Raw genomic sequence first — 72,089 nt, forward strand, 5'->3', positions numbered from 1 at the left:
GGGGAAGAACTTCAAATTTTAACACACACTTGTTATTTCATATGTTGACCAGAGGGGGGAGCACTTTTAAAAGCGACACACAGTCAATTTGAAAAATCCCTCCTTTTTGGGACCAACCCTAATTTTTGATAGATTTCACCACCAGGGGGTGCAAATAAGACATTCTCTATTAGGTGTTCCGTATTGGGACCGTAATGTATGTCCTAACTTGTTCACCGGTCCTCATATGGAAGGTACCTTTCCTTGTTGACGTCTCAAGAAGGGTAGACATACAAGAACACACACACACACACACACACACACACACACACAAACCGTTCTTGGATCTGATTAATTCCACTACCCGCCCTAGAAAAAACACCGCCTTCACAAATGTTGCTCTTTAATAATCATCACAGACACAGCGTTTCTCACTTTAGGTTTATTTCCTTTTAACGTTACAAGCTGTGGGATCAATAAGTGTGTTATTTTTTTTTGTTTTATTTCTAGGGAATTGTATGGCCTTAAATCGCATCATTATGGCGACATTATTTCAAATCAGTTGTTGCCAGCTAATTAGTATAACATAGCGCCTCCCTTGTGCCGTTTTTTCCGTGTGATACCATTCCACTGTTCACTGAAATGTACTGAACACACACACACACACACACACACACACACACACACACACACACACACACACACACACACACACACACACACACACACACACACACACACATTTTTGTACCAGAGTAGCAAGATAATTGTGTCTTGCCTACAGTCAAGTTAATGGTCTGGGGCTGCATGAATGCTGTTGGGCAATGAGGAGCTGCGGTTTAGTGAGGTAAGCCATGAATTCCACAATGTAATAATAAGTGACACTACAGAGCCTACAGTCAAGCATGGTGGCCATAGCATCATTGTCTGGGGCTACGGTTCATTGAGCAGGAACATGAATTCTAACTTTCGGCATTCGGCAGAGCCTACGGTCAAGTATGATGGTAGATGTGTCATGATCTGGGGCTGCACGAGTGCTTCTAGGCACTGGAAAGCCAAGTTTCATTGAGCAGAAACACGTATTCTAACTTGTACTGTGACAGTGACGCCATTAAGCAAAGCCTACAATCAAGTATAGTGGTAGTAATGTCATGGTCTGGGGCTGCATGAGTGCCGCTGTGATTCATTGCACAAAAACGTGCATACCAACATGTACTGTGACACTGTTAAACAGAGTCTGCAGTAGTGTGTGGTGGAATTAACGTAATGGTCTGGGGCTGCATGAGTGCTGTTGGGCAATTGGGGGCTGTGGTTTATTGAGGGGAAACATGAAGTCCAAAATGTAATGTGACACTACAAAGCCTACAGCTAAGCATGGTGGTCATAGCATCATTGTCTGGGGCTGCACGAGTGCTGCTGGGCACTGGCGAGTTACAGTTCATTGAGCAGAAACATGAATTCTAACTCGTACTACGACAGTGACACCATTAAGCAGAGCCTACGGTCAAAGTATGCTGGTAGTGGTGCCATGGTCTGGGGCTGCACGAGTGCTGCTGGGCACTACCAAGCTACGGTTCATTGAGCAGAAACATGAATTCTAACTTTTACTCCGACAGTGACACCATTCAGCAGAGCCTACAGTCACGTATGATGGTAGTAGTGTCATGGTCTGTAGCTGCATAAGTGCTGCTGAACACTGAAGATATTGAGCAGACACACAATTTCTAGGGCTGCATGAGTGCTGTTCGGCAATGGGGAGCTGCGGTTCATTGCGGGGAAACGCGAAGTCCATAATGTAATGTGACAATACAGAGCCTACAGTCAAGCATGGTGACCATAATATAATTGTCTATAACTGTTTGTTTATTTCGTTGACCACTGACCGAAGAAATAATAAACTAAACTAAACTAAAGCTGCACGAGTGCTGCTGGCCACTAGTGACCTATGGTTCATTGAGCCGAAACATGAATTATAACTTGTACTACGACAGTGACACCATTAAGCAGAGCCTACGGTCAAGTATGCCGGTAGTGTCGCCATGGTCTGGGGCTGCACGAATGCTGCTGGGCACTACCAAGCTACTGACCGAAGAAATAATAAACTAAACTAAACTAAAGCTACACAAGTGCTGCTGGCCACTAGCGACCTACGGTTCATTGAGAAGAAACATGAATTCTAACTTGACACCATTAAGCAGAGCCTACGGTCAAGTATGCCGGTAGTGGTGCCATGGTCTGGGGCTGTACGAGTGCTGCTGTGCACTACCAAGCTACTGACCGAATAAATAATAAACTAAACTAAACTAAAGCTGCACGAGTGCTGCTGGCCACTAGCGACCTACGGTTCATTGAGCAGAAACATGAATTCTAACTTGACACCATTAAGCAGAGCCTACGGTCAAGTACGCTGGTAGTGGTGCCATGGTCTGGGGCTGCACGAGTGCTGCTGGGCACTACCAAGCTACTGACCGAAGAAATAATAAACTAAACCAAACTAAAGCTGCACGAGTGCTGCTGGCCACTAGCGACCTACGGTTCATTGAGCAGAAACATGAATTCTAACTTGACACCGTTAAGCAGAGCCTGCGGTCAAAGTATGCTGGTAGTGGTGCCATGGTCTGGGGCTGCACGAGTGCTGCTGGGCACTACCAAGCTACTGACCGAAGAAATAATAAACTAAACCAAACTAAAGCTGCACAAGTGCTGCTGGCCACTAGCGACCTACGGTTCATTGAGCAGAAACATGAATTCTAACTTGACACCATTAAGCAGAGCCTACGGTCAAAGTATGCTGGTAGTGGTGCCATGGTCAGGGGCTGCACAAGTGCTGCTGGGCACTACCAAGATACTGACCGAAGAAATAGTAAACTAAACTAAACTAAACTAAACTAAAGCTGCACGAGTGATGCTGGCCACTAGCGACCTATGGTTCATTGAGCAGAAACATGAATTCTAACTTGACACCATTAAGCAGAGCCTACAGTCAAGTATGCTGGTAGTAGTGCCATGGTCTGGGGCTACACGAGTGCTGCTGGACTACCAAACTACTGACGGAAGAAATAATAAACTAAACTAAAGCTGCACGAGTGCTGCTGGCCACTAGCGACCTACGGTTCATTGAGCAGAAACATGAATTCTAACTTGACACCATTAAGCAGAGCCTACGGTCAAGTACGCTGGTAGTGGTGCCATGGTCTGGGGCTGTACGAGTGCTGCTGGGCACTACCAAGCTACTGACCGAAGAAATAATAAACTAAACTAAACTAAACTAAAGCTGCACGAGTGATGCCACTAGCGACCTATGGTTCATTGAGCAGAAACATGAATTCTAACTTGACACCATTAAGCAGAGCCTACAGTCAAGTATGCTGGTAGTAGTGCCATGGTCTGGGGCTGCACGAGTGCTGCTGGACTACCAAGCTACTGACGGAAGAAATAATAAACTAAACTAAAGCTGCACGAGTGCTGCTGGCCACTAGCGACCTATGGTTCATTGAGCAGAAACATGAATTCTAACTTGACACCATTAAGCAAAGCCTACGGTCAAAGTACGCCGGTAGTGGTGCCATGGTCTGGGGCTGCACGAGTGCTGCTGGGCACTACCAAGCTACTGACCGAAGAAATAATAAACTAAACCAAACTAAAGCTGCACGAGTGCTGCTGGCCACTAGCGACCTACGGTTCATTGAGCAGAAACATGAATTCTAACTTGACACCGTTAAGCAGAGCCTGCGGTCAAAGTATGCTGGTAGTGGTGCCATGGTCTGGGGCTGTACGAGTGCTGCTGGGCACTACCAAGCTACTGACCGAAGAAATAATAAACTAAACCAAACTAAAGCTGCACGAGTGCTGCTGGCCACTAGCGACCTACGGTTCATTGAGCAGAAACATGAATTCTAACTTGACACCGTTAAGCAGAGCCTGCGGTCAAAGTATGCTGGTAGTGGTGCCATGGTCTGGGGCTGCACGAGTGCTGCTGGGCACTACCAAGCTACTGACCGAAGAAATAATAAACTAAACCAAACTAAAGCTGCACGAGTGCTACTGGCCACTAGCGACCTACGGTTCATTGAGCAGAAACATGAATTCTAACTTGACACCATTAAGCAGAGCCTACGGTCAAAGTATGCTGGTAGTGGTGCCATGGTCAGGAGCTGCACGAGTGCTGCTGGGCACTACCAAGATACTGACCGAAGAAATAATAAACTAAACCAAACTAAAGCTGCACGAGTGCTGCTGGCCACTAGCGACCTACGGTTCATTGAGCAGAAACATGAATTCTAACTTGACACCGTTAAGCAGAGCCTGCGGTCAAAGTATGCTGGTAGTGGTGCCATGGTCTGGGGCTGCACGAGTGCTGCTGGGCACTACCAAGCTACTGACCGAAGAAATAATAAACTAAACCAAACTAAAGCTGCACGAGTGCTGCTGGCCACTAGCGACCTACGGTTCATTGAGCAGAAACATGAATTCTAACTTGACACCGTTAAGCAGAGCCTGCGGTCAAAGTATGCTGGTAGTGGTGCCATGGTCTGGGGCTGTACGGGTGCTGCTGGGCACTACCAAGCTACTGACCGAAGAAATAATAAACTAAACTAAACTAAACTAAAGCTGCACGAGTGATGCCACTAGCGACCTACGGTTCATTGAGCAGAAACATGAATTCTAACTTGACACCATTAAGCAGAGCCTACAGTCAAGTATGCTGGTAGTAGTGCCATGGTCTGGGGCTGCCCGAGTGCTGCTGGGCACTACCAAGCTACTGACCGAAGAAATAATAAACTAAACTAAGCTAAAGCTGCACGAGTGCTGCTGGCCACTAGCGACCTACGGTTCATTGAGCAGAAACATGAATTCTAACTTGACACCATTAAGCTGAGCCTACGGTCAAAGTATGCCGGTAGTGGTGCCATGGTTTGGGGCTGTACGAGTGCTGCTGGGCACTACCAAGCTACTGACCGAGGAAATAATAAACTAAACCAAACTAAAGCTGCACGAGTGCTGCTGGCCACTAGCGACCTACGGTTCATTGAGCAGAAACATGATTTCTAACTTGACACCGTTAAGCAGAGCCTGCGGTCAAAGTATGCTGGTAGTGGTGCCATGGTCTGGGGCTGTACGAGTGCTGCTGGGCACTACCAAGCTACTGACCGAAGAAATAATAAACTAAACCAAACTAAAGCTGCACGAGTGCTGCTGGCCACTAGTGACCTACGGTTCATTGAGCAGAAACATGAATTCTAACTTGACACCGTTAAGCAGAGCCTGCGGTCAAAGTATGCTGGTAGTGGTGCCATGGTCTGGGGCTGCACGAGTGCTGCTGGGCAACAGGGAGTTGACATAAATTGCACAGGGACACGAATCCCAACATATACTAGGACACTGTGAAGTAGAGCCTGCAGTCAAGCATGGCGGTGGCAGCATCACGGTCTGGGGACTGCATGAGTGCTGTTGGGCAATGGAAAGCTGCGGTTCATTGCCTAGAAACATAAACAACAAGAGAAAGACAACTTGATCCCCTCCCTTGGGAGTTTCCTAAGATGATAAGAAGCCCAAACACAGCAGTTACTGCAAGTTAATGAGTAAAGCTTAGTGCCGCCCCTCCAGGCCGCCTGACAAGCACCCCAAGCAGGGTTTTTTTAGTCCACGTCGGGGGAGTCATGAACCTGCCAGATTAAGAAGTTCTGAAATGTCACATTATTCCTTTGGCACCGTCTGTGTTGTTTTCTTCCAGACTGCGCCTGATGCAGCCCTAATTAAATTTCAGCCTGGTGCAGCTGGTTGTAACACAAGGACTACTTTTGTCGAAACCAGCTCTCGACCCCGGAGGTGATCGGAACCCGAGCGGTGGTTAGCGGGCAGACATCTTGGGAGTGCTCGATAGGAGCCTTATTTGATTTTCTGCTTTATTTGCAATCTTTTCTGCACTTTGTCAAAGATTAAGAACACAATAAAAAAGGGATCTGGGATCAGATGGATCAGCCTGGGGGCTGGGGAGAGGCAAACATACGCCAAGCTCACAAATAAATGAATCACTCATAAATTTAAGTGGCACAAAATCATACAAAAAAATGAAACCTGTTTTCGACCTTGAGGGTGTCGGACTCGTTTGGAACACATGCAGACTCGAACGTCTCAACGGCACATTAAAGGTCACACTATTATGTTAGATCCACTATGGACTAGACTTTCTCTCTATTATGTTAGATCCACTATGGACTGGACTCACACTATTATGTTAGATCCACTATGGACTAGACTTTCTCTCTATTATGTTAGATCCACTATGGACTGGACTCTCACACTATTGTGTTAGATCCACTATGGACTGGACTCTCACGCTATTATGTTAGATTCACTATGGATTGGACTCTCACACTATTATGTTAGATCCACTACGGACTGGACTCTCACACTATTATGTTAGATCCACTATGGACTGGACTCTCTCTCTATTAAGTTAGATCCACCTACTCAGTGGCCTAGTGGTTAGAGTGTCCGCCCTGAGATCGGTAGGTTGTGAGTTCAAACCCCGGCCGGGTCATACCAAAGACTATAAAAATGGGACCCATTACCTCCCTGCTTGGCACTAAGTATCAAGGGTTGGAATTGGGAGTTAAATCACCAAAAATGATTCCCGGGCGCGGCTACGCTGCTGCCCACTGCTCCCCTCACCTCCCAGGGGGTGATCAAGGGGATGGGTCAAATGCTGAGGACAAATTTCACCACACCTAGTGTGTGTGTGACAATCATTGGTACTTTAACTTTACTTTAACTTTAGATCCACTATGGACTGGACTCTCACACTATTATGTTAGATTCACTATGGACTGGACTCTCACACTATTATGTTAGATCCACTACGGACTGGACTCTCACACTATTATGTTAGATCCACTATGGACTGGACTCTCTCTCTATTATGTTAGATCCACTATAGAGTGGACTCTCATGCTATTATGTTAGATCCACTATGGACTGGACTCTCACACTATTATGTTAGATCCACTACGGACTGGACTCTCACACTATTATGTTAGATCCACTATGGACTGGACTCCCTCTCTATTATGTTAGATCCACTATGGACTGGACTCTCACTATTATGTTAGATCCACTATGGACTGGACTCTCACTATTATGTTAGATCCACTATGGACTGGACTCTCACGCTATTATGTTAGATTCACTATGGACTGGACTCTCTCTCTATTATGTTAGATCCACTATGGACTGGACTCTCACTATTATGTTAGATCCACTATGGACTGGACTCTCTCTCTATTAAGTTAGATCCACCTACTCAGTGGCCTAGTGGTTAGAGTGTCCGCCCTGAGATCGGTAGGTTGTGAGTTCAAACCCCGGCCGGGTCATACCAAAGACTATAAAAATGGGACCCATTACCTCCCTGCTTGGCACTCAGTATCAAGGGTTGGAATTGGGGGTTAAATCACCAAAAATAATTCCCGGGCGCGGCTACGCTGCTGCCCACTGCTCCCCTCACCTCTCAGGGGGTGATCAAGGGGATGGGTCAAATGCAGAGGACAAATTTCACCACACCTAGTGTGTGTGTGACAATCATTGGTACTTTAACTTTACTTTAACTTTAGATCCACTATGGACTGGACTCTCACGCTATTATGTTAGATCCACTACGGACTGGACTCTCACACTATTATGTTAGATCCACTATGGACTGGACTCTCACACTATTATGTTAGATTCACTATGGACTGGACTCTCACACTATTATGTTAGATCCACTACGGACTGGACTCTGTCTCTATTATGTTAGATCCACTATGGACTGGACTCTCACTATTATGTTAGATCCACTATGGACTGGACTCTCACACTATTATGTTAGATCCACTACGGACTGGACTCTCACACTATTATGTTAGATCCACTACGGACTAGACTCTCACACTATTATGTTAGATCCACTATGGACTGGACTCTCTCTCTATTATGTTAGATCCACCTACTCAGTGGCCTAGTGGTTAGAGTGTCCGCCCTGAGATCGGTAGGTTGTGAGTTCAAACCCCGGCCGGGTCATACCAAAGACTATAAAAATGGGACCCATTACCTCCCTGCTTGGCACTCAGTATCAAGGGTTGGAATTGGGGGTTAAATCACCAAAAATGATTCCCGGGCGCGGCTACGCTGCTGCCCACTGCTCCCCTCACCTCTCAGGGGGTGATCAAGGAGATGGGTCAAATGCAGAGGACAAATTTCACCACACCTAGTGTGTGTGTGACAATCATTGGTACTTTAACTTTACTTTAACTTTAGATCCACTATGGACTGGACTCTCACGCTATTATGTTAGATCCACTACGGACTGGACTCTCACACTATTATGTTAGATCCACTATGGACTGGACTCTCACGCTATTATGTTAGATTCACCATGGACTGGACTCTCACACTATTATGTTAGATTCACTATGGACTGGACTCTCACACTATTGTGTTAGATCCACTATGGACTGGACTCTCTCTCTATTATGTTAGATCCACTATAGACTGGACTCTCACGCTATTATGTTAGATCCACTATGGACTGGACTCTCTCTCTATTATGTTAGATCCACTATAGACTGGACTCTCATGCTATTATGTTAGATCCACTATGGACTGGACTCTCACACTATTATGTTAGATCCACTACGGACTGGACTCTCACATTATTATGTTAGATCCACTAAGGACTGGACTCTCACACTATTGTGTTAGATCCACTATGGACTGGACTCTCTCTCTATTATGTTAGATCCACTATAGACTGGACTCTCATGCTATTATGTTAGATTCACTATGGACTGGACTCTCTCTCTATTATGTTAGATCCACTATGGACTGGACTCTCACTATTATGTTAGATCCACTATGGACTGGACTCTCACACTATTATGTTAGATCCACTATGGACTGGACTCTCTCTCTATTATGTTAGATCCACTATGGACTGGACTCTCACTATTATGTTAGATCCACTATGGACTGGACTCTCACACTATTATGTTAGATCCACTATGGACTGGACTCTCACGCTATTATGTTAGATCCACTATGGACTGGACTCTCTCTCTATTATGTTAGATCCACTATAGACTGGACTCTCACGCTATTATGTTAGATTCACTATGGACTGGACTCTCACACTATTATGTTAGATCCACTATGGACTGGACTCTCTCACTATTATGTTAGATCCACTATGGACTGGACTCTCACACTATTATGTTAGATCCACTATGGACTGGACTCGCACACTATTATGTTATATCCACTATGGACTATGGATCCACTTCTCCGATAATGCAAAGTTGACTTTTTAAGTAGCAAATGGGAAAAATGTAACATCTCAGTACAGTGAGGCTTCGCTACATGTCTTAAAATAAAGGAACTGTAGCTAACTTTTTTTAGGTTGTTGTATGTGAGATATGCAACGTTACACTGCAAAAAAATTTTGCTACAGGATTTAAAGTTTTATTTTTATTACAAAATGCATCAAAGCTCGACACATTTCAAATACATCATTGTGCCGCCTCGTTCACGTTTATAAAATTGCTATAAAATAGTGGAACATGAGACCCTAAATGTATGTTTATGCGAGCCACTCCACAACGCCGCACAGATTGCATCACAGCGTGCCGATTTCCTCCTTCACCTCATTACAGGCGACCCAAAGATGTGCACACATACTGTATTAGAGATGAGTGATGAGGCCGTGTCTCGCCATGCGCGCCGCCTGCTCGCCGTGACTCACCAGGAATACAAAGCAGGGAGATCCGCATTTGCACGTTGAGCCGATTCATTTGGACTTTTGTGAATGACAAACACTATTGATGTTGTCGGGCCTTTTTGGCACCGGGGAAAGTGCGCCTGGCGCCATATTTCCGTCAACTTCCTGTCGGGATGAGTTGCGGGGGATATGCTGCAGTGCGTATATTTATGTCTACAGCTTGTCATCAGCTCTCATTCAGCAGGGGCCACTTTGAAAAAGGGAATACACAGCGTAATGTACCGGCTTTTTAACAAATATCAATCACTTGTTTCCCCGGTAGCAATTTGTTTGACTATGCAGACAGCTGAATTGTATGTGTAAAACATATTTGCCATTTGTGCTCCTACATAATAAAAGCATTGTATACAACCCCTCTTTTTCAAGACATTTACATGCAGAAATATCTTAGGACAGTTATTTGACTACTGCACTTCACTGTAATCATAACTTCTGTTGTTTGACAACTTGCTAACAATCTTTAATAATAATAATAATAATAATATATTGTATTTGTAAAAAGCACTTTACATTGAGTAAACAACCTCAAAGTGCTACAGTGTATTAAAAAATAAATAAAATAAGATAAAAATATATGAAAAATAAATAAAAATAAAAACTAGAACAGCAAAATAGCTAAAACTAGTATGCATATATCTAAAAAAAGGCTTTTTTTTTTTTTTTTTAAAGAAGGGTTTTTAAGCCTTTTTTAAAAGCATCCACAGTCTGTGGTGCCCTCAGGTGGTCGGGGAGAGCGTTCCACAGACTGGGAGCGGCGGAGCAGAAAGCCCGGTCTCCCATTGTTCGTAGAGCCTGTGCATTCTTTGAGACACATTCCCCCAAAATGTTGTTGTTTTCGCTTTATGGGTCGGCACGGCGTTGGTATTTACGTGTTCCCTAGATGCAGAAGAACAGGAAGGGGCGTGCAGGTAAAATTAGAATTCAACGATTATTTATTTATATATGCACCTTATTGCTTTTTTTATCCTGCACTACCATGAGCTAATGCAACAAAATGTCGTTCTTATCTGTACTGTAAATTTCAAATTTGAATGACAATAAAAAGGAAGTCTAAGTCTAAGTTTAAGCAAGGCAAAATACAAACACAGAGTCGTGTGCTTAAGACTATCTTAGCATAGCATAATGAGTAGCAGGAACTAATAATGTAGCAAACGGCTAGCATGGAAAAGCTACGATAGCATAAGCGTAAAACAATCTTCACAGTCACCAGTGGCGAACAATGTACCCACACCCAGAAAATGGCGTGTTTAAAGGGGGCGTGATTAGTGTAGACAGCAGGTGGGGACACTAATCAAAAAAACAAAAGGTAAGTGCGAAAAACGACATCACATTAACCATAATACGAGCACTAGATAAGAACTAAACACCAAACTGCCCAGCGGCCTTGTAGTTAGAATGTCCGCCCTGAGATCGGTAGGTTGTGAGTTCAAACCTCGGCCGAGTCATACCAAAGACTATAAAAATGGGACCCATTACATCCCTGCTTGGCACTCAGCATCAAGGGTTGGAATTGGGGGTTAAATCACCAAAAATAATTCCCGGGCGCGGCCACCGCTGCTGCTCACTGCTCCCCTCACCTCATGGGTCAAATGTAGAGGGTAATTTCACCACACTTAGTGTGTGTGTGACCATCAGTGGTACTGTAACTTCAACTTTTAACAGAGGGAAGAATGACAACACAAATAACACAGGACAAGACCTACGCGGCGGGTCATGACATTATGTTTCCATGGCAACGGTGATTTTGAATCTTCAAAACGAAAACAAATTTTGGCGTGGAGATTTTTCAATTATTGTTGCCAAGTAAACAACAAAAACAGCTTTTAAACTAAGTACTGTCCGCATAGTTTTGTTTTTTTATTGATGCAATGCACATTGTAGAAATTTGGAGCAAAAAGGCTTAAATGTTGATACGAATAGCATATAATGCAGTGTTTCCCACACATTCATTTATTTGTGGCGGCCCGCCACGAAAGAATTACGTCCGCCACAAATTAAAAAAAATTAAAAAAATAAATAAAATTGTCTTGTCCAGCTTCTCAGGCAAATCATATAGTTGATGTAGATGCCCATATAGACTGTTCAGATTTACTTCACAAAAGAGAAGCGTAGGATACTTCTCTTGTTGCCTTATTTGTATTTGACCACTACTGTTTTCTGTTTATTTGTTACTGACTGTGGCAGGACACCTCTGCCTCTGTTTCACGTTATGTTGCTGGTAAATAATATGGTTGTAGTAGTAGGCTAAAGTTAAATTATTTAGTATGCACTAATTAAAGGGGCAGAGCTTTAAGAGACATTTTAGCTTTTATATTGTATAAGATATATTTTTTGTAAGAACCACAATTAATAAATATATTTCAGTGAATAACTTTTTGTTCAAATCTGTATATAAATATGTACATAAAGTGTTGTAATTATATTGTAAAATGGATGGATGGATGGATGGACGTTTAAAACAAAACTGTTATTATTAATTAGTAAGTATACATTTTTTGAGCCTTTTTAGAGAAAATCCTATCATTGTAGTAAATTATGCAAATTACTCGATGATGTCATGGTGACCACGCCCATAGCCACGCCCCCACCGCCACAGGTACCTTGGCAGTTCATGGGAAACACTGTAATGTCACGAAAATCTATTTTAAAATATATATATTAGTTTTTTTTTTTTTTTTTTTTTTCCGAAACTGAAAAAATACTTAAAACTAGTATCTGTCATTTTAACCGCGGCTGTCACTGCAACTTTATTTTGAGCTTCATCAGAACATAAATATGAAAATAATTTCGGTCCCTGTTTGCAATCAGAATAGGGCCATGAAATGAAGTAAACGGTTCACTAAAACCACAAAAGAAAAAAAAAGAAAAACTTAAAGGCCTACTGAAACCCACTACTACCGACCACGCAGTCTGATAGTTTATATATCAATGATGAAATCTTAACATTATAACACATGCCAATACGGCCGGGTTAGCTTATAAAGTGACATTTTAAATTTGCCGCTAAACTTCCGGTTCGAAACGCCTCTGAGGATGACGTATGCGTGTGACGTAGCCCGGCGAACACGGGTATGCCTTCCACATTGAAGCCGATACGAAAAAGCTCTGTTTTCATTTCATAATTCCACAGTATTCTGGACATCTGTGTTCGTGAATCTGTTGCAATCATGTTCATTGCATTATGGAGAAGGAAGCCGAGCAAGCAAAGAAGAAAGTTGTCGGTGCGAAATGGACGTATTTTTCGAACGTAGTCAGCCACAACAGTACACAGCCGGCGCTTCTTTGTTTACATTCCCGAAAGATGCAGTCAAGATGGAAGAACTCGGATAACAGAGACTCTAACCAGGAGGACTTTTGATTTGGATACACAGACGCCTGTAGAGAACTGGGACAACACAGACTCTTACCAGGATTACTTTGATTTGGATGACAAAGACGCAAACGTGCTACTGTGAGTATGCAGCTTTGGCTTTTTTTTGCGTATGTACGTAACTTTTTTTAAATATATAAGCTTTATGGACCTTGGGTTAGGTGAACGGTCTTTTGGGCTGAGTGATTGTGTGTGTTGATCATGTGTTTGAATTGTATTGGCGTGTTCTATGGAGCTAGGAGCTAGCAGAGGAGCTAGGAGCTAGCATAACACGTACCGTACCGTACGTGCGCATCACGTACGTAACTTTTTAAAAATATATAAGCTTTATGAACCTTGGGTTAGGTAAACGGTCTTTTGGGCTGAGTGATTGTGTGTGTTGATCAGGTGTTTGAATTGTATTGGCGTGTTCTATGGAGCTAGGAGCTAGCAGAGGAGCTAGGAGCTAGCATAACAAACACGCAGGTGTTTTTATGCAGGATTAATTTGTGGCATATTAAATATAAGCCTGGTTGTGTTGTGGCTAATAGAGTATATATATGTCTTGTGTTTATTTACTGTTGTAGTCATTCCCAGCTGAATATCAGGTCACCCCCGGCTCTCACAGCATCTTCCCTATCTGAATAGCTTCAACTCCCCACTAGTCCTTCACTTGCACTTTACTCATCCACAAATATTTCATCCTCGCTCAAATTAATGGGGAAATTGTCGCTTTCTCGGTCCGAATCTCTCTCACTTCATGCGGCCATCATTGTAAACAATAGGGAACTTTGCGTATATGTTCAACTGACTACGTCACGCTACTTCCGGTAGGTGCAAGCCTTTTTTTTATCAGATACCAAAAGTTGCAATCTTTATCGTCGTTGTTCTATACTAAATCCTTTCAGCAAAAATATGGCAATATCGCGAAATGATCAAGTATGACACATAGAATAGATCTGCTATCCCCGTTTAAATAAAAAAAATTCATTTCAGTCGGCCTTTAAGGCAACTACTTTCTTCAAGAAGCTCTGTAACAGACCTCGTGTGTCTCTTCCACAAAAGGGGAAAAACACTTGTTTTCTCTTCCATCAGCAAACTACAATCAGGTTTTCACATCGCAGAGGAGATAAGCAACCAAGAGTGGCGTTGAGGTTGTGAGTTCAATCTCCGGTGATTCATTGGTTCAGACTATTCTGAGCCCCGGTGTAATTCCCTCTAAACACCAAGAGTCACCGCAGGTAATCATGTTGTTCTTTTCTCTTTTTTTTTTTTTTGGATGGCAGCATTATGCAGCGACAAAGAAGTTCAGATGAAGTTCAACCAGGAGAGCTTTCAGGTAAAACTGCAGTATGTACGAGGACCATGTGGTCGGATGTAAACCAGGTGCAATAGTGGCAAGAGTGCAAACGACATGTTTACGCCAGTTTTATATTTTTGTATTTTGTAAAAGTAAAAAAAAAAAAAAAAAATGCTAAAAACTGACACATATTTCAGCTTTGTGTTATACCGTAATTTCCGGACTATAAGCCGCTACTTTTCCCCCTCGTTCTGGTCCCTGCGGCTTATACAAGGGTGCGGCTTATATACGGCCTTTTCTTCTCCGACACCGACGAAGAGGATTTCGGTGGTTTTAGTACGCAGGAGGAAGACGATGACACAATGATTAAAGACTGACTTCTCATATACCGGTAGGCTGCTTATTTTGATAACGTACATGCGAGCACTTTGTATTACTTTGCACCGTTGTATTATTTGTACTCTGCACGAATGCCGTTCGCCATGTCAAAGATGTGAAAGTTTGATTGAATGATTGAAAGATTTATAGTTAATAAATGGGACGCTTTGCGTTCCCAAACAGTCATCTCTGTCCCGACAATCCCCTCCGTGGTAGCAGGAACCCCTATATACTACGGCAGGGGTCACCAACGCGGTGCCCGCGGGCACCAGGTAGCCCGTAAGGACCAGATGAGTAGCCCGCTGGCCTGTTCTAAAAATAGCTCAAATAGCAGCACTTACCAGTGAGCTGCCTCTATTTTTTAAATGTTATTTATTTACTAGCAAGCTGGTCTCGCTTTGCCTGACATTTTTAATTCTAAGAGAGACAAAACTCAAATAGAATTTGAAAATCCAAGAAAATATTTTAAAGACTTGGTCTTCACTTGTTTAAATAAATTCATTAATTGTTTTACTTTGCTTCTTATAACTTTCAGAAAGACAATTTTAGAGAAAAAATACAACCTTAGGATTTTTAAACACATATACCTTTTTACCTTTTAAATTCCTTCCTCTTTTTTCCTGACAATTTAAATCAATGTTCAAGTAAATTTATTTTTTTTATTGTAAAGAATAATAAATACATTTTAATTTAATTCTTCATTTTAGCTGCTGTTTTTTCGACGTAGAATATTTGTGAAATATTTCTTCAAAGTTATTATGATTAAAATTCAAAAAAATTATTCTGGCAAATCTAGAAAATCTGTAGAATCAAATTTAAATCTTATTTTAAAGTCTTTTGAATTTCTTTTAAAATTTTTGTTCTGGAAAATCTAGAAGAAATAATGATTTGTCTTTGTTAGAAATATAGCTTGGTCCAATTTGTTATATATTCTAACAAAGTGCAGATTGAAATTTTCACCTATTTAAAACATGTCATCAAAATTCTAAAATTAATCTTAATCAGGAAAAATGACTAATGATGTTCCATACATTTTTTTATTTTTTTTATCAAAAAGATTCGAATTAGCTAGTTTTTCTCTTCTTTTTTTCGGTTGAATTTGGAATTTTAAAGAGTCGAAATTGAAGATAAACTATGTTTCAAAATTTAATTGTCCTTTTTTTCGTGTTTTCTCCTCTTTTAAACCGTTCAATTAAGTGTAAATATCATTAATTATTAATAATAACAGAGTTAAAGGTAAATTGAGCAAATTGGCTATTTCTGGCAATTTATTTAAGTGTGTATCAAACTGGTAGCCCTTCGCATTAATCAGTACCCAAGAAGTAGCTCTTGGTTTCAAAAAGGTTGGTGACCCCTGTACTACGGTAATTACACATCAGAACCCTGCGGCTTATAGTCGGGTGCGGCTTATATTTGGAGCAATCTGTATTTTCCCCTAAATTTAGCTGGTGCGGCTTATAGTCAGGTGCGGCTTATAGTCCGGAAATTACGGTAGGTGGCGAAGTGTATTGTAATTAATTATTAGTGTCACAATTTCCTTACTCTTTCATTTGTTATTAATTACGGTTGTGTAATTGCTTAACTTAGTGTATTAAAAATGTTACCTATACAAACATATTACTTATTATTGAGACGGCGTGGCGAAGTTGGTAGAGTGGCCGTGCCAGCAATCGGAGGGTTGCTGGTTACTGGGGTTCAATCCCCACCTTCTACCATCCTAGTCACGTCCGTTGTGTCCTTGGGCAAGACACTTCACCCTTGCTCCTGATGGCTGCTGGTTAGCGCTTACACCGGTATGTTTTAGCGCTTTCATGGCGAGTTTACTGACAGATATAAGTAAGAACTTTACACTACTTTATATCAGAAATGGCAACAGAGGAGGATGAATGTCACATAACAAGAAGATAGAGGAAAAAGAAGAAGCTTATCGATTACGCTGTCGGCACGGACTACAAAAGCGGACGCGCGCAATTTTTCAGGATTTATGCAGATCCCAAATACAGATCAGCAGGTACCAGAAGGTAAGAAAAGTTGCTTTTGCGCAATATTGCGGAACAAAACGGCAGATAATATGTCTTACCTTATACACACACCATAATAATACTCGTATGTTTAATGCGCTGGAAATCCTTCAACCGGTGCGGCTTCATAGCTTACCAAAGTCGTACTAAAACATTTTGATAGATTTTTGAGCGCCGTGTGTAATGTTGTTTATTTTCAATGGAACATATACAATGTTGGTGTTGTTTACTTGAGTCTTATTGCCATCATAGTGCAGTCCACGTGTATCTCTTATGTGTGACTGCCATCTACTGGTCACACTTATCATTACAACATGTACAAAAATAAAATAGCTTCGAGGTCGGTAAGCAAAACCAGAATTATTCCGTACATTAAGCGCACTGTCGAGTTTTGAGGGGAAAAAAAAGGATTTTAAGTGTGCCTTATAGTCCCGGAAAATACGGTAATATTTAGTTATACACTTACCAGTGTTTATTATCGTTGTTGTAATTCTTCATATTAATTCATTTATAAGTTATTAATATTATTTTGTTTGTTTATTTGTATTTTGTATTAAAAAAACTTACTAAACTTTGTTCATATTTTTATTTCGATAGCTTCTAATCAGGGGTGTCTAAATTTGTTCCAACAAGTGCCGCATACTGAAAAGGGCTATTTTGATATTTTAAAAAAATAAAATAAAAAAAAGGTAAAATCAGACATCATGAATATTTAAAGACACACCTTTGGTCGGTGGCAAAGTCAATTATAATTAATTATTAGTATCACAATGTCTGCTTCCCCCCGCCCCCATTACAATACTGTATGTCTTTTTGCGCGTTCTTCTTTCATTTTTACAGTTATTGGGTTTTTCTCCAACTCGGCCGAATGCAGCTGAGATAGGCTCCAGCACCCCCCGCCACCCCAAAAGGGACAACCGGTAGAAAATGGATGGATGGATATATATTAAGAGCTCCTGCTGTAACATTAATATAATAATAATAATAATAATAATAATAAAAGTAACAGTAATATTAGGATTGTGAACATGTGTCTTGTTGCTAAGGAAGTGTCTAAAGATGTGTCTTGTTGATAAGGAAGGTGTCCAAAGATGTGTCTTGTTGCTAAGGAAGTGTCTGAACATCTGTCTTGTTGCTAAGGAAATGTCTAAACTTGTCTTGTTGCTAAGAACACGTCTGAACATATGTTTTGTTGATAAGGAAGTGTCAAATCATGTGTCTTGTTGCCAAGGAAGTGTCTGAACATGTGTCTTATTGGTAAGGAAATGTCTAAATTTGTCTTGTTGCTAAGGAAGCGTCTAAAGATGTGTCTTGTTGCTAAGGAAGTGTCTAATTGGGTCTTGTTGATAAGGAAGTGTCTAAACAGGTGTCTTGTTGCTAAATAAGTATATATATATATATATATATATATATATATATATATATATATATATATATATATATATATATATATATATATATATTTTTTTTTTTTTTAAATTTATTTATTATTATTATTTTTTTTAAATATATATATATATATTTTTTTTTATTTTTTTTAAATGTTTTAATATATATATATAATGTATATATGTATATGTGTATGTATGTATATGCATGTATATATGTATATATATATATATATATATATATATATATATATATATATATATATATATATATATATATATATATGTATGTATATGCATGTATATATATGTATATATATATATATATATATATATATATATATATATATATATATATATATATGTATGTATATGCATGTATATATATGTATATATATATATATATATATATATATATATATATATATATATATATATATATATATATATATATATATATATATATACACATACATTTATATATATATATATATATATTTATATATATACATATATACATACATATATATATATATATATATATATATATATATATATATACATATATATATATATATATATATATATATATATATATATATATATACATATATATATATATATATATATATATATATATATATATATATATATATATATATATATATATATACATGCTTATACATATATACACATATACATATATATATATATATACATATATATACATTATATACATATATATATATATATATTAAAAAATAAAAAATAAAACATTAATAAATAAATTTAAAATATATATATATATATATTAAAAAAATAAAATAATAATAATAATAAATACATTTTTTAAAAAAAAATATATATATATATATATATATATATATATTTTTTTTTTTGCAAGCCCAAGAGAAACAAGAAGATCAAGTTCAAAAGTTCAAGCAAGATTGAGGCCATAAAAAAAAAAGGTAGAGAAAAGGCCAGGGAATCGACCGTGACTATGTAAGCCCAAAGGTTGCGGGTTCAAACCCGAAGCGAGCGAGCGACGGAGTCACTCTGTTTACACGCGAGGCGGTCGGGAGAGAAAAGATGTATAGCGACGTTGAGAGCTTGGAAGTGTACCGACTGCAGCCCTCCGGCCAGCAGCGCTGCATGACTGAACCTTTCCTTGTGCCCCCCACCCCCCACCCCTCAACACAAAGACCCGCACTGAGGAGGGAGAAATAACAAGAGGTTGGCTAGTTAACCGGGGTCACCGGGTCGAAGGTGAAGAGGCGCTTAAGTGTGTTTATGCGTGCACATGTGTGTTCTTGTCTTTTCTACCTTTATATGGCACAACCCTTGACATTTCAAGCTGCTGCATAGCAACACAAAATGATAGGACGAGCTACTTTTTAACCCCATTAGAATGTGTGTGTGTGTGTGTGTGTGTGTGCAGGTATTCCTACTCTTATCTTTGCAAGGACCTGCCCAACTCCGTTTGAAGGGTTGAGGTCTCATGCATGCAAACATGACATTTTAATGATGTTATAACAGTAACATGTGTACCTACAGTCTGTTTACCAGCACCAAACGTTAGAACAATCCATCATCTTCCTCACTTTTGACGCTCAAACAAAAGTTTTGCAATTTTCCTGACAGCCTTAAGGTAAAAAAAAAAAAAATCCTTACTCACGAACATGATACCAACGCTGAAATCATTATTCACACGTTCGTTACGTCTCATCTCGATTACTGTAACGTATTATTTTCGGGTCTCCCTATGTCTAGCATTAAAAGATTACAGTTGGTACAAAATGCGGCTGCTGGGCTTTTGACAAGAACAAGAAAGTTTGGTCATATTATGCCTATACTGTATATACCAGGGGTGTCCAAACTTTTTCCACTGCGGGCCGCACATTGAAAAATCAAAGCTAGCAGGGGCCATTTTGAAATTTTTTATTCTAAAAACCAATACAATATATGTATGAAAAATATACATTTAGACTTCCACTCAGGCTTGATCCCGGGGACCCCAAAGGGTTTTGGTCCAAAAAATATAAAAAATGTGTCATTATTCAGTATTATTATTTGTGGTATTATTCAAGTTTTTAAATCTCTAGATCAGGGGTGTCAAACGTGCGGCCCGAGGGCCGGATCAGGCCCACGAACAGGTTTTATCCGGCCCGCGGGAGGAGTTTGCTAAGTATAAAAAATAACCTGACATTTTTTAATGAAAGAAACTGCTGTACTAAATGTGTCCACTGGATGTCGCAATAGCAATTATTTGTATCTTTGTAGATGATGCTATATATGTACAAAATAAACCACATGATGTTAGTACATCAGTCGAGGAAAATGATCCAACTACACAAATAACATAGGGTAATTAGATTTTGATATTATTTTTTTATCTTGATAGATTGAAAATTGACACCAATGAGTTGACTGACATAATTTATTCAGAAACTATAAATAACGACAAATAAAGTATGTATACTATTAACCGCAACAGGTAATTGTAAAAAAAAACAACAACATTATGATTTGTACAATTTTAGAATGTGCTTGTTCTATTTTTTAAACAAAGAAAACAATCTGAAGTTGTCTTTATTTTTAAGTTATCGTGCCATGATTTTACCTGTCCGGCCCACTGGGAGTAGATTTTTCTCCTTGTGGCCCCCCATCTAAAATGAGTTTGACACCCCTGCTCTAGATCAACATTAGGTCTCTCTTTCAATATAACTTTTTTAAAGATTTAAATTGTATGCTCTTTTTGTCAAAGAAAACCATTTTCTTAAATGAAAAAAACCCACAAAATATGCAATATTTTCACCCAATAAAATTTTTAAGTGGGATATTTGAGATTATATAATAATTGGAGCCTTAAAAAGGTCAATAACTCATAACACCATTGATTTTAATTCATTATTGTTTTTTGAGCATTGACACTTAAAAACAAATCACACTAAAATTGTAGGGGATCCAAAAGGGTCCTACTCATTAAAGTGTTAAAACATAAATTATATATATATATTTTTTATCTGTTTACTTTTAACACAATAATCTCGAAATCAACTTCAGATCTATCTGTCAATTATAAGTTTCATTGTTGTTTATGTTTTTTGTTTGTTCATTTTAGGCCCTTCTTTAAAAAAAACAGCTGGTTTTTTTACATGGCAAACACAAAATATGCAACATTTTCCCCCCAAAAAATATCTCAAAATATTTAATGTGATTGGAGCCTTGAATAGGTCAATAATTCATAATGACATTGATTTTGATTCATTACTATTTTCTAAAGAAAGGAACAGCCTACATGGCAGCGATGTGTGATTAGAGTAAACATTGCTACATTTTCTTGTTGCATTTCACCTGTTTGCTCTTTAAATACCACTTTTAATGTTTTTTATTTTTTTCAATCGTATTTTTAAAATGTGCCGTGGGGCCGTTAAAAAATGACCTGCGGGCCGCACTTTGGACACCCCTGGTATATACCTTTATATACATATATATATATATATATATATATATATATATATATATATATATATATATATATATATATATATATATATATATATATATATATATATATATATATATATATATATATATATATACCTATACTGGCTCACCTGCACTGGCTTCCTGTGCACTTAAGATGTGACTATAAGGTTTTACTACTTACGTCTAGCTCCATCCTATCTTGCTGATTGTATTGTACCATATGTCCCGGCAAGAAATCTGCGTTCAAAGAACTCCGGCTTATTAGTGATTCCCAGAGCCCCAAAAAAAGTCTGCGGGCTATAGAGCGTTTTCTATTGGGGCTCCAGTACTCTTGGAATGCCCTCCCGGTAACAGTTAGAGATGTTACCTCAGTAGAAGCATTTAAGTCCCATCTTAAAACTCATGGCTGTCCAGAGTTGGGACCCGGGGTGGACTGCTCGTCTGTGCATCGGTTGGGGACATCTCTGCGCTGCTGACCTGTCCCCGCTCGGGATGGTCTCCTGCTGGCCCCACTATGGACTGGACTCTCACTATTATGTTAGATCCACTATGGACTGGACTCTCACTATTATGTTAGATCCACTATGGACTGGACTCTCACTATTATGTTAGATCCACTATGGACTGGACTCTCACTATTATGTTAGATCCACTATGGACAGGACTCACACTATTATGTTGGATCCACTATGGACTGGACTCTCACTATTATGTTAGATCCACTATGGACAGGACTCACACTATTATGTTAGATCCACTATGGACTGGACTCTCACACTATTATGCTGGATCCACTCGACATCCATTGCACCGGTCGCCCTAGAGGGGTGGGGTCACCCACATCTGCAGTCCTCTCCAAGGTTTCTCATTGTCATCCCATTGGGTTGAGTTTTTCCTTGCCCTGATGTGGGATACGTTACACTGCAAAAACTGAAATCTAAGTAAGATTAAATATCTCAAATAAGGGTGATATTTGCTTATTTTCTGTCTGATAAGATAATTCTTCTCACTAAGCAGATTTTATGTTAGAGTGTTTTACTTGTTTTAAGGGTTTTGGTCCTAAATGATCTCAGTAAGATATTACAGCTTTTTGCTGAGATTTGATGACCTTTATTGAGTAAAACATGCTTGAAACTAGAATATCAACTGTTGCGAAGCTGTGTCATCAACACTCACAAGTATACAACTACTTTTTTAAAGTAATAATTTGTTATTTCAAGCATGAAAAAAAAAATCATGACTTTGACACAATGGTGTCTCATAATTAAAACAGATGACAGCCAAATGGACTTTGCTGTTTTATTTTCAATGAAACAATAGAAAAGACGTACTCATATAGTAGTACAGTTGGCACAGTACAGTAAACTGACAGTTAATATTTAAACATTTAACATGTGACATTTCTAACAATTTTGAACAGAAATAGTTCATGCACATTCAGGTAAATTCTTCAAATTTACAATAAAAAAAAAATTTGGCCGGGGGCCGGGCTGTATATATGCGCACTAAGTGACTGAAAGAGCACGCACTTGGCGTGATGATGTCATGTTATCGATGGAAAAATGCATTTTTAGACAATATGATTTGCCTGAGCGGCTAGGAGACCCCGAGAGTAACAAGTTGTTGCCTTTCGATTAAGAACAATAAATTTGTTTTTAGTATAAGTTTGCTGGTTTCAAGAAATGTAATGCCGAGCGCATATCATTATGTCAAGATAATGGCACTAGCATTTACTTCATTTAATAATATTTTTCAACATATTGAGCAAAAAGGTCTCTTTTTTTTTTCTCCCAAGAAAAGTACACTTGTTATTAGTGAGAATATACTTATTTTAAGGTATTTTTGGGTTCATTGAGGTTAGCTAATTTTACTTGTTTTGGAAAGTCTTGACAAGCCAAATTTTCTTGTTCTATCGGCAGATAATTTTGCTTAGTTCAAATAAAATACCCCTCATTTTTGTATTTTTTTTTCTTGTTTTTGAACACTGACTTTTTGCAGTGTACAGTAATCGAGACGAGACGTAATGAACGCATGAATAATGATCTCAGCGTCTACGTCCTCTACTTTTGATATTAGCTGCTTCAATTAAAAAATATAGTTCTGAGCCAGCGTACGACCAAACGACTAAGCCAGGGGTGTCCAATCTTTTTCCACTGAGGGCCGCACACGGAAAAATTAAAGCATGTAGGGGCCATTTTGATAGTTTACCTTTTTAAACCATAACAAAATATATGGATTTTTTAATTTTATTTTACCTTTAGGGGTCCCGGGGACCATAAAGGGTCTCAGTCATTAAAATGTTAAAAATAAGTCAAATTATTATTTTTTATTTAACGCTTACAGTAAATCTCTATATCAACTTCAAGTTGATATAAAGTAATACAAAAAAAATGTTTTATGGCTTTTAGTCAAAAACAACTTTGTTTTTTTATAGTAAAACTGAAATATGCAGTATTTAGTAATTACAGACCTAAAAGATCAATAATGCATTGATTTTAATTATTTAATATTTTTGAGTAATCACAGTGAAAAGATAAATAAAATACCACTAAATATATTTGGGATGCAAAAGGTGCCCCACTCATAAAGTGATACATTTTTATTAGGTTTTTCATTTACTTTCAACACTTAAGTTACGAGATCAACTTCTGTCCATTTTACGTTTGAACTATTATTTTGTTTGTGTTATGCTCTTTTGTCAAATAAAACGTTGACGTTTTTATATGGCAACTACACAATATATGCCATGTTTACCACAAAAAACATTTTAAAGTGAAATATTTGAAGTCATTGGAGCCTTGAAAATAATTCATTATAACATGGATTTTTTGGCATTATTTTTTTTTTTTTTTTGGAGCAATGGCAAAAAAAATAAAAATAAAGAAAGACAAAAGAAACAAAACAACATTGCGACTTCTTCTCGTTAGATTTCACCTCGTTCATTTTTATTTTTGCAATAGCATTCCCAGAATGAGTAACATTTAGCACTTAAAACCGCATCATGTACGTCTTTCCACCGGTAATAATTCCAATACATTTCAACACGCCATGTTGCATTGATTACAGGCGTGGCGTTTACATGCTCCTAATTAAAACAAGTATTCCATCGGAGCGCTCAGCTGCACTCCATTACCTGTGAGCTCACCATGCCCAAACTCTTGGAAGGACATCCATCAGCTCTCTGACAGCAACGGCCTGCCCCGAACACATCCAGTCATGCGGAGAGTATATACCCTGAGACGGCACCCCCCAACACCACTTCAACTCCTGACCTCGCCGTCCACCTGCATGGAGGCCTTTTCATCATGTAGCATATCTTCTTTACGGCGACACACACACACACACACACACACACACACACACACACACACACACACACACACACACACACACACACACACACACACACACACACACACGCACACACGCACACACACACACACGCAGGGTGTCATCACTTCAGAGGACATTACTTACAGCCTGGAGACGACAGCTTACACTCCAACCCTTCCTCAACTCCCTGATGGTGCATTCCAGAAACCTGGGAAATGGGGACGTACCCCCACTTTGGAGTTTTCCAGGTGAATGAAGTCAAGCGTTAAAGCAAACGTGGCTGACGACCTAAATAAGCGACTGCTTGACTTTGAACTTTACTGACATGTTAAAGGCCTACTGAAAGCCACTACTACCGACCACGCAGTCTGATAGTTTATATATCAATGATGAAACCTTAACAATGCAACACATGCCAATACGGCCGGGTTAAGTGCAATTTTAAATTTCTCGCTAAACTTCCGGTTGAAAACGTCTATGTATGATGACGTTTGCGCGTGACGTTAATCGTTGAAACGGAAGTATTGGGACACCATTGAATCCAATACAAAAAGCTCTGTCTTCATCGCAAAATTCCACAGTATTCTGGACATCTGGGTTGGTGAATCTTTTGCAATTTGTTTAATGAACAATGGAGACTGCAAAGAAGAAAGTTGTAGGTGGGATCGGTGTATTAGCGGCCGGCTGCAGCAACACAAACAGGAGGACTTTGAGGTGGATGGCAGACACGCTATCCGACGCTAGCCGCCGACTGCATCGGTGATCGGGTGAAGTCCTTCGTCGCACCGTCGATCGCTGGAACGCAGGTGAGCACGGGTGTTGATGAGCAGATGAGGGCTGGCTGGCGTAGGTGGATGGCTAATGTTTTTAGCATAGCTCTGTGAGGTCCCGTTGCTAAGTTAGCTTCAATGGCGTCGTTAGCAACAGCATTGTTAAGCTTTGCCAGGCTGGAAAGCATTAACCGTGTATTTACATGTCCATGGTTTAATAGTATTGTTGATTTTCTGTCTATCCTTCCAGTCAGGGGTTTATTTCTTTTGTTTCTATATGCAGTTAAGCCCGATGCTATCACGTTAGCTCAGTAGCTAAAGTGTTGTCGTGGAGATAAAAGTCACTGTGAATGTCCATTTCGCGTTCTCGACTCTCATTTTCAAGAGGATATAGTATCCGAGTATCTATCCACAATAGAAAAAGGAGAGTGTGTGGAATCCAATGAGCCCTCGTACCTAAGTTACGGTCAGAGCGAAAAAAGATGCGTCCTGCACTGCATTCTAGTCCTTCACTCTCACGTTCCTCATCCACGAATCTTTCATCCTCGCTCAAATTAATGGGGTAATCGTCGCTTTCTCGGTCCGAATCGCTCTCGCTGCTGGTGTAAACAATGGGGAAATGTGAGGAGCCCTTCAACCGGTGACGTCACGCTACTTCCGGTACAGGCAAGGCTTTTTTTATCAGCTACCAAAAGTTGCGAACTTTGTCGTCGATGTTCTCTACTAAATCCTTTCAGCAAAAATATGGCAATATCGCGAAATGATCAAGTATGACACATAGAATGGATCTGCTATCCCCGTTTAAATAAAACAATTTCATTTCAGTAGGCCTTTAAATGGTACTACGGTATTTTCTGGACTATAAGGCGCACTTAAAATCATTTTTTTTCCCCTCAAAATTCGACAGTGCGCTTTATAACCTGGTGCGCCTAACATACGGAATAAGTTTGGTTGAGCTTACTCACCTCGAAGCTATTTTATTTGGTACATGGTTTAATGATAAGTGTGACCAGTAGATGGCAGTCAAACATAAGAGATGTCATGATCTGTGGCCGGATCACGTTGTGTTTAGTTATGTTCTGTTAGTTTTGGACTCCCTTAGTTCCTGTTTTGTGCACTTCTGGGTTTGTTTTGGTAACCATAGGTACTAATTGGTTTCACCTGCCTCTGATTAGTGTTTCACCTGCTGCCGAGCACTAATCAGAGAGCTATTTATTCACGTTGCTCACCACACTCGGTCTGGCTTCAGTGTTTGCTTCATGCAACCTGTCAATGTAAGTTTTGCTTGTCTCCTAGCCAATGCTAAGTGGTAGCCTTGTCTACGTAAGTTTTGCATGTTTCTAGTCCATGCTAAGTGGTAGCTTAGTTTCGAATGCGATCAGCTCATGTTTTCTGTCTTTTGTACCTCTTTAAATTTTGATACTTAAATCATGTTCCTACCCGCACGCCATGTCCGGAGTGGTCTGTCTGCATTTCGGGAGAACGAACCCCGCAGTAATCTGCGAAAACCCCGTCGTGACAAGAGATACGTGTAGACTGCACTATGATGGCAATATGACTCAAGTAAACAACACCAACATTTTATATATTCCATTGAAAATATAGAAAAATCTATCATATATGTTTTAGTACGACTTTGGTAAGCTATGAAGCCGCACCGCTTGAAGGATTGCCGGCACATTAAACACACGAGTATTATTATGGTGTGTGTATAAGGTAAGACATATTATCTGGCGTTTTGTTTCGCAATATTATGCAGAAGCAACTTTTCTTAACTTCTGGTACATGCTGATCTGCATTTGGGATCTGCATAAGTCCTGAAAAATAGCTTCTTCTTTTTCTCTATCTTCTTTCGCTGTTGCCATTTCTAATATAAAGTAGTGTAAAGTTCTTACTTATATCTGTCAGTAAACTCGCCATGAAAGCGCTAAAACATACCGGTGTAGTGAGTTTACATTATTCGCCCAAGGAACTTTAGTTATTAGAGTTCCGGTCAGACGGTTTTTCACGGGACACATTTCCTGTGTGGTTGTTTCCAGATGAGGAGATGCTGCTCCGTTATTGATTGAAGTAAAGTCTGAATGTCATTAAAACAGTTAGCTCCATCTTTTGACACTTCTTCCACTCCCGTCCTTGCACGCTACACCGCTACGGAGAAGACGGTGCCGAAGGTGAGCCACGTAAATAAGACCGCCCACAAAACGGCGCATCCTGAAGCGACTGTCAGAAAGCGGCTTGAAGATGATCTGTAAAACATCATCTATGCAACATTTTTGAGCAAAGAACCACCATTACATGTTATGTAGACCACAAGGAAGTGTTTTATATTTAGAAAAATAATAACAATTAAAGCTGCAAGCAGCATTGGTCGGGTCCGCCTTTTGGCAGGTGCTAGTCCTAGGTGTCCAATACTTTTGTCCAGTGGTAGTCCTGAGTGAGACCTACATAGAGGTTTTTGTTTCGTGTCTCTACGATATTCGTACTGGGAGTTAGAGGAAGTTGTGTCTGTGTTCACATTGTCATTATAGGCTATTGTGTGTATTGAGGTCAAAGAAGGTCTAATTGCATTTTCGTTGTCATTTTTGGCACCGTAGCAGCATCAGTGCTGCGGGTCTTTGAAGGCTCGTAAAATCAAAACGGTAGCACTTATTAAAACGCCGTCGTCAACTTTTAATCAGAAGGGTTCAATCTCTCTCCTGTAGCAGTTTGAAGCCGAAACGACAAACGCGCTCAGAGGAGATAACGTTTGATGTTTGGTGACCGTTTGTAACAAAAATTTTGTTTTGAAGGAGGAATAGCAAACTTCCTGTTGATTTTTGCTGAAGGATGTTAATCTATGAAATGTACGTCTAGGCGAGACCTACATAGAGGTATTTGTTTCATGTCTCTAAGACGTTCCTACCGGAAGTTATAAGCAGTTTTGTCAGAGTTTTCCTCTGAGGAGCAGTTTTTTCTCTGTTTTTTCCAAAAATTATGTAGAGCACAATTTTGAGTTTTGGGGTTCAGGTTTTTTTTAGATCGCAATTTCCACCAGTCCCGATGTGTGTGAGAATTTTGGTGAGTTTTGAAGTATTTTAAGGGGGTCAAATTACAGCTCAAAAATAAAAAATGAGTGTTTTTAGTCATTTTTTGTCTTGAAGGGGTAATTGCCAACTTCCTGTTGGTTTTCAGAAGTTTGGTGAGTTTTGAAGTATTTTAAGGGGGTCAAATTACAGCTCAAAAATCAAAAATGAGTGTTTTTAGTAATTTTTTGTCTTGAAGGGGAAATTGCCAACTTCCTGTTGGTTTTTGCCCGAGGATGTGAAATTATGAAAGGTAGGTCTAAGTGAGACCTACATAGAGGTTTTTGTTTCATGTCTCTACGACATTCCTAGTGGGAGTTAGAGGCAATTTACTTCCTAGGGGGCGCTAGAGAGCAATTGTGATTTTTTTGGGTTTGGTTTTTTTATTTTGTTGAAATTTTCGCAGGTCCTGATTTGTGTGTCAAATTTGGTGAGTTTTGGAGCATGTTAAGTGGGTCAAATTAGCGTTTTTTGTGGCGGCGGAAGAATAATAATAAACATTACAATTTCAATAGGGTCCTTTCGTCCCATTGCAAAAGGACTCCCTTTGGGATTCCTTTTGAAATGGTCCTGTGCGGACCCTAATAATAAAACCTTACAAATACAATAAGTTCCTTTGTAACCAGTACAAAGGACTCCCTGTGGGAGTCCTTTGTACAGGGTACAGGGCGGACCCTAATAATATGACTCCTTTAATGCGCCCTATAATTATATATGAAAACAGATCAAAAATAGACCATTCATCTGCAATGCGCCTTATAATCCAGTGCGCCCTATGGTCTGGAAAATACGGTATTCATTTCCAGCATGATCAGCAAAGTTACATTGAAGAACATCACATGTTTTCACCTGCACAGTTCAAGGTGTCCGAAAAGGAGTAGGAAGAAGCAGAATATATCGAAACCTGTCTTTCTCCTTGTTTTACCAATTAGGGTTAGTTGACATTCTAACATGGACAAGATCCCTGCTGGTGCAATGGTACACACTTCTGAGCTTCTTAATCGCGGTCAGTGTATAAGGACCCCAAAATGGCACCTTATGCAAAACCAACTTTCATTGCCTATTAGTTCCTTCTGTTGTGGATTTGGGATCTGCATAAGTCCCGAAAATTTGCGCGCGTCCGCCATTGTAGTCAATAAGCTTCTTCTTTTTTCTCTATCCTATTGTTGTGGGGCGTTCATTCTCCGCCGTTGCCATTTCTAATACAAAGCAGCGTACGGTTCTACCTTATATCTCACAGTAGCTTCGCTATGGAAGCGCTACAAAACCACAACAAAGGATGACGGGGGAGAAGACGCTGTCGGAGGTGAGCCACGTAAATAAGACCGCCCACAAAACGGCGCATCCTGAGGAGACAGTCAGAAAGCGGCTTTGAAGATGATCTGTAAAACATCATCTATGCAACATTTTTGACCAAAGAACCACCATTACATGTTATGTAGACCACAAGGAAGTGTTTTATATTTAGAAAACAAATAATAATAATATGACTCCTTTAATGCGCCCTATAATTATATATGAAAAAAGATCAAAAATAGACCATTCATCTGCAATGCGCCCTATGGTCCGGAAAATACGGTATTAATTAATAATACGACTCCTATATCCTCTAAAGGCCTTAGTGGCCACATGCGTGGACATCACCTTTTAGCTCTTATTTCCAAAATTGTGTACACTACTGAATTGGGGTCTTATGGCCACTTATGTGGACACTTATACTGCCATCTGGTGGTGTCAGAAGAGTATAACATACAATGGAATTTGGAAAAAAAAAGTGTAAAAATACAAATTTGCATGTCACTACACATGAAGTACACGTTTGTGTACTTATGGACTAAGTACATCATATTAAAATATGATTTTTAGTTTTTATTCTAATTAGGGTCCAAAAAGCCCAAATAGCAAAGAGAAATAAAAAAAGCAAGGCATACTTGGTCAACAGCCATACAGGTCACACTGAGGGTAGCCGTATAAACAACTTTAACACTGTTACAAATATGCGCTACACTGTGAACCCACACCAAACAAGAATGACAAACACATTTCGGGAGAACATCCCGAATAAACACAACATAAACACAACCGAACAAATACCCAGAACCCCTTGCAGCACTAACTCTTCCGGGACGCTACAATATACACCCCCCGCTACCCCCCACCTCCCCCCCACCTCTAACCCGCCCCCCACCATCCCGCCCACCTCAACCTCCTCATGCTCTCTCAGGGAGAGCATGTCCCAAATTCCAAGCTGCTGTTTTGAGGCATGTTAAAAACAAATAATGCACTTTGTGACTTCAATAATAAATATGGCAGTGCCATGTTGGCATTTTTTTTCCCCCCCATAACTTGAGTTGATTTATTTTGGAAAACCTTGTTACATTGTTTAATGCATCCAGCGGGGCATCACAACAAAATTAGGCATAATAATGTGTTAATTCCACAACTGTATATATCGGTATCGGTTGATATCGAGTTGGACAATATCGCGCTGCAAAAACTGAAACCTAAGTAAGATTAAATATCTCAAATAAGGGTGATATTTGCTTATTTTCTTTCTTTTCTTTCTTTGTAACGACCTGGACGCATCGTGATGCATGGTTGTTCTCCCAGGGATGCAGACGGCTTCGGACACAGCGTGCAGGTAGGACAATTATTTATTTAAGCAAATAAATCTGACAGAAACAACAAAAACGTGCTCATAGCACGGAAGACAAAAATAAAGGGACTAGCGTGGGAGCTAGCAAGCAAAAATAAGCTGTTGCATAAAAGCAAATTAGCAAGCCAGGCCGAGTGAGGCCAGGGCAAAGACTAAATAGCCCTCTGATTAGCGCCCGGGCAACAGGTGCGCGTCCCGAACACTAACCAGAGGCAGGTGAGCACAATCTGCTGTCATGGCAACAGAGACAAACACAAGGTGCTGAAAACACACGTGACACTAAAAAGTAAACAAACTGTGATCCGAGCAGCGGATCCTAACATTCTTCTCACTAAGCAGATTTTATTTATTATTTATTATATATATATATATATATATATATATATATATATATATATATATATATATATATATATATATATATATATATATATATATATATATATATATATATATATATATATAATATATATATATATATATATATATATTATATTATTTATTATTTATACTTATTATTTATTATATAGAGTGTTTTACTTGTTTTAAGGGTTTTGGTCCTAAATGATCTCAGTAAGATATTACAGCTTGTTGCTGAGATTTGATGACCTATATTGAGTAAAACATGCTTGAAACTAGAATATCAACTGTTGCAAAGCTGTGTCATCAACACTCACAAGTATAAAACTACTTTTTTTAAAGTAATCATTTCTTACTTCAAGCATGAAAAAAAAAATCATGATGCCGAGCGCATATCATTATGTCAAGATAATGGCACTAGCATTTACTTCATTTAAGAATATTTTTCAGCATATAGAGCAAAAAGGTCTCCTTTTTTTTTTTTTCTACCAAGAAAAGTGCACTTGTTATAAGTGAATATACTTATTTTAAGGTATTTTTGGGTTCATTGAGGCTAGCTAATTTTACTTGTTTTGGAAAGTCTTGACAAGCCGAGTTTTCTTGTTCTATTGGCAGATAATTTTGCTAAGTTCAAACAAAGTACCCCTAATTTCTGTATTTTTTTTCTTGTTTTAGAACACTGACTTTTTGCAGTGCGGAATATCGGATATCGGCAAAAAAGCCATTATGGTCAGAAAAATACAGTATTTATTATGGTAAAAATTGCTCAGATTGCTTCATCAAACCTTTATGAAGCACCACTAGATTGCTTTATTGTTTACTAACTCAATAAGTCCTCGGACACAGGAGGGCTTTTGGGGGCACAAAGCCAAACGTTTTGAACGTGAGCCAATAGTAGTTTCCGCTCGATACACAAGTAAGTGTTTTTTAACCCCCCCCCTGGTGGCTGATTACTATCTTAGCAGAAAATAAAGTTACCTGGGAAAACCAAAGAAGACGAGCAAAGGGATCACCGTCGGAGTTTAATCAAGAATTAATAGAGTTGCAGGTTTAAACAGATGTGGGAAGTGACAAACCAAAGGGAGTTCTGTGTAAAAGTGAATTAAACTTGATAAGCTATGTGTGTGCAAAGGAATGAGAGTAAAACTGCAAGAGCGAGATGACGGATTATGCAAACTGTGGTTTTTTTTCTTCCGGTTTTTTTCTTCCGGTTTTTTTTCTAAATGACTTTCCTGCAGACGGAGAACAAAGGCTCTTTTTTTTTTTTTTTTTTTGTTCTATTAGGTGCCTCACAAGGGCACCGTGTGCCTGTCAGTGCGCCGCGATACGCCGACATATTTCATTACCGCAGTATGCGGTCATTTGAAAAAAGATGATATTTTAATCCCACCTCTCGCGCTCGTGCAACGAACGTAGCAACCGGTTGCTTTTAATAATCATGTCCCCGTGAAAGAAAACTCATTTCACAGGCCAGGTCTAAATATTCATCGTTTTGCACGAAGGGTTATTTTGTTTGGCTTATTTGGAAAACATAGCACAGACAAAAAAACTAAGTATAGGAGAATTTAATGCTCAAGAACATCACTCATCAACATCTCTAATATGCTGCCACTCTTGTTTAAATACATGAGTATTATAACAATAATAATACCATACAGTAAATACTTTCTCAAACCTATTTAAAATTACCGTATTTTTCGGACTATAAGTCGCAGTTTTTTTCATAGTTTGGCCGGGGGTGCGACTTATACTCCAGTGCGACTTATATATGTTTTTTTCCTTCTTTGTTATGCATTTTTGGCCGGTGCGGCTTATACTCCGGAGCGACTTATACTCCGAAAAATACGGTAGTAATAGAAGCGGAGAAAAGGGTTGCTTGTCACACTTTTCTAGCATGAATTGCTCATTATCAAAAAAAAATTCAACACTACATTAAATAAAACTAAAAGTGCTGCACTGCAAAAAGTCAGTGTTCAAAATAAGAAAAAAAAATACAAAAATTAGAGGTATTTTTTTTTTGGAACTAAGCAAAATTATCTGCCAATGGAACAAGAAAATTTGGCTTGTCAAGACTTTCCAAAACAAGTAAAATTAGCTAACCTCAATGAACCCAAAAATACCTTAAAATAAGTATATTCTCACTCATAACAACTGTACTACTATATGAGTGCATATTTTCTATTGTTTCATTGAAAATAAAACGGCAAAAGTCCATTTGGATGTCATCTGTTTTAATTATGAGACACAATTGTGTCAAAGTCCTGATTTTTTTTTTCATGCTTGAAATAAGAAATGATTACTTTAAAAAAAGTAGTTTTATACTTGTGAGTGTTGATGACACAGCTTTGCAACAGTTGATATTCTACTTTCAAGCATGTTTTACTCAATATGGGTCATCAAATCTCAGCAACAAGCTGTAATATCTTACTGAGATCATTTAGGACCAAAACCCTTAAAACAAGTAAAACACTCGAACATAAAATCTTATGTATGGCTGCGCAAGTCCCGAGATGCCCAAAATGTCCATAACACACCCAGGCGAGTCCCACGGGGAGGGGGTATAAGTTGGAAAAGTCGGCAAAAGTCCCAAAAATGTTCAAAATACCTACCCAGGTTCGAGTCCCACAAGTCCAAAATGTCCAAAACGCGCCCAGCAAAGTCCCACGGGAAGCCGGGGTGAAAAGTGAGAAAAGTCTGTAAAATGTTCAAAAATCACACCCGGGTTCGAGTGCCACAAGTCTTAAGACTTGTGGCACTCCATGTGGGACTCGGACCTGGGTAGGTATTTTGAACATTTTTGGGACTTTTGCCGACTTTTCCAACTTTTATCCTCCCTCCCCGTGTTACTCGGATGGGTGTGTTATGGACATTTTGGGCATCCCGGGACTTGCGCGGCCGGAGGCGGGACTTGTGGGACTCGAACCTGGGTAAGTATTTTGAACATTTTTGGGGACTTTTGACGACTTTTCTCACTTTTCTCCCCCACTTCCCGTGGGACTTTGCTGGGTGCGTTTTGGACATTTTTTGCATCCTGGTATTTTGTACAAAATTGGGACTATTTTTCCCCTGTTCTTCCCCGCCTTCCTGTGCACCATTGCTGGGTGTGTTTTGGACATTTGGACAAAAATAGTTTCAAGCATGTTTTACTCAATATAGGTCATCAAATCTCAGCAACAAGCTGTAATATCTTACTGAGATCATTTAGGACCAAAACCCTTAAAACAAGTAAAACACTAACATAAAATCTGCTTAGTGAGAAGAATTATCTTATCAGACAGAAAATAAGCAAATATCACCCTTATTTGAGATATTTCATCTTACTTAGATTTCAGTTTTTGCAGTGTGGCTGGAAATGTGCAGCTGTGACGTTATGGGTTTAGCACCACGTAACAACTAATAGTCTATTAACTAGAGATGTCCAATAATATCGCCCTGCCGATATTATCGGCCGATAAATGCTTTAAAATGTAATATCGGAAAATATCGGTATCGTTTTTTCTATTATCGGTTTTGTTTTATTTTTGTTTTTTTTTAATTAAATCAACATAAAAAACACAAGATACACTTACAATTACTACACCAAGCCAAAAAACTCCCTCCCCCATTTACACTCATTCACACAAAAGGGTTGTTTATTTCTGTTATTGGTTCCTACATTATATATCAATATATATCAATACAGTCTGCAAGGGATACAGTCCGTAAGCACACGTGATTGTGCGTGCTGCTGGTCCACTAATATTACTAACCTTTAACAGTTAATTTTACTCATTTTCATTAATTACTAGTTTCTATGTAACTGTTTTTATATTGTTTTACTTTCTTTTTTATTCAAGAAAATGTTTTTAATTTATTTATCTTGTTTTATTTTATAATTTTTTTAAAAAAAGGACCTTATCTTCACCATACCTGGTTGTCAAAATTAGGCATACAATTGTGTTAATTCCACGACTGTATATATCGGTTGATATCGGTATCAGTTGATATCGGTATCGGTAATTAAGAGTTGGATAATATCGGAATATCGGATATCGGCAAAAAGCCATTATCGGACATCCCTACTATTAACTATAGTTCCTGTTACACTGTGGTCGACCGTTCTCCCAAGATGCAGATGGAACTCCGGATGCAGGGTGCAGGTAAGAAAATGATTTAATGTCCATAAATCATTCAACATACAAAAGTACAGCGTGCCGATAGCAGGGGAAGCTAATGGAAAAGCTAATGAGAAAACAAATGGCTAAGCTTAGCTCAGGAATCCAAAGGTAAGCCGACGTAAACTTGTTGCGTGGAAGCAAAAAAGAAAGCCAGACAGTGAGTGGCGAAAAACAGGAAAAAGTAGCTCTCTGATTAGTGCCCGGGAGCAGGTGAGCGTCCCGAGCACTAATCAGAGGCAGGTGAAACCAATTTGCACCCATGGCAACTAAAACACAAACCCAGGGGTGCACAAAACAGGAACCGAGGGAGTCAAAAAAACGAAACAAACATGATCGGATCATGACGGTTTCCCCTTCACACTTAATCTGCTCATGATAAACCTTTGTCTAAAAGCCCGGAAGAGATGCTGAATATTTACAATTAAGTTATGTAAATAAACATTCAAAAAATATTTGTGTGTAATTAAGTAATTTCACAACAAATACATCTGTGGATTGTAGTCCGGTGCTAATATATGGATTTTGTTGCACCTATTTTAAGAGACACAAGCTTAGTTGATTCGACCCTAAAATTGTTAAATAGGAAAAAATATGGTAGTTTGTTTATTTTTCTCCTGGCTACAAGTTACTCATTACAGGCAATAAGGTCAAACTAATTGAGAGCACTTTTTAATGATTAATTAGATTTCTGCTCTTCTACCATGGACTGATTACAATCTCTAATGATTATTTATTTATTCAAGAGGTGGGTGCACACTCTTTGAAATTGGTTCTGTAAATTGGCACAGGGTGAGAAGTATATATACAGGCTGTACAGTATGTACAGTACATACTGTCACTAAAATCTTGAGAAGTGCTTGACAAGGCCAAGTTTTAGCTTCTTCTTTTGTGTTCATTAATGACTGCAGCTGGTAGTGTCTCTTTGGTGGTATTAAAGGATTTGTTCACTCATTTATTAACACAACAACGGAAAAGCCAGAATTAGGCCAGAGGCTTGTTGATGGCGACAATTACTTGCTCGGGGACATTTAACCAAAGTGTTAGCAGTGGTGTGTACAGCAGCGGTCCCCAACCTTTTTGGAGCTGCGGACCGGTCTACGCTTGAAAATTTGTCCCACGGACCGGGGGGGCAGGGAGGGGGTGATATTTGATTTTTTTTTTAAATTAATTTATTTATTTTTTCCCCCCCATAAAGAAATACAATCATGTGTGCTTACGGACTGTATCCTGCAGACTGTATTGATCTATATTGCTATATAATGTATATATTGTGTTTTTAATGTTGATTTAATTTAACAAAATATATATATATATATATATATATATATATATATATATATATATATATATATATATATATATATATATATATATATATATATATATATATATATATATATATATACACTACCGTTTGGGGTCACATTGAAATGTCCTTATTTTTGAAGGAAAAGCACTGTACTTTTCAATGAAGATAACATTAAACTAGTCTTAACTTTAAAGAAATACACTCTATACATTGCTAATGTGGTAAATGACTATTCTAGCTGCAAATGTCTGGTTTTTGGTGCAATATCTACATAGGTGTATAGAGGCCCATTTCCAGCAACTATCACTCCAGTGTTCTAATGGTACAATGTGTTTGCTCATTGGCTCAGAAGGCTAATTGATGATTAGAAAACCCTTGTGCAATCATGTTCACACATCTGAAAACAGTTCAGCTCGTTACAGAAGCTACAAAACGGACCTTCCTTTGAGCAGATTGAGTTTCTGGAGCATCACATTTGTGGGGTCAATTAAATGCTCAAAATGGCCAGAAAAAGAGAACTTTCATCTGAAACTCGACAGTCTATTCTTGTTCTTAGAAATGAAGGCTATTCCACAAAATTGTTGGAGTGACCCCAAACTTTTGAACGGTAGTGTATACCGTAATTTCCGGACTATAAGCCGCTACTTTTTCCCCTCGTTCTGGTCCCTGCGGCTTATACAACGGTGCGGCTTATATACAGCCTGTTCTTCTCCGACACCGACGAAGAGGATTTCGGTGGTTTTAGTACGCAGGAGGAAGACGATGACACAATGATTAAAGACTGACTTTTCATATACCGGTAGGCTGGTTATTTTGATAACGTACATGCGAGCACTTTGTATTTCTTTGCACCGTTGTATTATTTGTACTCTGCATGAATGCTGTTCGCCATGTCAAAGATGTGAAAGTTTGATTGAATGATTGAAAGATTTATTTTTGATAAATGGGACGCTTTGCGTTCCCAAACAGTCATCTATGTCCCGACAATCCCCTCCGTGGTAGCAGGAACCCCTATATACTACGGTAATTACACATCAAAACCCTGCGGCTTATAGTTGGGTGTGGCTTATATATGGAGCAATCTGTATTTTCCCCTAAATTTAGCTGGTGCGGCTTATAGTCAGGTGCGGCTTATAGTCCGGAAATTACGGTATATATATATATATATATATATATATATATATATATATATATATATATATATATATATATATATATATATATATATATATATATATATATATATATATATATATATATATATATATATATATATATATATATATATATATATATATATATATATATATATATATATATATATATATATATATATATATATATATTTATTTATTTATTATTATTATTTTTTTCTTGTGCGGCCCGGTGGTTGGGGACCACTGGTGTACAGTATGTACAAGCTGCTGTTCATGGAATATTGGACTGGAGATAAATGGTGGTGTAAGGCAGGGGTCGGCAACCCAAAATGTTAAAAGAGCCATGTTGGACAAAAATTAAAAAAAATAAAAAAAATCTTTCTGGAGCTGCAAAAAATGTAACGTCTTATATAAGTTATTTTCATTCATTCATTTATTTCTGGCAATGACATAACAACAAAAAAAAGTACAAGGTCGACAACACGTAAACATATAAATTAATATAATGTAAAAGGTAATGTACAGTATTGTGGAGGGGAGCGTGGTCTGCGGGCCTGTCGTACAGCGGGGTGTGTAAGGACCGGCCTCGAATCCAGCGGCAGGTGAGTAGATTGCCCAGCTGGGGCTGGTTATCTAATCACCTGTCGCCTTTATTAGCGGCAGCCGGGTCCGAGACACGTTGTTGGAGATGGAGTTGCTGGTGAGCGGACACAGTTGATGGACATTGCCGGAAGGAAAAAGCCACAAAGACTGAAAAGCTGTAGCGTGGAGTGCGGTCCTAGCGTGTGTGCGCTCACAAATTAAAGACATTGTTACACCAGATTACCGGGCTCGCGACGGGGTCTGTTTCGGTCAGGAGGACCCACGAGAGGGAAACGTCACAACTTATATAAGGCTTTTAATTTTGCGGCTCCTTTTTTGTATTTTTGGTCCAAAATGGCTTATCCACATTTTGGGTTGCCGACTCCTGACTTAGACTGTAGTAAATGAACTGTAACCTAATATTGTATCCGTGTAGAAATATAGTAAACCACGCGGCTTGGCATTGTCTTGCTGAAATAAGCAGGGGCGTCCATGACAACGTTGCTTGGATGGCAACATATGTTGCTCCAAAACCTGTATGTACCTTTCAGCATTAATGGTGCCTTCACAGATGTGTAAGTGTCCCATGTCTTGGGCACTAATACACCCCCATACCATAGGACCGGCCTCAAAGCCAGCGGCAGGTGAGTAGATTACCCAGCTGGGGCTGATTATCTAATCACCTGTCCCCTTTATTAGCGGCAGCCGGGTCCGAGGCACGTGGTTGGAGTTGGAGCCGGAGAAAGACACATGCACGGAGACAGAACGAGGAAGAGCAAAGACACGCCCGGACTGAAAAGTCCAAAATATATTGCTGGAAAGCAATCCATACTTGTGTGTATGACAATACAGAACTTGCTCAAACCCACTAAATCAAAGACAGATCTATCGGACTCAGGAGAACCCTCCACAAGCAAAGACGCTCACAAGTAAAGTGCGTTCAAAGAACTCCGGCTTATTAGTGATTCCCAGGGCCCAAAAAAAGTATGCGGGCTATAGAGTTTTTTCTATTGGGGCTCCAGTACTATGGAATGCCCTCCCGGTAAGTTAGAGATGCTACCTCAGTAGAAGCATTTAAGTCCCATCTTAAAACTCATTTGTATACTCTAGCCTTTAAATAGACCCCCTTTTTAGACCAGTTGATCTGCCGTTTCTTTTCTTTTCTGCCCCCCTCTCCCTTGTGGAAGGGGGGCCACAGGTCCGGTGGCCATGGATGAAGTGCTGGCTGTCCAGAGTCGGGACCCGGGGTGGACCGCTCGCTTGTGCATCGGTTGGGGACATCTCTGCGCTGCTGACCCGTCTCCGCTCGGGATGGTCTCCTGCTGGCCCCACTATGGACTGGACTTTCACTATTATGTTAGATCCACTATGGACTGGACTCTCACTATTTTGTTGGATCCACTATGGACTGGACTCTCACTATTATGCTAGATCCACTATGGACTGGACTCTCACACTATTATGCTAGATCCACTATGGACTGGACTCTCACACTATTATGTTAGCTCCACTATTGACTGGACTCTCACACTATTATGTTAGATCCACTATGGACTGGACTATAACTATTATGTTAGATCCACTATGGACTGGACTCTCACACTATTATGTTAGATCCACTAAGGACTGGACTCTCATACTTTTATGTTAGATCCACTATGGACTGGACTCTCACACTATTATGTTAGATCCACTATGGACTGGACTCTCACACTATTATGTTAGATCCACTATGGACAGGACTCTCATACTTTTCAGTTAGATCCACTATGGACTGGACTCTCACACTATTATGTTAGCTCCACTTTGGACTGGACTCTCACACTATTATGTTAGATCCACTATGGACTGGATTCTCATACTTTTCAGTTAGATCCACTATGGACTGGACTCTCACACTATTATGTTAGCTCCACTTTGGACTGGACTCTCACACTATTACGTTAGATCCACTATGGACTGGACTATCACTATTTTGTTGGATCCACCTTGGACTGCACTCTCACACTATTATGTTAGATCCACTATGGACTGGACACTCATACTTTTATGTTAGATCCACTATGGACCGGACAATCACTATTACCGGTATGTTAGATCCACTATGGACTGGACTCTTAATATTTTGTTAGATCCACCTTGGACTGGACTCTCACACTATTACGTTAGATCCACTATGGACTGGACTGTCATACTCTTATGTTAGATCCACTATGGACTGGACTCTCATACTTTTATGTTAGATCCACTATGGATTGGACTCTCACACTATTATGTTAGCTCCACTATGGACTGGACTCTCACACTATTATGTTAGATCCACTATGGACTGGACTCTCATACTTTTATGTTAGGTCCACTATGGACTGGACTCCTACACTATTATGTTAGATCCACTATGGACTGAACTCTCATACTTTTATGTTAGGTCCACTATGGACTGGACTCCTACACTATTATGTTAGATCCACTATGGACTGAACTTTCATACTTTTATGTTAGGTCCACTATGGACTGGACTCCTACACTATTATGTTAGCTCCACTATGGACTGAACTCTCATACTTTTATGTTAGGTCCACTATAGACTGGACTCTCACACTATTATGTTAGATCCACTAAGGACTGGACTCTCATACTATTATGTTAGATCCACTATGGACTGGACTCTCACACTATTATGTTAGATCCACTATGGACTGGACTATCACACTATTATGTTAGCTCCACTATGGACTGGACTCTTACACTATTATGTTAGATCCACTATGGACTGAACTCTCATACTTTTATGTTAGGTCCACTATAGACTGGACTCTCACACTATTATGTTAGATCCACTAAGGACTGGACTCTCATACTTTTATGTTAGATCCACTATGGACTGGACTCTCACACTATTATGTTAGCTCCACTTTGGACTGGACTCTCACACTATTATGTTAGATCCACTATGGACTGGACTCTCACACTATTACGTTAGATCCACTATGGACTGGACTATCACTATTTTGTTAGATCCACCTTGGACTGCACTCTCACACTATTATGTTAGATCCACTATGGACTGGACTCTCATACTTTTATGTTAGATCCACTATGGACTGGACTATCACACTATTATGTTAGCTCCACTATGGACTGGACTCTTACACTATTATGTTAGATCCACTATGGACTGAACTCCCATACTTTTATGTTAGGTCCACTATGGACTGGACTCTCATACTTTTATGTTAGGTCCACTATGGACTGGACTCTCACACTATTATGTTAGATCTACTATGGACTGTACTCTCACACTATTACGTTAGATCCACTATGGACTGGACTATCACTATTTTGTTAGATCCACCTTGGACTGCACTCTCACACTATTATGTTAGATCCACTATGGCCTGGACTCTCATACTTTTATGTTAGATCCACTATGGACTGGACTACCACACTATTATGTTAGCTCCACTATGGACTGGACTCTTACACTATTATGTTAGATCCACTATGGACTGAACTCCCATACTTTTAAGTTAGGTCCACTATGGACTGGACTCTCATACTTTTATGTTAGGTCCACTATGGACTGGACTCTCACACTATTATGTTAGATCCACTATGGACTGGACTCTCACACTATTACGTTAGATCCACTATGGACTGAACTATCACTATTTTGTTAGATCCACCTTGGACTGCACTCTCACACTATTATGTTAGATCCACTATGGACTGAACTCCCATACTTTTAAGTTAGGTCCACTATGGACTGGACTCTCATACTTTTATGTTAGGTCCACTAAGGACTGGACTCTCACACTATTATGTTAGATCCACTATGGACTGGACTCTCATATTTTTATGTTAGATCCACTATGGATTGGACTCTCACACTATTATGTTAGATCCACTATGGACTGGACTCTTACACTATTATGTTAGATCCACTATGGACTGGACTCTCACTATTATGTTAGATCCACTATGGACTGGACTCTCACACTATTATGTTAGATCCACTATGGACTGGACTCTCACACTATTATGTTAGATCCACTATGGACTGGACTCTTACACTATTATGTTAGATCCACTATGGACTGGACTCTCATATTATTATGTTAGATCCACTATGGACTGGACTCTTACACTATTATGTTAGATCCACTATGGACTGGACTCTCACTATTATGTTAGATCCACTATGGACTGGACTCTCACATTATTATGTTAGATCCACTATGGACTGGACTCTTACACTATTATGTTAGATCCACTATGGACTGGACTCTCCCACTATTATGTTAGATCCACTATGGACTGGACTCTCATACTTTTATGTTAGATCCACTATGGATTGGACTCTCACACTATTATGTTAGCTCCACTATGGACTGGACTCTCACACTATTATGTTAGATCCACTATGGACTGGACTCTTACACTATTATGTTAGATCCACTATGGACTGGACTCTTACACTATTATGTTAGATCCACTATGGACTGGACTCTCACTATTATGTTAGATCCACTATGGACTTGACTCTCACTGCTATGTTAGATCCACTATGGACTGGACTCTCACACTATTATGTTAGATCCACTATGGACTAGACTTTCACACTATTATGTTAGATCCACTATGGACTGGACTCTCACACTATTATGTTAGATCCACTATGGACTGGACTCTCACACTATTATGTTAGATCCACTATGGACTGGACTATCACACTATTATGTTAGCTCCACTATGACTGGACTCTTACACTATTATGTTAAGATCCACTATGGACTAGACTTTCACACTATTATGTTAGATCCACTATGGACTGAACTCTCATACTTTTATGTTAGATCCACTATGGACTGGACTATCACTATTTTGTTAGATCCACCTTGGACTGCACTCTCACACTATTATGTTAGATCCACTATGGACTGGACACTCATACTTTTATGTTAGATCCACTATGGACTGGACTATCACACTATTATGTTAGCTCCACTATGGACTGGACTCTTACACTATTATGTTAGATCCACTATGGACTGAACTCCCATACTTTTATGTTAGGTCCACTATGGACTGGACTCTCATACTTTTATGTTAGGTCCACTATGGACTGGACTCTCACACTATTATGTTAGATCCACTATGGACTGGACTCTCACACTATTACGTTAGATCCACTATGGACTGGACTATCACTATTTTGTTAGATCCACCTTGGACTGCACTCTCACACTATTATGTTAGATCCACTATGGACTGGACTCTCATACTTTTATGTTAGATCCACTATGGACTGGACTACCACACTATTATGTTAGCTCCACTATGGACTGGACTCTTACACTATTATGTTAGATCCACTATGGACTGGACTCTCATACTTTTATGTTAGGTCCACTATGGACTGGACTCTCACACTATTATGTTAGATCCACTATGGACTGGACTCTCACACTATTACGTTAGATCCACTATGGACTGGACTATCACTATTTTGTTAGATCCACCTTGGACTGCACTCTCACACTATTATGTTAGATCCACTATGGACTGAACTCCCATACTTTTAAGTTAGGTCCACTATGGACTGGACTCTCATACTTTTATGTTAGGTCCACTATGGACTGGACTCTCACACTATTATGTTAGATCCACTATGGACTGGACTCTCATATTTTTATGTTAGATCCACTATGGATTGGACTCTCACACTATTATGTTAGATCCACTATGGACTGGACTCTTACACTATTATGTTAGATCCACTATGGACTGGACTCTCACTATTATGTTAGATCCACTATGGACTGGACTCTCACACTATTATGTTAGATCCACTATGGACTGGACTCTTACACTATTATGTTAGATCCACTATGGACTGGACTCACACTATTATGTTAGATCCACTATGGACTGGACTATCACACTATTATGTTAGATCCACTATGGACTGGACTCTCACACTATTATGTTAGATCCACTATGGACTGGACTCTCACTATTATGTTAGATCCACTATGGACTGGACTCTCACACTATTATGTTAGATCCACTATGGACTGGACTCTCACACTATTATGTTAGATCCACTATGGACTGGACTCTTACACTATTATGTTAGATCCACTATGGACTGGACTCTCACTATTATGTTAGATCCACTATGGACTGGACTCTCATATTATTATGTCAGATCCACTATGGACTGGACTCTTACACTATTATGTTAGATCCACTATGGACTGGACTCTCACTATTATGTTAGATCCACTATGGACTGGACTCTCACATTATTATGTTAGATCCACTATGGACTGGACTCTTACACTATTATGTTAGATCCACTATGGACTGGACTCTCACTATTATGTTAGATCCACTATGGACTGGACTCTCACACTATTATGTTAGATCCACTATGGACTGGACTCTCACACTATTATGTTAGATCCACTATGGACTGGACTCTTACACTATTATGTTAGATCCACTATGGACTGGACTCTCACTATTATGTTAGATCCACTATGGACTGGACTCTCATATTATTATGTCAGATCCACTATGGACTGGACTCTTACACTATTATGTTAGATCCACTATGGACTGGACTCTCACTATTATGTTAGATCCACTATGGACTGGACTCTCACATTATTATGTTAGATCCACTATGGACTGGACTCTCACACTATTATGTTAGATCCACTATGGACTGGACTATCACACTATTATGTTAGATCCACTATGGACTGGACTATCACACTATTATGTTAGATCCACTATGGACTGGACTCTCACACTATTATGTTAGATCCACTATGGACTGGACTTTCACAATATTATGCTAGACCCACTCGACGTCCATTGCATCCGGTTTCCCCTAGAGGGGAGGTGGGGGGGGGGGGGGGGGGTCACCCACATCTGCGGTCCTTTCCAAGGTTTCTCATAGTCATTCACATTGACATCCCACTGGGTTGTGAGTTTTTTCCTTGCCCTTATGTGGGCTCTCAACCGAGGATGTCGTCGTGGCTTGTGCAGCCCTTTGAGACACTTGTGATTTAGGGCTATATAAATAAACATTGATTGATTGATTGATTATCTGCACAGTTCTTCACAAAACCCGGTGAACAAAAAAAACCAGTGGGCCGTGCCACGGAAAGTTGAGGATTCTTTAAAAAGGATTAGACGCAAAACAAAACATGTTTTGCCATTACCGTTGGCAGACGTCTCCGAGTGTCCATCTGTTCTGCAGCACCATGAGAAACTACCAGCCTGGTTCTCACACACACACACACAAACACACACACATACACACAAACACACACACACACACACACACACACACACAACTTGGCCAAGAAAAACCTGTTCTTCTGGCATCAGAGTATTCTTTTCATCAATTCTTTTTTAACCTTTCTGTACAACAGCAAACCATTTTCATGATTATAATACAATATCTCGTTGTAAATACTAATACTAATATTGATATTCAAATTATATATATGTATATATATATATATATATTGTTTCTGTGCACTACTCGCAGGATACCACATGCACAACACATTACAATACGTAATATTATCATATGCCTAATTTGCATGTGAATGGTAAGAACAACACACAGAAAAAGGACTTGAGGGGGAAGCGAGGTCATCAATCTTGCGTCCTCCTCCACACGGAGACACGCTTTGTTGTCATTAGGTCTTCTAGGTTATGGTTTTTTTTTTTTTCATACTCACTGAAGCGTGGAGCGCCATTAATCACCGGCCCTCTTCATCATATTTGGATTCTACCTCGGTGTTTGTCGCCCGCCGCACAACGAGCTTTGATTGGATTGCGCGCCGTCGTCGTGTCGGGTGGTGTGCGTGCCACGAAAGGCCGGGATGAGGGGAAACAAAACACCTTGGCTCTCGAAGCAACAATAGGACGTGATTTTAAACTTAAAGGTAGCGTATTTACAACCATGCCGTTGCTACACTATAATGTAATAGAGCATCAGTGCCGTTGCCATGGTGACTCTGCTTCGCCACCTTTTCCCATTAGCGGATTAGCCAGTAGGGTACACCTCATGATATTTTAGCATCCGTGTGCTACCACGGGACCTAATAATTGGGCAGTTACTTCACTGCAAAAAGTCAGTGTTCAAAAACAAGAAAAAAAAAATACTAAAATTAGGGGTATTTACTTGAACTAAGCAAAATTATCTTCCAATAAAACAAGAAAATTTGGCTTGTCAAGACTTTCCAAAACAAGTAAAATTAAAGTTTCCAGCAGCGTTGGTCGGGTCCGCATTTTGGCAGGTGCTAGCCCTAGGTCAGGGGTCGGCAACCCGCGGCTCCTTGACCACTCTGATGCGGCTCAGCTACATACATGCCGACCCCCCCGATTTTCCCAGGAGGTTTATGGATCTCAGTGTCTCTCCTAGATAACTCCCAGGGAAAAAATAATCCTATTTACACTCTAATTACTAAATAAAGGGCGTGCCCTAATTGCACTGCAGTAATTATCCTCTATAGCATTTACATACAGCGTGCCAGTCCAGCCACATGTTGCATGTTGTTATTACTTGCACACACAGGAGACAGCAAAGCATACTTACTCATCAGCCACACAGCTTACACTGACGGTAGCCGTATCAAACAACTTTAACATTGTTACGTTACAAATATGCGCCACACTGTGAACCCACACCAAAAAAGAATGAAAAACACATTTCTGGAGAACATCCCACCGTAACACAACATAAACACAATACAACCATTACCCAGAATCCCATGCAGCCCTAACTCTTCCTGTCTACATTATACACCCCCGCTACCACCAAATCCCCCCACACATTAACCCCCCCCCCCCCCCCCCCCCCCCCCTCTCCGTGCGTTGGTTGAGCGGAAGAGTTAGGGCTTCATGGGATTCTGGGTATTGGTACCGTCAGTGTAAGATGTGTGGCTGCTGAGCTAGTACGCCTTGCTGTCACTTACGTGAGCAAGCTGAAACTGCATTCTACATGTGGTCGAGCAGGTACACTGTTAGGGCAGACTGTAGAGGGCGCCAAATGCAGTGTCATCACGCTCTGATAATCGGGAGTCTCCCGGGAAAAATGAGAGGGTTGGCAAGTATGACGCTATCAAGCGCCATTCATTCAAAACTCGCGGGCTGCACTAACATCAAATTTCCACATTAAAGGCCTACTGAAATGAATTTTTTTTATTTAAACGGGGATAGCAGATCTATTCTATGTGTCATACTTGATCATTTCGCGATATTGCCATATTTTTGCTGAAAGGATTTAGTATAGAACAACGACGATAAAGATTGCAACTTTTGGTATCTGATAAAAAAAAGGCTTGCACCTACCGGAAGTAGCGTGACGTAGTCAGTTGAACATATACGCAAAGTTCCCTATTGTTTACAATGATGGCCGCATGAAGTGAGAGAGATTCGGACCGAGAAAGCGACAATTTCCCCATTAATTTGAGCGAGGATGAAAGATTTGTGGATGAGTAAAGTGCAAGTGAAGGACTAGTGGGGAGTTGAAGCTATTCAGATAGGGAAGATGCTGTGAGAGCCGGGGGTGACCTGATATTCAGCTGGGAATGACTACAACAGTAAATAAACACAAGACATATATATACTCTATTAGCCACAACACAACCAGGCTTATATTTAATATGCCACAAATTAATCCTGCATAAAAACACCTGCGTGTTTGTTATGCTAGCTCCTAGCTCCTCTGCTAGCTCCTAGCTCCATAGAACACGCCAATACAATTCAAACACCTGATCAACACACACAATCACTCAGCCCAAAAGACCGTTTACCTAACCCAAGGTTCATAAAGCTTATATATTTTTAAAAAGTTACGTACGTGACGCGCACATACGGTCAAGTTATCGAATGTTTAGCAGCCAAGGCTGCATACTCACGGTACCTGATATTCAGCTGGGAATGACTACAACAGTAAATAAACACAAGACATATATATACTCTATTAGCCACAACACAACCAGGCTTATATTTAATATGCCACAAATTAATCCTGCATAATAACACCTGCGTGTTTGTTATGCTAGCTCCTAGCTCCTCTGCTAGCTCCTAGCTCCATAGAACACGCCAATACAATTCAAACACCCGATCAACACACACAATCACTCAGCCCAAAAGACCGTTCACCTAACCCAAGGTTCATAAAGCTTATATATTTTTAAAAAGTTACGTACGTGACGCGCACGTACGGTACGGTACGTGTTATGCTAGCTCCTAGCTCCTCTGCTAGCTCCTAGCTCCATAGAACACGCCAATACAATTCAAACACATGATCAACACACACAAGCACTCAGCCCAAAAGACCGTTCACCTAACCCAAGGTTCATAAAGCTTATATATTTTAAAAAAGTTACGTACATACGCAAAAAAAAGCCAAAGCTGCATACTCACAGTAGCACGTCTGCGTCTTTGTCATCCAAATCAAAGTAATCCTGGTAAGAGTCTGTGTTGTCCCAGTTCTCTACAGGCGTCTGTGTATCCAAATCAAAAGTCCTCCTGGTTAGAGTCTCTGTTATCCGAGTTCTTCCATCTTGACTGCATCTTTCGGGAATGTAAACAAAGAAGCGCCGGCTGTGTACTGTTGTGGCTGACTACGTTCGAAAAATACGTCCATTTCGCACCGACAACTTTCTTCTTTGCTTGCTCGGCTTCCTTCTCCATAATGCAATGAACATGATTGAAACAGATTCACGAACACAGATGTCCAGAATACTGTGGAATTATGAAATGAAAACAGAGCTTTTTCGTATCGGCTTCAATGTGGAAGGCATACCCGTGTTCGCCGGGCTACGTCACACGCATACGTCACACGCAGAGGCGTTTCGAACCGGAAGTTTAGCGGCAAATTTAAAATGTCACTTTATAAGTTAACCCGGCCGTATTGGCATGTGTTATAATGTTAAGATTTCATCATTGATATATAAACTATCAGACTGCGTGGTCGGTAGTAGTGGGTTTCAGTAGGCCTTTAAAGTGTGTGCCGGTGTGTGTGTCGGAGACCCCTAGTTAACATAGCACAAAGCATTTAAGCTTTTTATGCCGTGTTTTTCATTTTACATTTTTTTTTGTGGCTCCCATTACTTTCTTTAATTTGTGAAACTTGCCAAAATGGCTCTTTGAGTGGTAAAGGTTGCCGACCCCTGCCCTAGGTGTCCCGATACTTTTGTCCAGTGGTAGTCCTGAGTGAGACCTACATAGAGGTTTTTGTTTCGTGTCTCTACGATATTCGTACTGGGAGTTAGAGGAAGTTGTGTCTGTGTTTTTTTCCTAGGTGCTGCGGCACAGTGGTTGTTTTCTTTGAAGGCGCGTAAAATCACGGCAGCGGAGCAACTTTAGTGCTGCCGGTCTTTGAAGGCTCGTAAAATCAAAACGGTAGCACTTAACGAAACGCCGTCGTCAACTTTTAATCAAAAGGGTTCAATCTCTCTCCTGTAGTAGTTTGAAGCCGAAACGACAAACGCGCTCAGAGGGGATAATGTTTGATGTTTGGTGACCGGTTTTAACAAAAATTTTGTTTTGAAGGAGGAATTGCAAACTTCCTGTTGATTTTTGCTGAAGGATGTCAATCTATGAAATGTAGGTCTAGGTGAGACCTACATAGAGGTATTTGTTTCATGTCTCTAAGACATTCCTACCGGAAGTTACAAGCAGTTTTGTCTGAGTTTTCCTCTGAGAAGCAGTTTTGTCTCTGTTTTGAGCGCAATTTTGAGTTTTGGAGTTTTTGGTTTTTTTTAGATCGCAATTTCCACCAGTCCTGATGTGTGTGAGAAGTATTTTAAAGGGGTCAAATTACAGCTCAAAGAGGCAAAAATTAGTGTTTTTAGTCATTTTTTGTCTTGAAGGGGAAATTGCCAACTTCCTGTTGGTTTTTGCCTGAGGATGTTAAATTATGAAATGTAGGTCTAAGTGAGACTTACATATAAGTTTTTGTTTGTTTGGTTTTGGAATTGTATTGCATTGTAGTGGTATTGTTGTGTATTGTTTTGTTGATTGATTAATAAAAAAACAAAAAATAAAAAAACCAAAAAACAACCACTTTCATGTGGTGTTGGAAAGAGAGGAGGACAATGTTTCTATCCACATTGTTAATTCAAAGTTCTGATTACACTCAGTGCAAGTCATCAGAATCAGGTAATACACCAACTTATATTGTCTACATGAAAGAAAGGAATCTTTTATGTGTTAAACATGTTTGTATTTTTACTAAACACCTTTTAACATGTGAACAAAAAACATCTAGCATATATACGTTACCTTAAGAAAGTCAGTGACTTCACTATTAAAGCGGGTGACATTGTCATCACCAGGAAAGATGAGGTCACCTACCTAGGTTCCATTCTAGAGGCTAATCTTTCCTGTGATAAAATGGCAACCGAGGTAATCAAAAAGGTCAACCAACGAACGAGATTTCTCTACAGAATCTCCTCTCTGGTCAACAAAAGCACCATGAAGATTCTAGCGGGAACTCTCATTCAACCCTTTTTCGATTACCCATGCACCTCCTGGTACCCCAGCACCTCCAAAACCCTCAAATCAAGACTCCAAACATCCCAGAACAAGCTAGTCAGGTTACTTCTAGACCTCCACCCCCAGATCACACCTCACTCCAACCCACTTCTCCAAAGTGGGCTGGCTCAGGGTAGGAGGACAGAGTAAAACAACTTGCACTGAGCCTAGTCTATAAAATCCGCTACACCTCCCTGATACCGAAGTACATGTCAAACTACTCCCAGAACGTAAATGACCGACATAACCACAACACCAGGGGGAGCTCCACAAACCACGTTAAACCCAGATTCCGATCTAACAAAGGTCTTAACTCATTCTCCTTCTATGCCACATCAATATGGAATGCACTCCCAACAGGTGTAAAAGAAAGGGCATCTCTATCCTCCTTCAAAACCTCACTAAAAGAACACCTCCAGGCAACTACAACCCCCCTCCACATCCCACCTCCCCGGATTGTAAATAATCAAATGTAAATAATCAAATGTACACTACCGTTCAAAAGTTTGGGGTCACATTAAAATGTCCTTATTTTTCAATGAAGATAACTTTAAACTAGTCTTAACTTTAAAGAAGAACACTCTATACATTGCTAATGTGGTAAATGACTATTCTAGCTGCAAATGTCTGGTTTTTGGTGCAATATCTACATAGGTGTATACAGGCCCATTTCCAGCAACTATCACTCCAGTGTTCTAATGGTACAATGTGTTTGCTCATTGGCTCAGAAGGCTAATTGATGATTAGAAAACCCTTGTGCAATCATGTTCACACATCTGAAAACAGTTTAGCTCGTTACAGAAGCTACAAAACTGACCTTCCTTTGAGCAGATTAAGTTTCTGGAGCATCACATTTGTGGGGTCAATTAAACGCTCAAAATGGCCAGAAAAAGAGAACTTTCATCTGAAACTCGACAGTCTATTCTTGTTCTTAGAAATGAAGGCTATTCCACAAAATTGTTTGGGTGACCCCAAACTTTTGAACGGTAGTGTATATACGAATATATACATAATATGTGTACAGAATAATTTATGTACAGATATATTATATTATGTCTATAACATATATACAATATAAACCAATGACCATGTACAGTATATACAGTATATATGACAGCAGCAGCATACAATAGAGCAGGGGTCACCAACCTTTTTGAAAGCAAGAGCTACTTCTTGGGTAGTGATTAATGCGAAGGGCTACCAGTTTGATACACACTTAAATAAATTGCCAGAAATAGCCAATTTGCTCAATTTACCTTTAACTCTATGTTATTGTTAATAATTAATGATATTTACACTTAATTGAACGGTTTAAAAGAGGAGAAAACACGAAAAAAATTACAATTCAACTTTGAAACAGTTTATCTTTAATTTCGACTCTTTAAAATTCAAAATTCAACCGAAAAAAAGAAGAGAAAAACTTAAAAAAAGAATGTATGGAACATCATTAGTCATTTTTCCTGATTAAGATTAATTTTAGAATTTTGATGACATGTTTTAAATAGGTTAAAATCCAATCTGCACTTTGTTAGAATATATAACAAATTGGACCAAGCTATATTTCTAACAAAGACAAATCATTATTTCTTCTAGATTTTCCAGAACAAAAATTTTAAAAGAAATTCAAAAGACTTTCAAATAAGATTTGAATTTGATTCTACAGATTTTGTAGATTTGCCAGAATATTTTTTTTGAATTTTAATCATAATAAGTTTGAAGAAATATTTCACAAATATTCTTCGTCGAAAAAACAGAAGCTAAAATGAAGAGTTAAATTAAAATGTATTTATTATTCTTTACAATAAAAAAAAAAAAATTTACTTGAACATTGATTTAAATTGTCAGGAAAGAAGAGGAAGGAATTTAAAAGGTAAAAAGGTATATGTGTTTAAAAATCCTAAAATCATTTTTAAGGTTGTATTTTTTCTCTAAAATTGTCTTTCTGAAAGTTATAAGAAGCAAAGTAAAAAAAATAATGAATTTATTTAAACACGTGAAGATCAAGTCTTTAAAATATTTTCTTGGATTTTCAAATTCTATTTGAGTTTTGTCTCTCTTAGAATTAAAAATGTCGGGCAAAGCCAGACCAGCTTGCTAGTAAATAAATAAAATTTAAAAAATAGAGGCAGCTCACTGGTAAGTGCTGCTATTTGAGCTATTTTTAGAACAGGCCGGCGGGCTACTCATCTGGTCCTTACGGGCTACCTGGTGCCCGCGGGCACCGCGTTGGTGAGCCCTGCAATAGAGAGTAGGTCCAGCAGGAAATAGAAAATAGACATTATAAACATTATAAATAAAGAGAAGTAGCTAACATGTCAGGTGTCAGGTAATAGGCCGATGTCATCTATTGCTGTATGGCGAGTGATTATACAGCTGGATGGAGTACGGAATGAAGGAGTTCTTGAATAAAACAACTTGCGACTATGGCATTGGATTCAGCATGGCTTCACCAGTGTTAATCAAGGCAGCTGCTCCGCTTAGCATTTCGCTCGCGCCATTAGGCGTCTCTTTTTTCGAGCGTGTTCCCAACGCCAATCTGAATTTATGAAGGAATGTCACATTCACACAGTCGCATTAACTCAGATTCACACGGCTGTCCGATACCATTTTTCACAGACGATGCTCGTCCATCATCCTAGCTCCTCCTCGCAGGCCTTTGTAGCTAATTAGCCTCTGGTGGAATGTGGTCATGGTTGTAAGTTTTCCACTTTGTTTTCACAGACCTCTTGTGCTAAATAATGGGTAGAGACGTTCTCAATGGTTTATTATCAACTCCTTTTTTTTTTTTTTAAATTATTTTTTTTGTACAAGACATTGTTATTGTCTGTCTACGGGACCTTTTGTACAAGACATTGTTATTGTCTGTCTACGGGACCTTTAGTAATAGCTCGTTCAAAAAAATAACAGGCATGTTTGCACATTTATTCTCAATATGTTCATGTGCAGAGACTACAGGAATATATCAGTGGTTATTTATGAAAAACAATACAGTTCAGAAAGGCACCAGAGACAGCTACGGGGGTCCTCTGCACAAGAGTTTTGTAATACCGGTTGTGTTGATTGAGCGATTGATGTCCCTATAATAATAATAATATATTTTATTTGTAAAAAAAACACTTTACATTGAGTAAACAACCTCAAAGTGCTACAGTGTATTAAAAACACATATATATATATATATATATATATATATATATATATATATATATATATATATATATATATATATATATATATATATATATATATATAAAAGAGAATAAAAAATAAATAAAAATAAAACCTAGAACAGCCAAATAGCTAAAACTAGTATGCATATATCTAAAAAAAGGCTTTTTTTTTTTAAAAGAAGGGTTTTTAAGCCTTTTTTAAAAGCATCCACAGTCTGTGGTGCCCTCAGGTGGTCAGGGAGAGTGTTCCACAGACTGGGAGCTTTGTTCGTAGCTTTGTCCTGGAAGGTTGTCCCTCTGCGGCATCTACGTATTTTAACTGCATTTACAGTTTTTTTTAATAATTTACGTTATTTTTATAAACTCAGGAAATATGGCCCTGGACACATGAGGGATTTTGAATATGACCAATGTATGATCCCGTAACGACTTGGTATCGGCTTGATACTCAAATGTGTGGTATCATCCAAAACTAATGTTAAGTATCCAAACAAGAGAAGAATAATGCTTCACGACACACACCGTCGCTTACCGGCGTCAAAATGTAAACAAACACCTAACATCCACTGTAATGATACCAAGTACAGGAGCGTTTCTAGTCGATACTACTATGATTACGTCGATATTTTTTGGCCTCACAACATCTTCTTTCGTTTTTTTCAAATGTATGTTATGTTTATACACTCAGGAAATACGTCCCTGGACGCATGAGGACTTTGAATATGACCAATGTATGATCCTGTAACGACTTGGTATCGGATTGATACCCACATTTGTGGTATCATCCAAAACTAATGTAAAGTATCCAAACAAGAGAAGAATAATGCTTCACGACACTCACCGTCGCTTACCGGCGTCAAAATGTAAACAAACACCTAACATCCACTGTAATGATACCAAGTACAGGAGCGTTTCTAGTCGATACTACTACGATTACGTCGATATTTTTTGGCATCACAACATCTTCTTTCGTTTTTTTCAAATGTATGTTATGTTTATAAACTCAGGAAATACGTCCCTGGACGCATGAGGACTTTGAATATCACCAATGTATGATCCTGTAACGACTTGGTATCGGATTGATACCCACATTTGTGGTATCATCCAAAACTAATGTAAAGTATCCAAACAAGAGAAGAATAATGCTTCACTACACACACCGTAGCTTACCGGCGTCAAAATGTAAACAAACACCTAACATCCACTGTAATGATACCAAGTACAGGAGCGTTTCTAGTCGATACTACTATGATTACGTCGATATTTTTTGGCCTCACAACATCTTCTTTCGTTTTTTTCAAATGTATGTTATGTTTATACACTCAGGAAATACGTCCCTGGACGCATGACGACTTTGAATATGACCAATGTATGATCCTGTAACGACTTGGTATCGGATTGATACCCACATTTGTGGTATCATCCAAAACTAATGTAAAGTATCCAAACAAGAGAAGAATAATGCTTCAATACACACACCGTAGCTTACCGGCGTCAAAATGTAAACAAACACCTAACATCCACTGTAATGATACCAAGTAGAGGGGCGTTTCTAGTCGATACTACTACGATTACGTCGATATTTGTTGGCATCACAACATCTTCTTTCGTTTTTTTCAAATGTATGTTATGTTTATAAACTCAGGAAATACGTCCCTGGACGCATGAGGACTTTGAATATGACCAATGTATGATCCTGTAACGACTTGGTATCGGATTGATACCCACATTTGTGGTATCATCCAAAACTAATGTAAAGTATCCAAACAAGAGAAGAATAATGCTTCACGACACACACCGTAGCTTACCGGCGTCAAAATGTAAACAAACACCTAACATCCACTGTAATGATACCAAGTACAGGAGCGTTTCTAGTCGATACTACTACGATTACGTCGATATTTTTTGGCATCACAGCATCTTCTTTCGTTTTTTTCAAATGTATGTTATGTTTATAAACTCAGGAAATACGTCCCTGGACGCATGAGGACTTTGAATATGACCAATGTATGATCCTGTAACGACTTGGTATCGGATTGATACCCACATTTGTGGTATCATCCAAAACTAATGTAAAGTATCCAAACAAGAGAAGAATAATGCTTCACGACACACACCGTAGCTTACCGGCGTCAAAATGTAAACAAACACCTAACATCCACTGTAATGATACCAAGTACAGGAGCGTTTCTAGTCGATACTACTACGATTACGTCGATATTTTTTGGCATCACAACATCTTCTTTCGTTTTTTTCAAATGTATGTTACGTTTATAAACTCAGGAAATACGTCCCTGGACGCATGAGGACTTTGAATATGACCAATGTATGATCCTGTAACGACTTGGTATCGGATTGATACCCACATTTGTGGTATCATCCAAAACTAATGTAAAGTATCCAAACAAGAGAAGAATAATGCTTCACTACACACACCGTAGCTTACCGGCTTCAAAATGTAAACAAACACCTAACATCCACTGTAATGATACTAAGTACAGGAGCGTTTCTAGTCGATACTACTACGATTACGTCGATATTTTTTGGCATCACAACATCTTCTTTCGTTTTTTTCAAATGTATGTTATGTTTATAAACTCATCAAATACGTCCCTGGACGCATGACGACTTTGAATATGACCAATGTATGATCCTGTAACGACTTGGTATCGGATTGATACCCACATTTGTGGTATCATCCAAAACTAATGTAAAGTATCCAAACAAGAGAAGAATAATGCTTCACTACACACACCGTAGCTTACCGGCGTCAAAATGTAAACAAACACCTAACATCCACTGTAATGATACCAAGTACAGGAGCGTTTCTAGTCGATACTACTACGATTACGTCGATATTTTTTGGCATCACAACATCTTCTTTCGTTTTTTTCAAATGTATGTTATGTTTATAAACTCAGGAAATACTTCCCTGGACGCATGAGGACTTTGAATATGACCAATGTATGATCCTGTAACGACTTGGTATCGGATTGATACCCACATTTGTGGTATCATCCAAAACTAATGTAAAGTATCCAAAAAAGAGAAGAATAATGCTTCACTACACACACCGTAGCTTACCGGCGTCAAAATGTAAACAAACACCTAACATCCACTGTAATGAAATCTAGTACAGGAGCGTTTCTAGTCGATACTACTACGATTACGTCGATATTTTTTGGCATCACAACATCTTCTTTCGTTTTTTTCAAATGTATGTTACGTTTATAAACTCAGGAAATACGTCCCTGGACGCATGAGGACTTTGAATATGACCAATGTATGATCCTGTAACGACTTGGTATCGGATTGATACCCACATTTGTGGTATCATCCAAAACTAATGTAAAGTATCCAAACAAGAGAAGAATAATGCTTCACGACACACACCGTAGCTTACCGGCGTCAAAATGTAAACAAACACCTAACATCCACTGTAATGATACCAAATACAGGAGCGTTTCTAGTCGATACTACTACGATTACGTCGATATTTTTTGGCATCACAACATCTTTTTTCGTTTTTTTTCAAATGTATGTTATGTTTATAAACTCAGGAAATACGTCCCTGGACGCATGAGGACTTTGAATATGACCAATGTATGATCCTGTAACGACTTGGTATCGGATTGATACCCACATTTGTGGTATCATCCAAAACTAATGTAAAGTATCCAAACAAGAGAAGAATAATGCTTCACTACACACACCGTAGCTTACCGGCGTCAAAATGTAAACAAACACCTAACATCCACTGTAATGATACCAAGTACAGGAGCGTTTCTAGTCGATACTACTACGATTACGTCAATATTTTTTGGCATCACAGCATCTTCTTTCGTTTTTTTCAAATGTATGTTATGTTTATAAACTCAGGAAATACGTCCCTGGACGCATGAGGACTTTGAATATGACCAATGTATGATCCTGTAACGACTTGGTATCGGATTGATACCCACATTTGTGGTATCATCCAAAACTAATGTAAAGTATCCAAACAAGAGAAGAATAATGCTTCACGACACTCACCGTCGCTTACCGGCTTCAAAATGTAAACAAACACCTAACATCCACTGTAATGATACCAAGTACAGGAGCGTTTCTAGTCGATACTACTACGATTACGTCGATATTTTTTGGCATCACAACATCTTCTTTCGTTTTTTTCAAATGTATGTTACGTTTATAAACTCAGGAAATACGTCCCTGGACGCATGAGGACTTTGAATATGACCAATGTATGATCCTGTAACGACTTGGTATCGGATTGATACCCACATTTGTGGTATCATCCAAAACTAATGTAAAGTATCCAAACAAGAGAAGAATAATGCTTCACGACACACACCGTAGCTTACCGGCGTCAAAATGTAAACAAACACCTAACATCCACTGTAATGATACCAAGTACAGGAGCGTTTCTAGTCGATACTACTACGATTACGTCGATATTTTTTGGCATCACAACATCTTCTTTCGTTTTTTTCAAATGTATGTTATGTTTATAAACTCAGGAAATACGTCCCTGGACGCATGACGACTTTGAATATGACCAATGTATGATCCTGTAACGACTTGGTATCGGATTGATACCCACATTTGTGGTATCATCCAAAACTAATGTAAAGTATCCAAACAAGAGAAGAATAATGCTTCACGACACACACCGTAGCTTACCGTTGTCAAAATGTAAACAAACACCTAACATCCACTGTAATGATACCAAGTACAGGAGCGTTTCTAGTCAATACTACCAAGATTACGTCGATATTTTTTGGCATCACAACATCTTCTTTCGTTTTTTTCAAATGTATGTTATGTTTATAAACTCAGGAAATACGTCCCTGGACGCATGACGACTTTGAATATGACCAATGTATGATCCTGTAACGACTTGGTATCGGATTGATACCCACATTTGTGGTATCATCCAAAACTAATGTAAAGTATCCAAACAAGAGAAGAATAATGCTTCACGACACTCACCGTCGCTTACCGGCGTCAAAATGTAAACAAACACCTAACATCCACTGTAATGATACCAAGTACAGGAGCGTTTCTAGTCGATACTACTACGATTACGTCGATATTTTTTGGCATCACAACATCTTCTTTCGTTTTTTTCAAATGTATGTTACGTTTATAAACTCAGGAAATACGTCCCTGGACGCATGAGGACTTTGAATATGACCAATGTATGATCCTGTAACGACTTGGTATCGGATTGATACCCACATTTGTGGTATCATCCAAAACTAATGTAACTAATGGAGTATAGACAGCAATGCACCGGAAAGACTTGAAGCAACTACCGAAGAAGAAACGGATTGAATCGTGTTGTTTTTCCCGCTACTTGGTGCATAACGCTGACCGCAGTAAACAAGTGGATTTCTGCCACACTGCAAAAAGTCGGTGTTCAAAAACAAAGGGAAAAAAAATACAAAAAATTAGGGGTATTTTATTTGAACTAAGCAAAATTATCTGCCAATAAAACAAGAAAATTTGGCTAGTCCAGAATTTCAAAAACAAGTGAAATTAGCTAACCTCAATGAACTCAAAATTACCTTAAAATAAGTATAGTCTCACTAATAACAAGTGCACTTTTATTGGTAGAAAAAAAAAAAAAAAGAGACTTTTTTTGCTCAATATGTTGAAAAATATTCTTAAATTAAGTAAATGCTTGTTTTGGAGAGTCTTAACAAGCCAAATTTTCCTGTTCCATTGGCAGATAATTTTGCTTAGTTCAAATAAAATCATTTTTTCTTGTTTATGAACACTGACTTTTTGCAGTGTGGCCAGAGACAGGAGCAGACCCAACAAAGCAACCACAGAGAGCCGACTCCACCCTCGGCCGCCCGCCAACTCACGGCCAGTGTCAATCCATCCATCCATTCTTCTACTGCAGTTTTTATTTTTATAAAACTATGAAAATATTATACCATATGTGAGGAGGCGTGGCCTGCAGCCCTGCAGCGAGGCGGGGTGTGCCGGGGCCGGCTCCGAGATCAGCGACAGGTGCGTAGGGCCCACCTGGGCGCAGTTGTCTGATCACCTGTCACTCTACAAAAGGGCAGCAGCCGAGAAGGGCGGTGTGGGAGAAGTTGGAGCTGATGAGAGAGAGAGAACGAACCCGAGCACGAGCGAAAGCGAAAACAGAGAATTTTTCTCTGTTAAAAGTCAGGATTTTTCTCTGTCAAAAAATCTGGATTTTTTCCGTCCAAAAAATCTGGATTTTTTTCCGTCCAAAAAATCAGGATTTTTTCTGTCAAAAAGTCGGGATTTTTTCTTTCAAAAAATCTGGATTTTTCTCTGGTAAAAGTCAGGATTTTTTCTGTCAAAAAATCAGGATTTTTTTCCGTCAAAAAATCAGGATTTTCTCTGTCAAAAAGTCTGGATTTTTTTCGGTCAAAAAGTCTGGATTTTTCTCTGTTAAAAGTCAGGATTTTTTGTCAAACAGTCGGGATTTTTTCGGTCAAAATGTCGGGATTTTTTCGGTCACAAAATCGGGATTTTTTTCTGTCAAAAAATCTGTGGTTTTTTCTGTCAAAAAATCAGGATTTTCTCTGTCAAAAAGTCTGGATTTTTTTCGGTCAAAAAGTCTGTATTTTTTTCAGTCAAAAAGTCTGGATTTTTCTCTGTTAAAAGTCAGGATTTTTTGTCAAACAGTCGGGATTTTTTCGGTCAAAATGTCGGGATTTTTTCGGTCACAAAATCGGGATTTTTTCGGTCAAAAAATCGGGATTTTTTCCGTCCAAAAAATCTGGATTTTTTCTGTCAAAAAGTCGGGATTTTTTCTTTCAAAAAATCTGGATTTTTCTCTGGTAAAAGTCAGGATTTTTTCTGTCAAAAAATCAGGATTTTTTTCTGTCAAAAAATCTGGATTTTTTTCTGTCAAAAAATCAGGATTTTCTCTGTCAAAAAGTCTGGATTTTTTTCGGTCAAAAAGTCTGGATTTTTCTCTGTTAAAAGTCAGGATTTTTTGTCAAACAGTCGGGATTTTTTCGGTCAAAATGTCGGGATTTTTTCGGTCACAAAATCGGGATTTTTTTCTGTCAAAAAATCTGTGTTTTTTTCTGTCAAAAAATCTGGATTTTTTTCCGTCAAAAAAATCCGGATTTTTTTTTTTTCGTCCAAAAATCTGGATTTTTTTCCGTCAAAAAAAAAAGCGAGAGCGAGACGGAGACGCGGAAGGCCGAAAAAGCAACCCAAAGAGCGCGACTGTCACCAGAGTTGAGTGCTGAAAACCAGAAGGGCAAGAAAAGAAGAGTTTTTGCAAAATAAACATCATCTCCAAACTGCCACGCCTGTCATGTCCGTCATTGGTGGTCCGAGGAACCCGGAGATGCGAGACCTCCACACTATACTTCACAGAAATTAATTTAGCACGGTCAAGCACGGTACGGAGTATTTGTATTACAGTACATGTACGCTAGCATCAGGAAGCATTTTCAACACAGCCCATAGGGGGGCGCCACTCGTTTAAATGGATTCAAGTTGCAAAGACTTTCTAACAAAAGTGGTCTTTAACAAAAGTAAGAAAACACACGGTGAGACCATCCCGTGCTGTGTTGATGTTGATCTCCGACAAGCTTAATAAAAATGTCATTCAGCATCAAGGAAGTTCTTTGGCAAGGCGACTCTTCAAAATGTCAGCGCGCCCTTGCTGTCAGCTCTCATTGCACGCTGCTCTCCATCAGCGCATGAATGCATTTCAGAGCTTGTAATAAAGATACAGTATCTCCAGATTGGCTCGCACTAAAAAACGCACATTGTGCTGAGTGCTGTGTCCTCGAAGGGGGGGCGGGGGGGGAGAAGAAGGCAATAGTGATTTGGGGACTGTCTGGAACTACAAGAGGAAGAGATGACACTGCTTTTTAAAATAGTGCCTTAGATCAGTGTCGAGAACTACGCAAGAAGGCTCCGGTCTCTTCTCCTATTTTCGCCATTACCAAAGACTTATTCTGCACCCCCCGGGCCCTCTGGATGGCGGGAAGGAAGAAAGGGGGTGAACGGCACAAATCAGAAGAATGGATGACATCGCAGGGAAAAAGAAAAAAATGTGATATATGATGACTGAGGAAATATGCTGAGGATGGGGATTATTCAAGTTATTAGGGAGAAAGCCACAAATGTGCAGTATGTTTAATACAGTATATGTATTAAACACACGGCACATTTTGTGGTTTTTAATTTCCCTGAGGGAACTCTCCTGAAGGAGTCAATTAAGTACTGATCTGAGCCGAGGATGTCGTTGTGGCTTGTGCAGCCCTTTGAGACACTCGTGATTTAGGGCTACATAAGTAAACATTGATGGATTGATCTATCTATCTATTTTTATTAGAGATAATATATAAGGGGCATGATTAGTGTTGACAGCAGGTGGGGACCCCAATCAAGAAACAGAAGTCTGGTGAGTAGAGATGTCCAATAATGGCTTTTTTCCGATATTGTCCAACTCTTAATTACCGATTCCGATATCAACCGATACCGATATATACAGTCGTGGAATTAACACATTATTATGCCTAATTTTGTTGTGATGCCCCGCTGGATGCATTAAACAATGTAACAAGGTTTTCCTGAAGGAGTCAATTAAGTACTGATCTGAGCCGAGGATGTCGTTGTGGCTTGTGCAGCCCTTTGAGACACTCGTGATTTAGGGCTATTAAGTAAACATTGATTGATTGATCTATCCATCTATTATCATTAGAGATAATATATAAGGGGCATGATTAGTGTTGACAGCAGGTGGGGACCCCAATCAAGAAACAGAAGTCTGGTGAGTAGAGATGTCCAATAATGGCTTTTTGCCGATATTGTCCAACTCTTAATTACCGATTCCGATATCAACCGATACCGATATATACAGTCGTGGAATTAACACATTATTATGCCTAATTTTGTTGTGATGCCCCGCTGGATGCATTAAACAATGTAACAAGGTTTTCCTGAAGGAGTCAATTAAGTACTGATCTGAGCCGAGGATGTCGTTGTGGCTTGTGCAGCCCTTTGAGACACTCGTGATTTAGGGCTATTAAGTAAACATTGATTGATTGATCTATCCATCTATTATCATTAGAGATAATATATAAGGGGCATGATTAGTGTTGACAGCAGGTGGGGACCCCAATCAAGAAACAGAAGTCTGGTGAGTAGAGATGTCCAATAATGGCTTTTTTTGCCGATATTGTCCAACTCTTAATTACCGATTCCGATATCAACCGATACCGATATATACAGTCGTGGAATTAACACATTATTATGCCTAATTTTGTTGTGATGCCCCGCTGGATGCATTAAACAATGTAACAAGGTTTTCCTGAAGGAGTCAATTAAGTACTGATCTGCGCCGAGGATGTCGTTGTGGCTTGTGCAGCCCTTTGAGACACTCGTGATGTAGGGCTATTAAGTAAACATTGATTGATTGATCTATCCATCTATTATCATTAGAGATAATATATAAGGGGCATGATTAGTGTTGACAGCAGGTGGGGACCCCAATCAAGAAACAGAAGTCTGGTGAGTAGAGATGTCCAATAATGGCTTTTTTTCCGATATTGTCCAACTCTTAATTACCGATTCCGATATCAACCGATACCGATATATACAGTCGTGGAATTAACACATTATTATGCCTATTTTTGTTGTGATGCCCCCGCTGGATGCATTAAACAATGTAACAAGGTTTTCCAAAATAAATCAACTCAAGTTATGGGAAAAAAATGCCAACATGGCACTGCCATATTTAGGGCCTGGGAGTGGGAGTCCTTTATACAGGGACAGAGGACTCTATTGAAATTGTAAGGTTTTATTATTATTATTATTATTATTCTTTCTTTTTTCTTCCGCCGCCTCTTTGAACCCTAATTTGACCCACTTCAAAAATGCTTCAAAACTCACCATATTTGACACACACATCAGAACTGCGAAAATTGCTATATAATAAAAAAACATAGCCCCAAAACTCAAAATTGCGCTCTAGCGCCCCCTAGGAAGAAAACACAAAACAAACTGCCTGTATCTCCCACTAGGAAGGTCGTAGAGACATGAAACAAAAAACCTCTATGTAGGTCTCACTTAGACCTACATTTCATAATTTCACATCCTCGGGCAAAAACCAACAGGAAGTTGGCAATTTCCCCTTCAAGACAAAAAATGACTAAAAACAGTCACTTTTGCCTCTTTGACCTGTAATTTGACCCCCTTAAAATAATTCAAAACTCACCAAACTTTTCACACACATCAGGACTGGTGGAAATTGCGATCTAATAAAAAAAAGAACCCCAAAACTCAAAATTGTGCTCTAGCGCAATTTTTGAATAAAACAGAGACAAAACTGCTCCTCAGAGGAAAACACAGACAAAACTGCTTGTAACTTCCGGTAGGAACGTCTTAGAGACATGAAACAAAAACCTCTATGTAGGTCTCACTTACACCTACATTTCATAGATTGACATCCTTCAGCAACTAGCACCTGCCAAATATGCGGGCCCGACCAACGCTGCTTGCAGCTTTAATTATTATTGAAGTCACAAAGTGCATTATTTTTTTTAACACGCCTCAAAACAGCAGCTTGGAATTTGGGACATGCTCTCCCTGAGAGAGCATGAGGAGGTTGAGGTGGGCGGGGTTGAAATGGGGTGGGGTAGGGGGTTGTGGGGGGTGTATATTGTAGCGTCCCGGAAGAGTTAGTGCTGCAAGGGGTTCTGGGTATTTGTTCTGTTGTGTTTATGTTGTGTTACGGTGCGGATGTTCTCCTGAAATGTGTTTGTCATTCTTTTTTGGTGTGGGTTCACAGTGCGGCACATATTTGTAACAGTGTTAAAGTTGTTTGTACGGTCACCCTCAGTGTGACCTGTATGGCTGTTGACCAAGTATGGCCTGCATTCACTTGTGTGTGTGAAAAGCCGTAGATATTATGTGATTGGGCCGGCACGCAAAGGTTTATCGGCGCTCTGTACTTCTCCCTACGTCCGTGTACCACTCCGTACAGCGGTGTTATAAAAAGTCATACATTTTACTTTTTGAAACCGATGCCGATAATTTCCGATATTACATTTTATAGCATTTAACGGCCGATAATATCGGCAGTCCGATATTGTCAGACATCTCTAATTATTATTCATCATGGAGTGTCTTCACATTATGAGGACAACATCCTTCCATCCATTTTTTCTACAGCATTTGGACTTGTTCGGGATGTGGGCGAGCCTTTGTATGATCCTGTAACGACTTGGTATCGGATTGATACCCAAATGTGTGGTATCATCCAAAACTAATGTAAAGTATCCAAACAAGAGAAGAATAATGCTTCACTACACGCACCGTAGCTTATCGGCGTCAAAATGTAAACAAACACCTAACATCCACTGTAATGATACCAAGTACAGGAGCGTTTCTAGTCGATACTACTACGATTACGTCGATATTTTTTGGCATCACAACATCTTTCTTTCGTTTTTTTCAAATTTATGTTATGTTTATAAACTCAGGAAATACGTCCCTGGACGCATGAGGACTTTGAATATGACCAATGTATGATCCTGTAACGACTTGGTATCGGCTTGATACCCAAATGTGTGGTATCATCCAAAACTAATTTAAGTATCCAAACAAGAGAAGAATAATGCTTCACTGCACACACCGTAGCTTATCGGGGTCAAAATGTAAACAAACACCTAACATCCACTGTAATAATACCAAGTACAGGAGCGTTTCTAGTCGATACTACTACGATTACGTCGATATTTTTTGGCATCACAACATCTTCTTTCGTTTTTTTTCAAATTTATGTTATGTTTATAAACTCAGGAAATACGTCCCTGGACGCATGAGGACTTTTGAATCTGACCAATGTATGATCCTGTAATGACTTGGTATCGGATTGATACCCAAATGTGTGGTATCATCCAAAACTAATTTAAGTATCCAAACAAGAGAAGAATAATGCTTCACTACACACACCGTAGCTTATCGGCGTCAAAATGTAAACAAACACCTAACATCCACTGTAATAATACCAAGTACAGGAGCGTTTCTAGTCGATACTACTACGATTATGTCGATATTTGTTGGCGTCACAACATCTTCTTTCGGTTTTTTTCAAATATATGTTATGTTTATAAACTCAGGAAATACGTCCCTGGACACATGAGGACTTTGAATATGACCAATGTATGATCCTGTAACGACTTGGTATCGGCTTGATACCCAAATGTGTGGTATCATCCAAAACTAATGTAAAGTATCCAAACAAGAGAAGAATAATGCTTCACTACACACACCATAGCTTATCGGGGTCAAAATTTAAACAAACACCTAACATTCACTGTAATGATACCAAGTACAGGAGCGTTTGTAGTCCATACTACTACGATTACGTCGATATTTTTTGGAATCACAACATCTTCTTTCATTTTTTTTCAAATTTATGTTATGTTTATAAACTCAGGAAATACGTCCCTAGACGCATGAGGACTTTTGAATATGACCAATGTATGATCCTGTAACGACTTGGTATCGGCTTGATACCCAAATGTGTGGTATCATCCAAAACTAATTTAAGTATCCAAACAAGAGAAGAATAATGCTTCACTGCACACACCGTAGCTTATCGGGGTCAAAATGTAAACAAACACCTAACATCCACTGTAATAATACCAAGTACAGGAGCGTTTCTAGTCGATACTACTACGATTACGTCGATATTTTTTGGCATCACAACATCTTCTTTCGTTTTTTCTTAAATGTATGTTATGTTTATAAACTCAGGAAATACGTCCCTGGACGCATGAGGATATTGAATATGACCAATGTATGATCCTGTAACGACTTAGTATCGGATTGATACCTAAATGTGTGGTATCATCCAAAACTAATGTAAAGTATCCAAACAAAAGAAGAATAATGCTTCACTACACACACCGTAGCTTATCGGCGTCAAAATGTAAACAAACACCTAACATCCACTGTAATGATACCAAGTACAGGAGCGTTTCTAGTCCATACTACTACGATTACGTCGATATTTGTTGGCGTCACAACATCTTCTTTCGTTTTTTCTTAAATGTATGTTATGTTTATAAACTCAAGAAATACGTCCCTGGACGCATGAGGACTTTTGAATATGACCAATGTATGATCCTGTAACGACTTGGTATCGGATTGATACCTAAATGTGTGGTATCATCCAAAACTAATTTAAGTATCCAAACAAGAGAAGAATAATGCTTCACTACACACACCGTAGCTTATCGGGGTCAAAATGTAAACAAACACCTAACATTCACTGTAATGATACCAAGTACAGGAGTGTTTCTAGTCGATACTATTACGATTACGTCGATATTTTTTGGCGTCACAACATCTTCTTTCGGTTTTTTTCAAATTTATGTTATGTTTATAAACTCAGGAAATACGTCCCTGGACGCATGAGGACTTTTAAATATGACCAATGTATGATCCTGTAACGACTTGGTATCGGATTGATACCCAAATGTGTGGTATCATCCAAAACTAATTGAAGTATCCAAACAAGAGAAGAATAATGCTTCACTACACACACCGTAGCTTATCGGGGTCAAAATGTAAACAAACACCTAACATCCACTGTAATGATACCAAGTACAGGAGCGTTTCTAGTCCATACTACTACGATTACGTCGATATTTTTTGGCATCACAACATCTTTCTTTCGTTTTTTTCAAATTTATGTTATGTTTATAAACTCAGGAAATACGTCCCTAGACGCATGAGGACTTTTGAATATGACCAATGTATGATCCTGTAACGACTTGGTATCGGCTTGATACCCAAATGTGTGGTATCATCCAAAACTAATGTAAAGTATCCAAACAAGAGAAGAATAATGCTTCACTGCACACACCGTAGCTTATCGGCGTCAAAATGTAAACAAACACCTAACATCCACTGTAAGGATACCAAGTACAGGAGCGTTTCTAGTCGATACTACTACGATTACGTCGATATTTTTTGGCATCACAACATTTTTCTTTCGTTTTTTTCAAATTTATGTTATGTTTATAAACTCAGGAAATACGTCCCTGGACGCATGAGGACTTTTGAATATGACCAATGTATGATCCTGTAACGACTTGGTATCGGCTTGATACCCAAATGTGTGGTATCATCCAAAACTAATTTAAGTATCCAAACAAAAGAAGAATAATGCTTCACTGCACACACCGTAGCTTATCGGGGTCAAAATGTAAACAAACACCTAACATCCACTGTAATAATACCAAGTACAGGAGCGTTTCTAGTCGATACTACTACGATTATGTCGATATTTGTTGGTGTCACAACATCTTCTTTCGTTTTTTTTCAAATTTATGTTATGTTTATAAACTCAGGAAATACGTCCCTGGACGCATGAGGACTTTTGAATCTGACCAATGTATGATCCTGTAATGACTTGGTATCGGATTGATACCCAAATGTGTGGTATCATCCAATACTAGTGTAAAGTATCCAAACAAGAGAAGAATACGTGATTATTACATTTTAACAGAAGTGTAGATAGAACATGTTAAAAGAGAAAGTAAGCAGATATTAACAGTAAATGAACAAGTAGATTAATAATGCATTTTATACTACTTGTCCTTAATAATTTTGACAAAATAATAGAATGGAAAATGACACAATATGTTACTGCATATGTCAGCAGACTAAATTAGGAGCCTTTGTTTGCTTACTTACTAAAAAAAAGACAAGTTGTCTTGTATGTTCACTATTTTATTTAAGGACTAAATTGCAATAATAAACATATATTTAATGTACTGTAAGATTTTTTTGTTAAAATAAAGCCAATAATGCAATTTTTTGTGGTCCCCTTTATTTAGAAAAATATCAAAAGGTACAGAAAAATATCAAAATAATTTTAGTATCGGTACCGGTACCAACATTTCGGTATCGGGACAACACTAATGTGTATATACCTGTATTATACTTAGTAAATACTAATAATCATATTTGTATTTTATGTATGTATTACACTTTTAAGAGCAAATGCACAATAAGTCATGTGGACTTCCAGGATGAGAGCTACAAACTAATGAGAAGGATGGGCAAATTATTTGTTGTTCAGTAAACAATTTGGTCGTCATGTCGTGTATTGGCGAACACTGCGCTCCACTGACGCTGTGACACGATTGCACGCATCCGTTCGAGTCCACGGAACGACGCTGAACAGCAACAAAGGCAGAGCGGCTGGGAATGAATGAGGAGCGTTACATAAGAGATACGAGGGGAAAACGGCTTAAGAAGAACACAGAAAATTGCTTTTTTTTTTTTTTTTTTTTTTTAAAGTTGGCTTGTCAAACCAAATACGAGAACAGATGAGTACCAGACCTGTTCCTGTTTTATTACAGTCGCATTCAAGTCAGGTACTAGTTCCGTATGAATATTTCAACGTGGAAGATATGCAACGCCGTATACCGGAGAATCCAGGTTGAAGTTTGAAAGCAAAGTGCATAGCGGGATGTCAGAGCGGCGCTCGTGTCTTTTTTAGTGCGGCGTGGCCACGCTAATGAGAAGCCAGCAGAACAAAGCGGAGAGCGGCGAATTAAAAAAAAGGGACTGCAGGAATGCACAGACGGTATAAATGTAAAGCGTTTAAGATATCACGTTATCGTGCAGAGGAGGGGGCTGCTCCACCCGGGCCACTCCCCCTGCCCCCTTTGCATGTGCACCTCGTTAGGGGTTTTTAAGGAGGGGTGGGGATGCCCCCGAGGACGCCATGAATGTTTGATGCGGAAGATGCGATGCTGCTAAACAAACAGCTTCAAAAGACGCCCGTGTTTACCGAACAAAAAAGGGGGCAAGGCCAGCTAGCACGCAGGGGATGGAAGTTTCCGTGTAGAAATCCATCCATCTTCTTCCGCTTATCCGAGGTCGGGTCGCGGCGGAAGCAGCCTAAGCAGGGAAGCCCAGACTTCCCTCTCCCCAGCCACATCGTCCAGCTCTTCCCGGGGGATCCCGAGGCGTTCCCAGGCCAGCCGGGAGACATAGTCTTCCCAACGTGTCCTGGGTCTTCCCCGTGGCCTCCTACCGGTCGGACGTGCCCTAAACACCTCCCTAGGGAGATGCCCGAACCACCTCGTCTGGCTCCTCTCCATGTGGAGGAGCATCGGCTTTACTTTGAGGTCCTCCCGGATGGCAGAGCTTCTCACCCTATCTCTAAGGGAGAGACCCGCCACCCGGCGGAGGAAACTCATTTCGGCCGCTTGTACCCGTGAGCTTGTCCTTTCGGTCATAACCCAAAGCTCATGACCATAGGTGAGGATGGGAACGTAGATCGACCGGTAAATCGAGAGCTTTGCCTTCCGGCTCAGCTCCTTCTTCACCACAACGGATCGATACAGCGTCCGCATTACTGAAGACGCCGCAGCGATCCACTCTTCCCTCACTCGTGAACAAGACTCTGAGGTACTTGAACTCCTCCACTTGGGGCAGGGTCTCCTCCGCAACCCGGAGATGGCATTCCACCTTTTTCCGGGCGAGAACCATGGACTCGGACTCGGAGGTGCTGATTCTCATCCCAGTCGCTTCACACTCGGCTGCGAACCGATCCAGTGAGAGCTGAAGATCCTGGCCAGATGAAGCCATCAGGACCACATCATCTGCAAAAAGCAGAGACCATAATCCTGCAGCCACCAAACCGGATCCCCTCAACGCCTTGACTGCGCTTAGAAATTCTGTCCATAAAAGTTATGAACAGAATCGGTGACAAAATGGTGTAGAAATCATTATAAAAAACATTATTGTGATATTTTTAGTATTATTAGGGCCTGAGCAGCACGGTGGTACAGGGGTTAGTGCGTGTACCTCACAATACGAAAGTACAATACGAAGGTCCTCTGTTCGATCCTACGATTAGGCCTATACTGGCTCACCTGTGCACTTAAGATGTGACTTTAAGGTTTTACTACTTACGTATAAAATACTACACGATCTAGCTCCATCCTATCTTGCCGAATTGTATTGTACCATATGTCCCGGCAAGAAATCTGCGTTCAAAGAACTCCGGCTTACTGGTGATTCCCAGAGCCCAAAAAAAGTCTGCGGGCTATAGTGCGTTTTCTATTCGGGTTCCAGTACTCTGGAATGCCCTCCCGGTAACAGTTAGAGATGCTACCTCAGTAGAAGCATTTAAGTCCCATCTTAAAACTCATTTGTATACTCTAGCCTTTAAATAGACCCCCCTTTTTAGACCAGTTGATCT

This window comes from Entelurus aequoreus, linkage group LG17 (assembly GCF_033978785.1).
Source record: "Entelurus aequoreus isolate RoL-2023_Sb linkage group LG17, RoL_Eaeq_v1.1, whole genome shotgun sequence".
Lineage (NCBI taxonomy): Eukaryota > Metazoa > Chordata > Actinopteri > Syngnathiformes > Syngnathidae > Entelurus > Entelurus aequoreus.